The sequence below is a fragment of the Dipodomys spectabilis genome, unplaced genomic scaffold (genome assembly GCF_019054845.1).
Source record: "Dipodomys spectabilis isolate Male_0828 unplaced genomic scaffold, ASM1905484v1 ptg000018l, whole genome shotgun sequence".
In the NCBI taxonomy this organism is placed as follows: Eukaryota; Metazoa; Chordata; class Mammalia; order Rodentia; family Heteromyidae; genus Dipodomys; species Dipodomys spectabilis.
Window position 1 is genome coordinate 12,786,619 of NW_024870695.1, and position 67,935 is coordinate 12,854,553.

A 67,935-nucleotide genomic window follows, 5' to 3' on the forward strand; every position below is an offset into this window, starting at 1 on the left:
GGAGCAAGCACAGGTGGAATGAAGGGCAAAGCAAGCTAGGTGAAAGACTGCAGAGGAGCAGGGTTAGTGGCAATGTCAAGTATAAGCCTGTGTGGTTGAGGTAGCTTGGCGGTTAAGCACGAGAACTCTGAGTTCTCCTTCCTTTTGCTTGGGTGCTTTGGTGTCACACATTTGTCAGCTATTATGTATAAATTGTTCCCCCATGGTGTCACTTGGACAGGCACAAGGGAGCAGAATGGGGGGTGGGGGATGAAAGTCTAAAGAGGCAGAAAGAGCATCTTAGGAGCATCTTAGGAGGATGCACTTTGGATTTCTTCCAGCCACATTCTTAGCTTCAGATGGTAGTCCTTGTCTCCCTGTTTAAACTTTGTTCAAAATACCCAGGAACCTGTTATTCTTTTCTGTAACAGCTACAAGGCTACTTCCAGAGCCCAAAGTAGAGCTCTCTCAGATTCATCCTGATTTTCTTTTTTTGGGGGGTCCAGTCGTAGGGCCTGACATCTGGGCCTTCGCGCTGTCCCTCAGCTTTTCAGCTCAAGGCTAGCACTCTACCACTTGAGCCATAGCACCACTTCTGGCTTTTTTCTTTTTGCTTATGTGGTGCTGGGGAATCGAACCCAGGGCCTTAGGCATGCAAGGCAAGCACTCTACCACTGAGCCACCTTCCCAGCCCCTCATCCTGATTTTCATTCAGAAGGTGGCCTATGACCTGGCATGGTCATAGGCGTGTGTGTGTGTGTGTGTGTGTGTGTGTGTGTGTTCACGTGAGCGTGCGTGTGCGCGCACATACGCTAGTCCTGGGGCTAGAACTCAGGGCTTGGGCGCTGTCTCTGAGCTTTTGTGCTACTATTTGAGCCACAGCTCCACTTATCTCCACAGGAGATAAGAGTTTCAGAGGCTTTCCTGTCTGGATTGGCTTCAAACCAAGATCTTCAGATCTCAGCCTTTTGAGTAGCAAGGATTCCAGAAGTGAGCCAGTAGATCCCAGCTTCTTCGTTGTTGTTGCTGTTATTTTTTAAAATCAAATATTCTATTTCTGATCCAGGAACTCAACTACAATACTGCATTAAATTCAGTCATCATGTTACTCTAGGGAATCGTGGAGAGTTTCTTAGAGTTAAAACCTTGCTTTGATAACTTTAACCTCAGTTTCTTCCCCCTGCATGTAATCAATATGCAGAGTCAGTATATTCTGTGAAAATAGTCAAATGAAGAATGAAGTGATGATATGTTGCATCCAACCGTTCCTTAATGTCACTTTTGGAATGCAAGTGTGGAAATGGGAAGCAGGGTGGCACCAGAGGTTTTGGATACAAAAAAAAAAAAGGCCTGAAAAGAATACCACACCCTTTGCTGTGCCTTTTAACTAGAGGATAAGGGAAAGATATTCAAGAGCTAGTAGACAGTGACGTTGTTGAGTGACACCTAATTTTTTTCCCTAGACCCTGACTGAGCTTTGGTTCCTTGCTAGATCAATCCCTGTCTCAAAAGCTCTCCAGCTCAAATGCGGTTCCAGCCTTAGGAACTACATTTCCCAGAAGACACTATGGCGGAACCTGTCTTTTTTTCTGCATTTTTTAATTGGTAGATGTGTTTTAGCTCCAGCCAATAGAAAGCGAGTTCCTTGATAGGTGCCAAGATGGCGCTGCCGAAGATCTAGAACTTGGTTGTCCGGTAGGCTCAAATTTAAGGAGGTGGTGAATGAAAGGGGAAGAATTGAGAGTTTCAGGTTGGAAGTGTGTGTGTGTTTAGGGGTGTAAATCTGGACTGGGGCGGCAGTGGATGAGGAACGCAGCTAGAATTAAGGGCGCAATTAGGCAGCGGAACTGGGAACTGGCTTAACTCCTTTCTGCCCCCTTCAGTGTTTGTATTAGCGGGTTGGACGCCTCTTGTTCAGTGCCGGACTTGAAGGAAGAATGGCGCTGGAGGAGAGGTCCTGAGAGCATCTCGATGTTGCCTCCCCCCTCCCCCCCCCGTTTTTTCCCATCCAGTTTCTCTGCTTTTGCTTATATCTTCCCGAATCTCCAATCTTGTTCCCCTCCCCACCCCCCAGCCTCATCTCTTCTCTAACTCCATTTCTCCCATCTCAAAGCTGGCAGCCACCAGCCTGGCCTCCTCAGAGTGAAATCATGAAGGTGGTGAACTTGAAACAGGCCATTTTGCAAGCTTGGAAGGAGCGATGGAGCGACTACCAGTGGGCAATCAACATGAAGAAATTCTTTCCCAAAGGAGCCACCTGGGACATTCTCAACCTGGCAGGTCTCCAGTGAAATGGGAAGGAAGGTATGGGACGATAAATGCAGAAAAGTTGTAACCACTCAGCCTTACTTTGTTATTTGCCTTTGCAGAAGCACTACTGGAGCAGGCTATGATTGGACCTTCTCCCAATCCTCTTATCCTTTCTTACCTGAAGTATGCCATTAGTTCCCAGGTAAACTGTGCAACATCAACCTCTCCCCCCCTCATGCCCCCCCCCAAAAAAAAAGTGAGGATTTTGAGCTGGGTGCCAGTGGCTCACATCTGTAATCCTAGCCACTCAAAATCTGAGAATGACATTTCAAAACTAGCTTGAACAGATTCGTATTTCCAAGCAACCAGCAAAAGGTTGAAAGTGGTAGAGCACTTGCTTTGAGTGAAAATGCCAAGCAAAAGTATGAGGCCTTGAGCTCAAACCCCTTTAACAGCAAAAAGAAAAAGGAAAAGGAAAAACAATTTTGCACTAGACAGTTTACAATTTGCATTTGACATGCAATTGTCAGTTTATACCTTCTTCAGATCACTTCTCTGAACTTTAGGGTTGTTTTTTTTTTTGTTGTTGTAAAATATACTACTTCATTTGTTGTGATGAATAGGTTATTCACTTGACTTGCTCTATTGATAAGTATTTACAAATGTTTGTATGTGTCAGGCAGTGCTAAGCCCTGGAGACAGAGCTGCGAACCACAGCTTATTTCATTACTCAAAGAATGTGGTGAATAATGAAGACTTTGGTAACTAGTTGGATGCTGGTGACTCACACCTGGAATCCTATCTATTCAGGAGGCTGAGATCTGAGGATGGAGGTTTAAAGTCTGGATGGGCTGGGAATGTGGCTTAGTGGTAGAGTGCTTGCCTTGCATACATGAAGCCCTCAGTTTGATTCCTCAGTACTACATAAGCAGAAAAAGCTGGAAGTGGTGCTGTGGCTCAAGTGGTGGAGTGCTAACCTTGAAGAAACACCAAGACAGTGCCCACGCCCCGAGTTTAAGCCCCAGGAATGGCAACAATTAAACAAATAAAGTCTGGATAGACAAATACAAGAGACTCTTTTATCTCCAACTAGCGGAAAGCTGAAGGTGGAGGTGTAGCTCAAGTGGTAGGGTGCCACCCTTGAGCAGAAAAGCTAAGTAAGAGCCTCTAAGCAAGAGCACCAGGCCTTGAGATTAAGCCTCAGTATGGACACCAAAAAGAAACCCTTGGTCTACCTCATGTAGTTTTTCATGGTGCAGGGGATTAAGCCCCAGGCCTTGCACATGCCAGGTGATCACCCTACCACTAAGATATACATATACCCATAGCACTCTCTGGCACTTTGAATGGATCTTTTACCCATGCAGGATTTTGAAACATCATAAGATGGTCATTTGGAAACTATCCATCCCTGACATATAGCTATAGTAAATCCATGGTATCTGTGGGCATATGGTTCCAAGAAGATCACCATTGAGGAAAATCCACGAATGCTCAGAATGCAGAATTCAGTGCTTTTAAAGTTACTCAAATTTACTGGTGCTGGTGGCTTATGCTTATCACCCTAGCTATTCAGGAAGCTGAGATCTGAGACTCTCAGTTAATATGTAGTCTTGTCAGACAGATCCACAAGATTGTTATCTCCAAATAACCGGCAAAAAACAAGCAGTAGAGTACTATGAACTAAAATGCTGAACCAGAGCTTGAGAGCCTGAGGTCAATCCCCAGTACTAGCACACACACAAAAAGTGAATTTAGCCTGGCACTGGTGGCTCACACCTGTGATCCTAGCTACTCAGGAGGCTGAGATCTGAGGATTGCAGTTCAAAGCCAGCCCAGGTAGGAAAGTCTGTGAAACTCTTAGCTCCAATAAACCACTCAGAAAACCGGAAGTGGTGGTGTGATTCAAGTGGTAGAGTGCTCGCTTTGAGCTAAAGAGCTGAGGGACAGAAGGCCAGGGTTCAAGCCGCACAACTGACAAAAAAGTGAACTCAAATTTACAACTATATGTACAACAGGTCTGAGATTCATAACTTGGAACTACATGGAGTAGGCTACACTGCTGTGACAAAATGTATTGTCACACACATCACTGCAGTATTAATAGATGTTATTTCAAGTTATTTCAAATTGTGCAGATGGTAGACTCATTTTTCCCATATTACTGTCCAACTTTTGTTAAACATATGCTGTTTTTCAACAAATCTTAAAATTTCCTTTTATTACTAAATTAAGAACTTCTGTGCCCTTTTTGGCTTAGGAGGATTACCATAGCTTTTGTCTTACCTTTTGGGCACCTTTTTTTTTTTTTTTTTTTGTGACAGTACTAGAGCTTGAACCCAAGGCTGGGGCATTGTCCCTGGAGCTTTTTCACTCAAGGCTGATACTCTAGCACTTCATACACAGCTCCACTTTCATCATATATATATATATATATATATATATATATATATATATATAAAATTTTTTTTTTTTTGGTCGGTCATAGGACTTGAACTCTGGGCTTGGGCGCTGTTCCTCAGCTCTTCAGCTTAAGGTGAGCACTCTACCACTTGAGCCACAGTGCCACTTTGGGTTTTCTGAGTGGTTTATTGGAGATAAGAGTCTCACAGACTTTCCTGCCCAGGGTGGCTTTGAACCCCAATCATCAGATCTCAGCCTCCTGAGTAGCTAGGATTACAGGCATGAGCCACGGGTGCCTGGTTAAAATTTTTTTTTTTTTATTTTTTAATTGTATTTTTTTTGTCTTTTCTTTTTTGGTACTGGGGATCGAACCCAGGACGTTGCACTTGCTAGGCAAGCGCTTTGCCACAGAGCTGCATCCCAGCCCCCAACTAAAATTTTTGTTTTTGAAATTTCTTACAATTTTAATAAATTTATTACTGCTGCTGCTGCTACTACTACTACTACTACTACTATATTATTTTTTTTGCTGGTACTGAAGTTTGAACTCAGGACTTTTCCCTTACTTGGCTTACTTGCTTGGCTAGGCTATAATAAGTGAACTCTGTCACCAGCCTGGGTTTTTTTTTTTTGAACCCTGGGCCTGGGCATTGTCTCTCAGCTCTTCAGCTCAAGGCTAGTGGTCTGCCACTTGCGACACAGTGCTACTTCCAGTTTTCTTGTGGTTTATTGGAGATAAGAGTCTATAGACTTTCCTACCTAGGCTGGCTTTGAACTGCGGTCCTCAGATTTCAGCCTCCTGAGTAGCTAGGATTACAGGTGTGAGCAACTGGCATTGGCTATTTATTTTTTTGATCATGCTTGGTTAAAACCCAATGAAGTTTGTGAATTTGGGAATGAAGTGGGCTTACTCTTAATTATTGAATCCACTGCACAACTGTGAGAAAATGAGAATGAAAGGTAAATAATATCTTAGTAGTATTTTAAGAATAGTTTTGGCCAGGCATGGCAGTGCATGCTTAGAATCTCTGCTTCTTGGGAAATAAACATAGGAGGATCACAATCCAAGGGTGGTCCTAGTAAAAGCGTAAAACCTGTGTTTGTGTGTGTGTGTGTGTGTGTGTGTGTGTGTGTGCGAGCACACATGTTTGTGCGCGCATGTATGTGTGCCTGTCAGTCCAGGGCTTAAACTCAGGGCACTGTCCCTGAGCTTCTTTGGCACTTGAGCCACTGCACCACTTCCAGCCTTTTCTGAGTTGTTTATTGGAGATAAGAGTCATGGATTTTCCTGTCGATGATCCTCAGATTTCAGCCTCCTGAGTAGCTAGGATTATAAGCATGAGCCACCAGTGTCCAGCTTAGACCTTTTCTTTTTCTTTTTTGTTGGTCATGGGGCTTGAACTCAGGTCTGGGCCCTGTCCCTGAGCTCTTCAGCTCAAGGTGAGTGCTCTACCACTTGAGCCACAGCACCACTTCTGCTTTTCTGGTGGTTAATTGGAGAAAAGAGTCTCATGGACTTTCCTGCCCAGGCTGGCTTTGAACCACATTCCTTAGATCTCAGCCTCCTGAGTAGTTAGGATTACAGGCATGAGCAACTGGTGCCAGACTTCTGAGCTGGTTTTTGCTCAAGGCTAGTGCTCTACCAGTTGGAGCCATAGTTCCACTTGTCGTCTTTTGGTGGCTAATTGGAATCTCATGGACTTTCCTGCCTGGCTGGCTTTGAACTGTGATCCTCAGATCTCAGCCTCCTTAGTAGCTAGGATTACAGGTATGAGCCACCAGTACCAGCCCCCCCCCCTTTTTTTTTTTGCCAGTCCTGGGGCTTGAACTCAGGGCATAGGCACTATCCCTAGCTTCTTTTGCTCAAGGCTAGAACTCTACCACTTGAGCCATAGCACCACTTCTGGCTTTTTCTGTGTATGTGGTACTGAGGAATTGAACTCAGGGCTTCATGCATGCTAAGCAAACACTCTACCACTAAGACGCATTCCTAGCCTCTTGTCACCTTTTTAACAATAATTTTGTTCTCTACTATGTGGACATTTTTGTGTTGTTGTTATTGTTGTTGTTGGCAGGTGTGGGCTGGGAATGACACTTGGAGTCCCACATTTGTTAATCAAGCACTGCTATCCAGTTGTACTCTTAGCACAGAAATTCTTACTACTTTCATTGTCAGTCTTGCACTTTTTGTTTTCCCTAAATGGCTTTAGTCTTGCTTAAAGAATTCCCTGCTCCAAGGATCTAAATATATTCTCTACTTTCTGCCAACAGAAATTAGACTTTTTGCTGGATGCTGGTAGCTCATGCCTAGAATCCTAACTACCCTGAGGATGAGATTGGGAAGTTTGAAGTTGAAGGCCAGGCCAGGCAGAATTCCCCCCTCCCTCCCGCCCCCCCATCATGGGGCTTGAACTCTGGGCCGGGCACTGTCTGACCCTCAGTTCTTCAGCTCAAGGTGAGTGCTCTACCACTTGAGCCACAGTGCCACTTCTGGTTCTTTAGTGGTTTATTAGAGATAAGAGTATCATGGACTTTCCTGTCCAGGCTGGCTTTGAACCTCGATTCTTAGATCTCAGCTTCTTGAGTAGCTAGGATTACAGTGTGAGCCATCAGCATCTGACCCAGGCAGAAGAGTTTTGAAGAGCCCTTCTCAATGGATAGCTAGGCATGGTGGCACTAGCCTGTCATCCTAGGTAGGAGGGGAAGCCTAAAATAGGTGGATTGTGGTCCATGCCTATGCCCAAGTGAGAAGTGAGAACTTATCTCACCTATAACCAGCAAATAAAAGAGCTGGAGGTCTAGGAATGTGAAGCCCTGAATTCAAATCCCCGTACTTTACTAAAGAAAGGAAAGAGAGAGAAGCCAGGTGCCAGTGGCTCACGTCTGTAATCCTAGCTACTCAGGAGGCTGAGATCTGAGGATCGCGGTTCAAAGACAGCCCTGGCAGAAGAGTCCGTGAGACTCTTATCTCCAATAAATCACTAGAAAACCAGAAGTGGTACTGTGGCTCAAGAGGTAGAGCGCTTGCCTTGAGCTGAAGAGCACAGGGACAGTGCCCAAGCCGAGTTCAAGCCCCACGACTGACCAAAAAAAAAAAAAACAAGAAAGGAAAGAGAGATTAGTTTTCTTTTTAGTTTTATTGAGACAGTGTATTGCTAACTACCTCTGGTGTGCTGGAATTACAGGTATTTACAACCACATCTGTTCTAAGTTTTATTTTTTGTATTTCTGTTTAAACCATTTAGAGTTTATTATGGGAGAGAGGGAGTCGTTTGCTCATTTAATTTTCCAAATAGATAGTGGACTCAACTGTCTTTATTGACAAGCCCGTTCTTTGTCATATCTTACATTCTCTTATGGATAGCACCTGTTTCTTAGTACTTTAGTTATATTTCAGTGCTATGTTTGTTTGGGGTTTTTTTGGTTGTTTGTGGGGCTTGAACTCTGGGCCTGGGTGCTACTGTCCCTCAGCTTATCTTTCTCTTATTTTATGCCAGTACTTTACCAGTTGTTTTGTTGGTCGCACTGGGGATCCAGCCCAGGTCCTTGTACACGCTAGGCAGATGTTCTAGAACCGAGCTATATCACTAGCTCTATTATTTTGATTACATACTCTGCTTTGACATCTGATTAGGCAAGTCTTCCTTTGGTTGTTTTATTTTTCAAAAATTTCTTGGCTGTTTTCAGGCTGTTTGTCACTTTCCAGACAAATTTTGGAGTCAAACTTGTTAAGTGCCTTTAAAAGCCTTAGGATTTTAATAGGGATTTTCTAGACTTTGTAGATTAATTTTGGAAACATGAATTAATTTTAGAACTACTCTAGTAGTAGTTTCAGTTTAAGGGACTTAGAACATAAGGCAGGAGACCATTTTGGCTGACTTTTTTTTTTTTATATTTTGTAAAGGATCAAATAGTAAATATTTTGAATTTTGTAGTCTATAATGTCTCTGATGCCACTATTCATTCCATACATTTTGGAAACAAATATTGATAGTGTGTAAATAAATGGGCAAATCTATATCAATAAAATTCCTGATTGACGCTATTATAGTGATTCAGATAAGAAGTGATATTAGCATAAATTAGAAAGTAACAGCAGACAAAATGATAGATTCAGGGCTGGGAATGTGACTTCAGTGGTAGAGTGCTTGCCTAACATGCGTGAAGCCCTGGGTTCGATTCCTCAGTACCACATAAATAGAAAAAGCTGCAAGTGGTGCTGTGGCTCAAGTGGTAGAGTGCTAGCCTTGACCAAAGAAGCTCAGAGGCAGTGCCCAGGCCCTGAGTTCTAGCCCCAAGATTGGCAAAAGAAGATTCGAAGACAATTTAGGGAGTGATATGGTGAGAGAGGATTTGCTGATTAACTGGATGAGGAAAGTGAAGGGAGGGGTCAAGAAGTTAAGGGTGATAACTGGCTTGTGAGTTCATGAGGAGACAACAGAAGCAGAATAAGACTTGTTAGAGTTAGAATGAGAGTGAGGATGGCATATTTGATTGATTCTGGCATGGTTACATTCAAGGTGCCTTGGAGAGCTGTCTTGAGAGGACAGTCAGTAGGTACATGGGATTTATGTATGTGACAGAGAAAGGTCTAGGTAGGAGCTATTGGTTGGTAGCTGTATGTAAAAACGTATTGGGTGGGGCTGGGAAGGTGGCTCAGTGGTAGAGTGCTTGCCTTGCATGCCTGAGGCCCTGTTCAATTCCTCAGCACCACATAAGCAAAAAGAAAAAAGCCGGAAGTGGCACTGTGGCTCAAGTGGTAGAGCGCTAGCCTTGAGCTGAAGAGCTGAGGGACAGCGCCCAGGCCCAGAATTCAGGCCCCACGACCGGACCCAAAAAACAACAACAACAAAAAAAACCGTATTGGGTTTTTGTTGCTATGACACAATCTCTGAGATAAACAACTTAGAGGAAAAAGATTGATATTGACTTAGGTTTCAGAGATTTTAGTCCATTGTTGGCCAGCTGTATTGTTTCTGGGCAGATAATTCAGAACATCATTGTAGAAGGTTACAGAGGAGGGAAGTTTCTCTCCTTGTGGTGGACAGGAAGCAGAATAAGGCCTGGGACAAGTTATAACCCCCAAGAATATTCTCCAATACTACCATCCAATTTTGAGTTCATCATAATCCATTGATGAAGGCAGAAGTCCAATCACCTCTCAGTGATTGGATCTGCCAGTTTCAACACATGGAAACCATAACAGAAGTCATCAGGCTCCAATAATAGAGAGTGTGGGCAAGAGAAGTGGTCTAAGCCAATTCCTGGAGAAACACTCACATCTGATGAAAATGAACAGGAAGGGACTGGGAAGGTGGCTCAGTGGTACAGTGCTTGCCTTGCATGCATGAGGCCCTGGGTTCAATTCCTCAGCACCACATAAGCAGAAAAAAAAAAGCCGGAAGTGGCACTGTGGCTCAAGTGGTAGAGTGCTAGCCTTGAGCTAAAGAGCTGAGGGACAGCGCCCAGGCCCAGAGTTCAGGCCCCACGCCTGGACCCAAAAAACCCCCCCCAACAACAACAACAACAAAAAAACAAAAAATGAAAATGCACATGAAAAGAATTCCTGATAGAGACCAGTTAGGACAGGACAAAAGTAAGAGTATAATATGGAAGAAAGTGAAAGGAAGAGAGGGTTGAAATTGCAGATACATTTCATGGTATCAGAAGATGCCAAGAAGCCAAGTTAGATCAGTTGAGTTCCAGTGGGTTTAACATGAAGAGTTCGTTGATGACCCCATGAGAAGATTCATAGGGTGGCAAGCACAGAGGTGATTGAAGTGGTTGAAGAGTAAAGGGAATGTGTGAAGATAGAGCCAGTAAATGTATGGAAATGTTAGCTGGGTGCTGGTGGTTCACACCTGTATACTTAGCTACTCCAGAGGCTGAGATGTGAGGATTTCAGCCAGGTAGGAAAGATTCTTTTATCTCCAATTAACCACCAGAGATACTGAAAGTGGCATTGTGGCTCAAAGTGGCAAAGGCTTCCCTTGAGTGAAAGAGCTCAGGGACAGTGCTCAGGCCCTGAGTTCAAGCCTCATGATTGACAAAACAAACAAAACACCCTCAAAACCCACAAAAAACAAAACTCTGGGAAGAGTGGAAGAGCCAGGGTGGTTAATGGAAATGTGAGGTCTGCAGGAAACTCTCTTTAAAACAGAAGAATCTTGAGCTGTATAAACAGTGATGAGAAAGGCAAGAAGGAGAAAGAGCTGAAGAGAATGAGGGAGAAATAAATAGACATGAAAGACCTCTGTGACCTATCAAGTGCTGTGCAAAATTAGTAATTTCTTCTTCCCTGAGTCAAGAGGCTCTTTGACCAGTATTGTGTCTGGAGAGGGCACTTAGGAGTGCTTGGGGTGTTGGATCTGAAGAACAGCAGAGAGAATTAGCAGATGGAGGGTCAGGCCCAGGCTGGCCACTTGTGTAGCTTACCATGCTGCAGGCTGCCAGCCTTGGCGACTACTGGGTAGAGTTATTAAGAGTGGAAGAGGTTAAATCCTGCTGCGAGAAAGGATATATTGGTACACTTAAGAAATATATTCTGAATTTATATAAAAAAAAAAAAATCGGGCTAGGAAGGTGGCTCAGTGGTAGAATGCTTGCCTTGCATGCATGAGGCCCTGGGTTTGATTCCTCAGCACCCCATAAGCAGAAAAAGCTGGAAGTGGCACTGTGGCTCAAGTGGTAGAGTGCTAGCCTTGAGCCGAAGAGCTCAGGGACAGCACCCAGGCCCAGAGCTCAGGCCCTATGACTGACAAAACAAAACAAAACAAAAAATCAGAATCTGAGGACCCATAAATTCATTTAAACTAACAGCATTCCTCAGAACATACAGACCTGGGGGAGTCTCTCCTCAGTGTGGGGTCTGTTTTTAATAGGAACATTCAGCTCCCCCTAGAGGTTGGTATCCAACAAGTTTTAGTTCCCTGCCAAGCTCTTGCTATGGGGACATTGGCTATAAATAAACAAACACTAGCCTGGAACGTTATGGTCATTCTGCCCAGGCAAGCTCCCAATTTTTTGATCACTGTCAGACACTAGCCTTGGCTTCACAGTATGTACTGCTCATGGTGGTTCTGAATACTAATTGTATGTAAGCTCTCTCTGGTTTGCTTCTGTCCATGCAAGAGTTCTAGGTAAAGGTTTCTGAATGGGAGCTGCCCGTTCAAGTGATAGGGAAATTATACATGGAAGGACAATTCATCATAGGTTGGTCATTGGGGCTGAGTCAAGTTTTCTTCTTAAATCTTTGGAGGGTTCTACTACTTAAGCAGAGACATCTCAAGAAGCAGATGATTATTCTGTCATTGTATTCTGAATTTTTATTTTGGTGTGCTTTGCTATTGATTTTGAGAATACCATTGTAACTATTTTCTATAATATGGCTTGTATCTTATTGACACTGTTGTTACTGTTATAGTTGTTTGCAGTGTTGAAAATAGAATCCAGAGCCCTATGAGTGCTAGATAAATGCTTTACCACTGATGTATACCTCTGCCCCCTCTGTAATTGTTTCTTAAAAATATGGGCACTGGTGGCTCACACCTTTAATCCTAGCTACTCAGGAGGCTGAGATGTGAGGATTGTGGTTCAAAGCCAGCCCCGGCAGGAAAGCCCATGAGACTCTGATCTCCAATAAACCACTCAGAAAACTGGAAGTGGCGCCGTGGCTCAAGTGGTAGAGCAGCACTAGCCTTGTGCTGAAGAGCTGAGGGACAGCACCCATGTCCAGAGTTCAAGCCCCATGACCAACAACAACAAAAACAACTTAGCTGGGCACTGGTGGTCACATCTGTTAGCCTAGCTCCAGACTGATATTCTTCCACTTGAGCCACAGCTCCCAATTCCAACTTTTTGCTGGTTAATTGGAGATAGGAATATCATGGATTTGTCTTCCTAGGCTGGCTTTGAACCTCCATCCTCAGATCTCAGCTTCCTGAGGAGCTAGGCTTCTATTTTGTGTGTGTGTGTGTGTGTGTGTGTGTGTGTGTGTGTGTGTGTGTGTGTGTGTGTGTGTGTGTATGCTGGGCCTTAAAATCATGGCCTAGGTGCTCCTTGGGCTTTTTTTTTGGACAGCCCAGGGGCCCTGTCCTTTAGCTCAAAGCTAGCACTCTACCACATGAACCACAACGCCACTTCTGGCTTTCTCTGCTTATGTGGTACTGAAGAATCGAACCCAGGTCCTCATGCATGCAAGGCAAGCACTCCACCACTGAGCTACCTTCCCAGCCCCTATCCTTGAGCTTTTTTTTTTTTTTTTTGCTCAAGGTTTGCATTTCACCACTAGAGCCACAGCTATACTTCCAGCTTTTTATTGGAGATTAGAGTCTCATAGACTTTCCTGCCTGTGGTTTTGAACCACAACGCTCAGATCTCAGCCTCATGAATAGCTAGGATTATAGGTGTGAGCCATGGGCACCTAGCTATCACCTGTCTTTTAATGAATTCACAAAGCTTTTTGAAGGGGCTGAGGTTTCAGAGCTACAGCAACTTGAAGCATCAGTATTCAAGTAGACTGCTTGTCTGAATGCCATCTTTCTTCCTTCCCTCTAGATGGTGTCCTATTCCTCTGTCCTCACAGCTATCAGTAAGGTATGACCACAACCACTCACAGGGAGGGGTCAGGGGCAGGTCCACTTTCTTTACTAATATCATCATGGACAGACAGTCTATGATGCCTCTGGTGTTGCTACTGTTCCTTGGGAGATCTGGGAAGTAGGGACTGGAATTAGGAGTCAGTTTCCATATGGAAAGGATGCAGAGTCTGAAACCTGAGGTTGGAGGAAAGAAAGCATGCACCATTGCTGCCATGCATGAATCCTGGCGGTTACTGGGCATTCTGGAGCCTCTCTACTCTTCTTTGCAGTTTGATGACTTTTCCCGGGACCTGTGTGTCCAGGCTTTGCTGGATATCATGAACATGTTTTGTGACCGACTGAGGTAAGGGCTGGGAGAGGGGGTTAAGAACATTCAAGTATTCTCCCAGTACAAAGAAGCTCCTAGCACCTAGCTGAGACTAGTTCTGGGTTCCTCCATTTCCTCTCCCCACCTGCCTATTCCTATCTTTTCTATTTATTCCCTTAGGACAAAATGCCTCTTCTCTACTTGAAATAGCTCATTTGAAATCCTGTCCGGTAGAAGTTGGCTGGGCTAAGTGTCTTCCCCCAGACTTTGCTAGGTTTCCAAATCTGTTCCCTAGTAGGGGAGTGCCAGAGACTGAGGAACATGGGTGTGGGTCAGATTTCAGCCATTGGAGCAGAGACAGATTTTGTATCCTTTCCCTTAGCTGTCATGGCAAAGCCGAAGAGTGCATTGGGCTGTGCCGAGCCCTTCTCAGCGCCCTCCACTGGCTTCTGCGTTGCACAGCAGCCTCCGCAGAACGGATCCAGGAAGGATTGGAGGCCGGCACTCCAGCCTCTGGGGAGAAGCAGCTTGCCATGTGCCTGCAGTGCCTGGAGAAGACCCTCAGCAGCACCAAGAACCGGGCCCTGCTGCACATTGCCAAGCTAGAGGAGGCCTGTATGTCCCACCCCCCTCTCCCTGTGTGCCCCGCCTGCTGCTGCTTCTGTAGCCGATCCTTTGATTGAGAGGGGAGAGGCAGGATGCCATCCCACTTCTTTCCAGGAGGATCTGAAACCATCCCACTTCCTTTTCTCTCTCCCATAAGCAGTGCATACATCCCAGGGACTTGGGCAGGGTGGCGCCCGAGCCAATCAACCAAAAGGTATTTACTGAGCACTGTCCTATTCCCAGCCCTATGCTAGGTGCTGGGGGTGGGGGGAAAAGGGGGACTACCAGAGAAGCATGTGGCAGGGTCCCTGCCCTCAACAAGCATACACACTAGTGGATAGCAAGAATAGTATATGCCATTTACGTAGAGCAGATTAGATGACAAGGACTAGGGGTATGGCTCAGTGGTAGAGTGCTTGCTTAGCAAGCATGGGGCCCTGAGTTCAATCCCCAGTACTAAAACAAACAAAAAATTAGAAGACAAAACAAGTTCACCGTCTACTCTTGTTTGCCTCAGCATTACTCATCTTCCAGATGACTCTTAAATTCAAGTCTACTATCAGGCCTATGAGCTAGCCACCTCCACTCAAGTTTACATGTTAAGGGGCTGGGAAGGTAGCTCAGTGGTAGAGCGCTTACCTTGCATGCATGAGGCCCTGGGTTCGATTCCTCAGCACCACATAAGCAGAAAAAGCTAGAAGTGACGCTGTGGCTCAAGTGGTAGAGTGCTAGCCTTGATCTGAAGAGCTGAGGGACAGGGCCCAGGCCCAGAGCTCCACAACCTGGAAGGGAGCGGGGAGGGGGAAGTTTAGATGCTAACTATTGGAACCTTCCAGACCCTGACAACAGACAAATCTATGGGAGGGAAATCTTTCAGCAGTGGGGGTCTTTTTTGGGCAGCTCCAGACCACCAGTCTTTCATTGACAAGAACGATAGAGTAGATAACATCCAAGTCTTTATCTTCAGGGCCCAGTTGGAGACCTTGTTAGAAAATTACTCGGTTATTTCTCCATATATGTCTTACTGTCTGGGAGAAGTCCAGAAAGAGATCTACTGTGTCAAAATGGGCTGTGTTGACAGTTTTTTCCCTACCTTGAGCGCTTGATAAATGTTTATTGGCTGAAAAGTGGATGAATACTTAATTTTAATGGATCTTAGGTCTTGTCTTTCTTTCCCACCATGCCACATGGAGATTAATGGGCTAGTTGATGCCATTATTCATCATTTGGCCCACTGGAATTGTAACTAGGATAAGTGACTTCTAATTAAATTTCAAATATGTAATATAGACCATGTGTGTGGGTATTTAGGACAGGGACCAGTTGGACAAGTGGTTAGAGGAGCTGAGACTTGAAGGTGTGTTCCAGAAGAGCGCAGTGAGGGCCAACCCTGAACAGGGAGTGAGTGGTGTTAAGGACCCCAGCTTGCCTAGTGTAGAAGTGGTTGCTGCAAGTCTGGCTTTTTGGATTGACCCGATTCTGACTTATGACCAATGTCCCTGATCTGGCCACTGGAGGAGGCTCCAGCCTCCTCTCTCCCTCTAGCTTCTCCATTGGCTGCTAAAGTGAGTTCATGTGATTCCTGGAAGTCAGGCTGTTGAGAACGATTTTACAGAGTTTGGTCCTTGGTGCTTGCACCTCTTCTAGAAACAGTGCATGTTGCCCTCAGGGCTCTGGCTTCCACATCATCAGGGGAAACCTCTGTGCGGTTTCATGAGCCCAAGTGGTACCACAGCCAGTGAGTCTGGGGCCAGACTTTACCTCTCCACTGTTTCCCATCTTATCTCTGCCTTTCCTTTTCTCTGCCAGCCTCCTGGACTGCCATAGAGCATTCTCTTTTGAAGCTTGGGGAGATCTTGACCAGTCTGAACAACCCCCAGCTCCGAAGCCAGGCTGAGAAATGTGGCACGCTCATTAGGAGGTACCAGCCTTCCAGGGGGAGGTGATAAAGGGAGAGATAGAAAGTACCCCTGGGCATTGTGGGAAGATCTGGTCCTCCTTTCCACTCTCACCATCACTCTTCAACACTGTCTCATATATCTGTCCCCTCAGCATCCCCACCATGCTGTCTGTTCATTCAGAGAAGCTGCACAAGACCGGCTTCCCTACTGTCCATGCGCTGATCTTGCTCGAGGGCACCATGAACCTGACTGGCGAGACCCAGCCCCTGGTGGAGCAGCTGATGATGGTGAAACGCATGCAGGTGGGAGGAGCCGAGGGCTCCCCTTTCCCAAGATGGGCCAATCGTTTGAGGGCCCACGAGAGGGTCATTTCTGTATTTCTTGGGAAGAGTAGATTTTCTTTCTTTTTTTTTTTTCTTGTCAGTCATGGGGCTTGAACTCTGGGCCTGGGCGCTCTCCCTCAGCTCTTCAGCTCAAGGCTAGCACTCTACCACTTGAGCCACAGTGCCACTTCTGGTTTTCTGGTGGTTAATTGGATGTAAGAGTCTCCTGCCCAGGCTGGCTTTGAACCTCGATCATCAGATCTCAGCCTTCTGAGAAGCTAGGATTGTAGGCGTGAGCCACCAGAGCCCGGCATGGTTTTCTCTTTATCCCCAGACTGTAGATGCCAGTTGTGCACAGTTCTTTTGATTCTCAATCCTGGATCTGGGACATGGTTGGGCTGTGCAGTGCCTTTGTTTGGTCCCAGGAGCCTCAGGATCACCCTCTCATACCTCACCTCCACACTTCCCATAGCATATCCCTACCCCACTATTCGTGCTGGAGATCTGGAAAGCTTGCTTCGTGGGGCTCATTGAGTCTCCTGAGGGGACACAGGAGTTGAAGTGGACGGCTTTCACCTACCTCAAGGTACTTGTGGACATTGGGGCAACAGAGAGCTGGTGTAGGGACAGTTCTCAGGAAATTGGTAAACTGTTGGATGTTTCCCTTGTATGTTCCCCTGCTGGCCTTAGGCCCTGCCTGTTGAATCTCTGGCACAAGTTCCAGGCATTTTCTCTGAATCTGTGTGTAGCCATTTTGTGGGGCTCACCCTGTTCTTCTTCTTACAAGGTGCTGCTCAGCTCATTGTTAGCCATATTGATACAGGACAGCTTGGGAGCTGGGGAAAATGGCCCCCGTCCCCTTGAACTGGGCTTCTGCTTTGCTTATGGCTTTCCCTTGTTGAATCAGTAGAAGTGAGAGGTCCTTGTGTCCTGTAGGCCAAGAGGCATGGGCGGTTGGGTGGCTGTGGGATTTCTGATTGGGCTATAAAAGTACCTTCACTGCCAGGACCAAAGTATTCTGTCTCTGTGCCCTGAGCTAGGAACCTGGGCCCTTTAATAGTGAGTATAAAAGGAAAGACATTGATTTTCCTATTTTTTCCTCCTACCATCCTGTAGATTCCACAGGTTTTGGTGAAGTTAAAGAAATACTCTCACGGAGACAAGGTGAGTTAGAGAAATGAGAATGAGGGGTTTGGGGAATACATAGGGATATTTCTGGGCGCTAGTATATTCCTGTACTCTGGAGAAAGCGGAAATGTGCATATGGCTAAACACCTGTGCATCCCTGTCTATCTGCCCATGCTCTAAGCTGATCCCTCCAGCAGACAAGGCTACCTATGATGATCAGGCAGGATAACCATATGGGGGGACAGGGAGACCCCTAGTACCTGGGCTACTGGTGAGCACAACCGATGTCAGGTTCTCAACCCAGAAGTGTGTCCTTGTGCACCTGCACCACAGGCTGCACGAGGCCCAGGGACCTAAACCCAGGTGGAGGCTTCTGACTCTTTCAGGACTTCACTGAGGATGTCAACTGTGCTTTTGAGTTCCTGCTGAAGCTCACCCCTCTGTTGGACAAGGCTGACCAGCGCTGCAAGTATGAACTCTTCTGCTCCCCAGTACTCTTCTGGAAGGTGTTCTGAGCCCTTCCTGTGCTCCCCACTCCAGCTGAGTTGCAGGAGACTGCCTACTTGTGGCTGCCCTTGGCATGGGTTGGAGGCACAGGCTCATAGTTGTCATTGCTCAGTCTCCCAGACTTCCTATGGGTCCTCCAGTTGTCTTAATCCCAGAGGAGGGAGGAGAGTGGACAGGACCCCATTGCTCCTATTCCTCACACCCTCAGTCCTTGTTTTCTTCACAGCTGTGACTGCACAAACTTCCTCCTCCAAGAGTGTAACAAGCAGGGGCTTTTGTCTGAAGCCAATTTTGCCAACCTTGTAGCCAAGCGGTAAGTGTGAGGCCACTTGGGCTGCCTCAGGGGCCTCTTGCTTCCCGATCTCATGCCAACTGCTAAAGCACAGTTGACATCAACGTCATCAGTGGCTAACTCACTCTTCTTTGTGATCAAAGCATAATGTCTTAGATCTTCCTTTAATCGTGTGTGGGGGGGGGGGAGAAGATTATTAGATCTTTTTTTTTTTTATTGTGAAAATACTGTACAGAGGGGTTACAATTACATGGCCAAGATAATGAGTACATTTCTTATCAAGCATTGTAGCCTCCTCCTTTCTTTCCCCTTCCCATTCCCTCCCCCCTTCCCGCCCTCCCACCCCCACCAATTCCTCCCCGCCCCAGATTATTAGATCTTAAACTCTGGGATTTGTACTCTCACTTGGTTTTTTTGAACGATGCCTTCAGTCTGGCAGGTTAAGTGGAGACAAGAGTCTCTTGGATTTTTCTCTTTGGGCTGACTTTGAACCTTGATTCTCAGATCTCAGCCTTCTGAATAGCTAGCTAGGTTTATAGGTGTGAGTCACTGGCACCTAGCTGAGATAAACTTTTTTAAATAGATGCAATGATTAAGGATAGATTGAAATGATTACAATATTGAATATCCTTTTCCTTTGTAAACTTCACCCCAGCCTTAAAGTTTTGGATTTTGTCATTGTTGTATTAAGTGCTGAGGTTCAAACCTAGGGCCTCATGCATACCAGGCAAGTGCTATACCACTGAGCTATACCCCAATCCCCCAAAGGTTCCTACAAGCTATCTCTCTCTTTTTTTTTTTTTTTTGGCTGGTTCTGGAGCTTGAACTCAGGGCTGGGTGCTGTCCCTGAGCCTCTTTGTGCTCAAGGCTAGTGCTCTACCATTTGTGCCATAGCCCCACTTCTGGCTTTTAATAGTTTATTGGAGATAAGAGGCTCATGGGGACTTCTCTGCCTGGGTTGGCTTCCAACCATGATCCTCAGATCTCAGCCTCCTAAGTAGCTAGAATTACAGGTGTGGGCTTTGGCATCCAGCTCCTATGTGCTTTCCACTCTCCTCTGTGCTGTTTTCTTTTTTCCACAGTTGTACTACAGTGTATAAAAGATGTTTTTGTTCCTATTTCCTTCTCTTGACCAACTGGTCATGGCCATAGTGCAGCAGACCGGGATCCAGAACTGAAATCATCAGAAAATGCCAACATCCAGCCCAATCCTGGGCTGATCCTCCGGGCAGAGCCCACCGTCACAAACATCCTCAAGGTGAGCCATCGGGGACTTCCTTTTCTTTCTGCTAGCTCTCCTTTACTTCAGAATAGACAGACAGGACCACAGACCTCTTTTGTTTAGCTTTTGTATATAGCTGCTTTGGGAATAGAGAAAGCGGGAAGGCAAAGACAGCTAGCACTGAAGGCTGACACTGGCCAGACTTCACCTGTGTCCCAGGCACTGTGGTAGATGCCGTCACAGAGACCAGCGCGTGAGGACCTGGTGGCGAAGCTCCCAGCTGGGTTCTCTCCCATCCCTACCACCATTGCACCAGCGTAGTTGAGTGGGATGGGCCACAGAGCAAGGACAGATTTTAGGAACATTTTTTCAGATTGGAGACAAATTGCAGGGTGTGCAAATTGCAGTTGGTGCAGCTGTGCGGAGAGAAAGTGTGGCCAGGCCATGTCTCCGGAGTCTTCAGTGTTCTTCAAGCCTTGATTTTCTATCCTGTCTCCAGACGATGGATGCAGATCACTCCAAGTCCCCGGAGGGACTGCTGGGGGTCCTGGGACACATGCTGTCGGGGAAGAGCCTGGACTTACTGCTGGCTGCCGCCGCCGCCACTGGAAAGCTTAAATCCTTTGCCCGGAAATTCATCAAGTGAGAAAAGCTGAGCCCCTGTCTCAGAATGGAGGTCATGTCTGAAGGGAGGAGACAGCAGAGTGGGAGTGAGGCATCTGGGTCTGGCTTTCCCTGGAGTTTCATAGGCCAAGGCTTACTGAGCATTGTAATTAGACACCTTGGCCGAAGGGCTGGTTCCCTTTCCTCTTCCCTCTTCAGTGAAGGCTGATCAGGTGAGAGGCATTGAGCAGTCAGCATAGAGAAATTCTGTTTGCCCTATTAACAAGGGGCTCTGTGTTGGACTTGGTGGTACATGCCTATAATCCCAGCACTCATGAGCAGAAGCAGGAGGATTTTGAGTTCAAGGCTAGCCTGGACTATATAGTGAGATCCTGTCCAAAATTTTTCCCCTCCAAAAAAAGTGAGCTCTCAAATTCTGTTACCTTTTGGGTTGCTTGGTTATTTGGCACTATGGAACATTGTTCCAGGGGCTGGAAATATGGCTTAGTGGCTTAGTGCCTAGCATGCATGAGGCCCTGGGTTCGATTCCTTAGTACCACATAAACAGAAAAAGCTGGAAGGGGTGCTGTGGCTCAAGTGATAGAATGCTAGTCTTGAGCTGAAGAGCTGAGGGACAGCGCCCAGACCCAGAGTTCATTCCCCACGACCAACCAAAAAAAAAAAAAAGCTGAGGGAGGGCTGGGAACGTAGCTTAGTAGTGGAGTGCTTCCCTAGCATGCATGAAGCCCTGGGTTTGATTCCTTAGTACCACATAAACAGAAAAGGCCAAAGGGGCGCTGTGGCTAGCCTTGAGCACAGAGAGGCTCAGGAACAAAGAGCCTAGGCCCTGAGTTCAAGCCCCAGGACTGGCAAAAAAACAAAACAAAACAAAGAACATTGTTCCATTCAGTGAGCCATTCTATAGGTCTCCCAAATCTCTTTTGATTATAGGCTTAGTCCTATAATCCTTACTACTCAGGAGGCTAAGAGTGGAAGAATCACTGTTCAAGGCCAGCCCAGGCAGAAATGTTCCAAAAATAACCGATGAAAATAGGGCTGGAAGTGTGGATCAAGTGGTGGTAGAGTAAGGGTGTTGATTTCAAATCTCAGTAACATCAAAAGTAAAAAATAAAACAATAATAATTTTATTTTGAGAAAGAATCTGGTTCTGTAATTCAAGTTGGCTTCAAACTTGAGATCCTCCTACCTCAGCCTTGTGAGTGATGGGATTGTAGGTGTAAACTACCATGCCCAAGAGAAAGGGTTTTCTTTCTTTCTTTTTTTTTCTGTGCACTGGAGCTTGTAACCTGGGACCTCACTCTAACTTGCACATAGCTAGCCCTCTACCACCTGAGCCATGCTTGGAAACGATGTCCCACAGACTTTTCTGCCTGACTTACCTTTTTGAACTGCAGTCCTCTTAAGTCTCAGCCTCCTGAGAGTGCAGGTGTGAGCCCTCAGGATCTAGTTTTCTAGCAGAAATCTTTTAATAGTGGAACTCATTCTTTTTTATTTCTCCTGTATTGATAGTGTTTAAAAGTAACCTGTAATTCAGGCTGTGAATACCCCTGTGTGCTTGCCCTGGTTGATACTTCCTGTCTCCATTTCTTCCATAGTCTGAATGAGTTCACTACCCATGGCAGTGGAGAGAGCAGTAAGTCCTTCTGAGCTCCGCCAGGCCCCGCTGGCACTGAGAACGGTGGGGGGAGGGGCTGCTTTGGCTCATTCTGGGAGTCTGATTTCTCCCTCTGAGTCATGACTAATTGAAGTTTTTGGGGAGCCTTGAGGGAAGTTAATGCTGGGAAAGGGGTTCTTCTGAAGCTATCTTGGTCTTCCTTCTACCTTCATCCTAATTTAATATTCGTTTGTATATTGGAGGAAGGTTCTAGAAAGCTTGGACTCTAAGGAAGGGATGATGTTCTAATTAAGACTCAAGAAAAGGATTCTGAGCCTCAGAGCTTTGAAGGATCCAGTTGATCCCTGACCTTCCTTACAACAAATTCTAGACTGGGTTGTAGCTCAGTGGAAGAGTACTTGCCTCAGAGTACTTGCCTAGGCAGAAGGCTTTGGGTTCAGTCCTCAGCACTATAAAGACAAAACAAAATCCTGACCTCCTTCTTGACCCAGACAGGGCCTCTGAACCCTTGCCCTGGGCTGAAGGGTTGGCCTTCTTACTCTTCCCACAGCCAAAACAGCCTCAGTTCGTGCCTTACTCTTTGACATCTCCTTCCTCATGCTGTGCCACGTGGCCCAGACCTATGGCTCAGAGGTGAGTGAGAAGAGAGCAGGTAGGATTACAGGGTGCCAAGTGATGGGAAAAAGAGTTAGAAAATAACCAGTAACTCGTCCATATCACTCCTTGTCCCCATTGTCCGCTCCCTTGTCCAACACTAGTGGGCTCTGCTGGTCTCTGAAACCAGGAACCCATCCTTCAATGTCACATTCACAATGACCACTAGGTGGCAGCATAGCCCCCAGTCTGCTGTCCTTAGACTAATTTGTCCCCAGTTTTTCAAGCTGGGAAGGGAATAGTAATGGGACAGGAAACTGAGGCACAGCCACAGGTCCAAGCTCTGGCAGGTATCACACCTTTCCCACTTAGCTTTTCCTTTCCCTCTCACCCAGGTGATTTTGTCTGAGTCAAGCACCGGAGCCGAGGTGCCTTTCTTTGAGACCTGGATGCAGACCTGCATGCCTGAGGAAGGCAAGATCCTGAACCCTGACCACCCTTGTTTCCGGCCTGACTCCACTAAAGTAGAGTCCTTGGTCGCCCTGCTCAACAACTCCTCCGAGATGAAGCTGGTGTTAGTGACTTGGGTACCTGCTCAAGGGTAGTGGTAGGGGTAGGGCCAAGACCCTCTCACTTCCACAAGCCTACTCTGTGCTCCGCTTTGGTGATTTTTCTCCTGCCCACACCCCACTTTTGTAGGCAAATGAAGTGGCATGAAGCCTGTCTCAGCATTTCAGCAGCCATCTTGGAAATCCTCAATGCCTGGGAGAATGGTGTTCTGGCCTTTGAGTCTATCCAGGTAGTCCTCCTTTCTACCCCCTCTTGCTAAGACACAAAGCCAGTCACCAATAGCTTGTTATATTTAATAAATATACATATTTAATAAGAACAAGAAGGCCCTTAATTCAGATCTCATGCCTTGAAATGAATGTTCTCTGGAATCATAGCTTTAGCCACTCCTTCCCACCCAGGTAGCTCTGGGAACATCAAACTTGTGGTGCAGAGAGGTGTGGGGTGTGACCCAGGACTCCTACCTCCTCCTCTGCTGCTCCCAGAGGCCAAGAAAGCAATGGCCAAGGAGGGGGGAGAGTAACTCCAGCTACCCTGTTCCCCTCCACAGAAAATCACCGATAATATCAAGGGAAAGGTATGCAGTCTGGCTGTGTGTGCCGTGGCTTGGCTTGTGGCCCACGTCCGGATGCTGGGGCTGGATGAGCGTGAGAAGTCACTTCAGATGATCCGCCAGCTGGCAGGGCCACTGTACAGTGAGAACACCCTGCAGTTCTACAAGGAGAGGTCAGTGACCCAGCCCACCCTCCGCAAACCCTGCAGGCGTGGCGGGAGGAGTCAGCACTTGTGGAAACCAACAGCCGGCTCTTGTTACCTTCCTGACACTGCTCATTCATTCGCTTCCTCCTCACTCAGACCCTTCATTCCAAGTACTGACCAGCCATGCTGGCGTGGCTCTGGAGATCTGGCATGTTGAGAGTGCCAAGACCCTCGTGTTCCCCTCCCCCCATTCTTAGCCACACATTCGTGGGCTGGGCTCAGTGAGCATTTAGTGTGTCTCTGTATCAGGAGTGGGGATTTTTCTTTGTTTTTTGGTCCTGGTCCTGGGGCTTGAACTCAGGGCCTGGGCACTGCCCCTGAGCTTTTATGCTCAAGGCTAATGCTCTACCACTAGAGCCACAGCTCCACTTTCAGCTTTTCTGTTGCTCAAGTGGAGATAGGAGTCTCATGGACTTTTCTGCTCAGGCTGACTTTGAACTGTGATCCTCAGATGTCAGCCTCCTGAGTAGCTAGGATTATAGGCATGAGCTACCGGCACCTGGTTGTCCTGAGTGTCTTAATCCAGCATCTTCTGTGTGCCTGGAGTGCCGACCCCAAACAGCTCTGACTTTTGTCCTTAAAGAGCTCCTGTTTTGGAGCGCTAGCTGAGCAGAGCAGTAGAGGCTTATCTTGCTGTTGCTGCGGGGGAACTGTGAACCATCTGTAGGTTGTGGGGCCTTCATTGCCCAGCTGTCTTCAGAAGCATTTCGTGCGCTGGCTCTTCAGGGGCTTGCAGGACCTTTTTTTAAAATGTGACAAGAAACACATGACAGAAAATGTATAGCATCTTCACCAACTATGCATGTAACAGTTCAGTAGTATGGCGTATATTCACAGTATTGGGAAACAAAGCTCCAGAATTTTTCATCTTGCAAATCCGAAATTACACTCACGAAGTAACTTCCCCTCTTTCCCCCCCTTCCAGTCCCTGGCAACCTCTATGCTACTTTCTATTCTTATGAGCCCGGCTACTTTAAATGCCTCCTATAAGCAAAGTTAGGCAATATTTGTCTTAGTGTAATTGACTTACTTCATTCCACATAATTTCCTCAAAGTTCATTCATGTTGTAGCATGTGACTGGATTTCCTTTCTTTTTAAGACTGAGTAATATTCCCATGGTCCATCTGTGCCGCATCGCGGTTATCTATTCAGCTTTTAGTGGCCACTTGGCTTGCTTCCTCCCCTTGGCTGTTGTGAAGTGTGTGGCTACGGGTACAATCACATGTGCTTTCCCCTTGCTCCCTTTCCTCCTCCATTCTCCCTCCACAAGTCATAGACCATTTGTTCTGTCACCGACCATCCTAAGCCACCTAAGGCCTGTTGGGTCAGAAATAGTAGGGAATCCGTGGCTGTTGGGCAGTCACAAGGTGGCTCCGAATCTCAGCACCATCCCCCATCTGTCAGCATTCCAGGCAGCTAGTTCTCACACCCGGCCTGCCTTCAGCCCAGGACACTCCTGAGAAGATTCCTGGACATACCTCTTTATTTGTCCAGCTACCCAGAGCCGGGAAGAGTTCTGTGGGGCAGCCCTCGGGCCTCTCCTGGAAGTCACAATTTATTTTGGGAGGAGGCCAAGGCTGGGCGGGGACCCCCCCCCCCCAGCACTCAGTACAGGGGAAGTGATTATGTTTATTTATGACAGTTGGCAGGGCCTGGGCCTGGGGGATGGGAGGGAACATGGGAGCACATTGTAGGAGCCACCGAGGGGAAGATGGCTTCTGTCCTGTGCCTTTCATAGGTGTCGTGCACAGTGGTGAGAGCCAGCCTGGTGAGGAGCAGAGCTTAGGGCTGTCTCCTCCTCAGATGAGAATAGGGGTGAATTCTCCAGGAGTGCTTCTGTAACCCAAGTCCAGGGAAGAATGTGGCTTTCCTGTCCCCCCCACCCCCTTGCCCCCAGAGTGGTGATCATGAGCTCGATTCTGGAGCACATGTGTGCGGACGTGCTCCAGCAGACAGCCACCCAGATCAAGTTCCCTTCTGCTGGGGTGGACACCATGCCCTACTGGAACCTGCTGCCCCCCAAGCGCCCCATCAAGGAGGTGCTGATGGACATCTTTGCCAAGGTGCTGGAGAAGGGCTGGGTGGACAGCCGCTCCATCCACATCCTTGACACGCTGCTGCACATGGGGGGTGTCTACTGGTTCTGCAACAATCTGATTAAGGTACTTGGGGGCTGCTACATACACTGAGCCTGGCACCTAGCCTGGCTTCTCCGAGGCTGTTTGGGAGCTGGGTGGTCTCCGGGGATAGAGCGGCAGTGATCTCGCCTGATCTCGAGGCTGGGAAGTGGAGTGAGGGATACAACAGGACCTGGGCCCAGACACACCTGCCCAGAGAGCCAACAGGAATGGTCGGGGTGTCAGAGCCCCCAGATTAGGGCCCTCAGCACCTCAGCCACCTGCTCACCTGTCCCGCAGGAGCTGTTGAAGGAGACGCGCAAAGAACACACGCTGCGGGCAGTGGAGCTGCTCTACTCCATCTTCTGTCTGGATATGCAGCAAGTGACGCTGGTCCTGCTGGGACACATCCTGCCCGGCCTGCTCACAGACTCCGCCAAGTGGCAGAACCTCATGGACCCTCCCGGCACTGCGCTGGCTAAGTAGGATTCTTCCCAGAGTCTGCCTAGCTTCCAGCCCTGGACCCCAGCTCCTTGCCACCCAGTCAGGCACCCTGGCGTGGAACCGCCACAGGAAACTAGGCTGTTCAAAGCCATAGATAGTCATTCCTAAGTATGGACATGGAGGCCTTCTTGGGGGGTGGGAGGTGGGGTCTAATGGTACCCTCTTCCTGGAATCCTTTGCCAGACTAGCTGTGTGGTGTGCCCTGAGTTCTTACTCTTCCCACAAAGGACAGGCGTCCTCCCGCCAAAAGAAGAGACACCGGGAAGACATCGAGGTAGGCCTGCTGATTACTTGTTCCTGTGTGTGTTCAGCAGGTGTTTTCTTTTTCTTTTTTCTTTTGGTTGGTCATGGGGCTTGAACTCTGGGCTTGGGCACTGTCCCTGCGCTCTTCAGCTCAAGGCAAACACTCTACCGCTTGAGCCACGGTGCCACTTCTGGTTTTCTAGTGGTTTATTGGAGATAAGAGTCTCACGGAGGGGGCTGGGAAGGTGGCTCAGTGGTAGAGCGCTTGCCTTGCATGCCTGAGACCCTGGGTTCGATTCCTCAGCACCACATAAGCCGGAAGTGGCGCTGTGGCTCAAGTGGTAGAGCGCTAGCCTTGAGCTGAAGAGCTGAGGGACCCAGGCCCAGAGTTCAGGCTTCACGACCGGACCCAAAAAAAAAAAGAGTCTCACGGACTTTCCTGCCCAGGCTGGCTTTGAACTGTGATCCTCAAATCTCAGCCTCCTGAGTAGCTAGGATTACAGGTGTGAACCAGCGCGCAGCTGGGTGTTTTCTTTTCTTTTTTTCTTTTTTTTCTTGTCGGTCGTGGGGCTTGAACTACTGGGCCTGAGTGCTGTCCCTCCGCTCTTCAGCTCAAGGCAAGCACTCTACCACTTGAGCCACAGCGCCACTTCTTTTTTATTGTGAAAATACTCTACAGAGGAGTTACAATTACATGAGCGAGATAATGAGTACATTTCTTATCAAGCATTGTAGCCTCCTCCTTTGTTTCCCCTTCCCATCCCTTCCCATCCTCCCCCCGCCCCCCCACCCAATCCTCCCTGTCCCCCCCCCCCCCCCCCCCCGTCGCCCTCCCTCCTCCCCCCCGAAAGTTGTAAAGTTCATTTTCGACATAATGACTTGTACCACAGTGCCACTTCTTGTTTTCTGGTGGTTCATTGGAGATAAGAGTCTCGGTCTTTCCTGCCCGGGCTGGCTTTGAACCACAGTCCTCAGATCTCAGCCTCCTGAGTAGCTAGGGTGACAGGCGTGGGCCACCGGCGCCCGGCATCGGCACGTGTTTTCTGAGCAGTGGGCCATGAGGCTCTGCCCTCCGCTGTGTGGGGCCTGGCTAGCCCAGGTTTGGAGAAGTGGTTGCTATGGGACCCCACACTGCCTGCCAAGGTCCTGTCTTCTAACTGGGGTTTGGGGTGGGGAGAAGAGAGAGGAATCTGCTCACTGGTGGTGCCCATCCGTGAGCTGTGGGGAGTTGATTTCCCCCCCATAGCTGGAAATGTGGGGAGTCGGGCATGATGGCGACCTTCCTGCCCCCCCAGGATTACATCAGCCTCTTCCCCCTGGAAGACACACAGCCCTCAAAGCTGATGCGGCTCCTGAGCTCCACTGAGGATGATGCCAACCTTCTGTCAAGTCCGAGTGAGTACGTGGGAGGGCTGGGCTGCTTCCTGCCGGGGACCCCTGACCCGCTTCTGCATGAAGACGCCTGGCCTGTCAGAAGATGTGGCAGAAGCTTGTGTCATTCTGTCCCACGGGAGCTGCACTGTTGTCTCTCCCCAGAGAGTGAAGCTCTCCTGCCCAGAGCCCTGCAGCCCCAGTTGTTCCTGCGCCCGCCCTCAGTCACCACAGTGTTGAGGGGTGACAAGCACCCAATGAGTTCACAGCCCCAGTACAGCCTGTGCCATTGACTCACCTGCTCCACCTTCCTTCCTTCCTTCCCTTGAAGCATGCCCTGCGGCCTGGAGGAGACCCAGCTGGGACCTGGGGTGACTCACACACCCCCTTCCTAACTGGAGAATTTCCCTTCCAGCTCTGATTCTCTGAATGTCATTTCCTTCATTGTCTTCCCCTCCCCTCCTCACCACACTTCTGCCAAGAGACTCCATATTTATGTGCTGTTTAATTTTTCCTCATTCCAGAGGTTTCTCCAGAGCCTAGAAATTTTCTCTGGGGCTTATTGGGGACTGAGATCCACACTTAAGCAGAAAAGATGCTGGGTCTGCCGCCTATAAACCCATGGCCCTTCGCTAGGCCCTTAAGCAAATCCAAGTCTTAGTTTTTTTTCTGGTCTGTATGATGGAGCATCGAGAGGGTTCAGTGGCCTCATGCAAAGATTGCTCCTGCCCTGTGTTGCTCACGTGGTTTTAGCTCTTCCCCCATCTTTTTTTTTTTTTTGCCAGTTCTGGGGCTTGAACTCACCAGGGCCTGTGCACTGTCCCTGATCTGCTTTTGTTCAAGGCTAGCACCTTACCACTTGAGCCACAGTGCCACTTCTGGCTTTTTCTGTTCATGTGGTACTGAGGAACCAAATCTAGGGCTTCGTGCATGCTAGGCAAGCACTCTGCCACTAAGCCATCTTCCCAGCCCTCCCCTATCTTCTTATGGGGGTCCTGCTGTGCATCTTGGTCCACGAATCACACCCAGGCTCTGCAAGCATGCATATCCCTAATGGCAAGTGAGAGGGTAGGAAGCGCTGGTTCTGAGTTCAGTTCCCTTCTGCCTCATCACAGCTGACCGGTCCATGAACACCTCTCTCTCGGCCTCCCAGCTCCACACAGTCAACATGAGGGACCCTCTGAACCGAGTGCTGGGTAAGTCCTGCCAGCTTCTCCTGAGCACAACTGGAGGTGGAGCCCTGGCTGGAAGGGTCTCCCAAAGTCCCTTACTTCCCTCCAAGCAGCCCCCACCCCCCTCCTCCACCTTCCCTAAGTATTGGTACTGCTTCTCTCCTGCCTTCCTCCTGCCCTTCCTCTGATCTCCCCATGCGGAGTGCGCTTAGTGCTTCCTCCTTTTCCCTTATGGAGGCTGACCTGTTCTCAGGGAACACTTCTGTCCCTCCCTGCACAGCCAACCTGTTCCTCCTCATTTCCTCCATCCTGGGCTCACGCACCGCTGGCCCCCACACACAGTTTGTGCAGTGGTTCATGGAGGAGTGCGTGGACTGCCTGGAGCAGGGCAGCCAGGGCAGCATCCTGCAGTTCATGCCCTTCACCACCGTGAGTACCAGGGGACAAGGGCAGCAGGCAGGGCAGAGGTGGGAGAGGCCTTTCTCCTGGGACTTCACCCCTCATGCGCTCCCCTGTGTTCACATGTCTGTCTGTGGCAGGTGTCGGAACTAGTGAAGGTGTCTGCCATGTCCAGTCCCAAGGTGGTTCTGGCCATCACAGACCTCAGCCTGCCCCTGGGCCGCCAGGTGGCTGCCAAAGCCATCGCTGCACTCTGAGGAACTTGGAGTGGCTGCAGCTGTGGCTGGGGAGGGACTCAGACATAGTACTCCAGAGAGAACTGTGAGGAGAGTGGGCCACCATCTTCTATCCTGCATATCTACATGATGGCAGTTGGCAGACTCTGCCCACTCCTGACTTCTGACTTCAAGGCATCTTGCAGTTGATTTTGTAACATCCCTTCCCTTCTGCCAGTTCCTGAAGGGTATGGTAGCAGGGTCCCAAATGCTGACCCACCCTGAGGGAGGAACTTTGTAGATGCATAGTGTATACATAAGTCTATTTTTGTAACATCCAAGGAGGCCACCTGGGCTCATTTGTTAATAAAGGTCCCTGTGGATGCTGTGACTTTAAGTGCTTTACCTGCGCCTGTCCTCCCCCTGTCCTTCCCCTGTGTTCCGGGTTCTGGGAGGGGTTCAGTCCTGTGGTGAGGAAGAGGCAGAGGCCAGGGCCCAGGTACTCTTTGTGCATTTGTTTACTGGGCAGGGCAGGGACCGGATGGGGCAGATTGAGAGCAGCTTCCTTCAGCAGACCCTACTGGGGTAGTGGAGAATCAACCCTGCCTTCTCCCCTCCCCTCCCCTCCCCAACAAAAAAGGAACAGGATGGGGTCAGGAATGTGGCTTAGTGGTAGAATGCTGCTTGCCTCACATGCATGAGGCCCTGAGTTGGATTCCTCAAAACCACATACACAGAAAAAGCTGGAAGTGGTGCTGTGGTTCAAGTGATAGGAGTGCTAGCCTTTAGCAAAAGCAGCTCAGGGACAGTGCCCAGGCCCTGAGTTCAAGCCCCAGGACTGGAAAAAAAAAGGGGGGGGGCAGGTTCTGGTAGAAGGCCCCACAGGTGTTGGGGCATGTGTCCTGCTTTTTTTTTTTTTTTTTGGTGCCAGTCCTGGGACTTGAACTCAGGGATTGGGCACTGACCCTGAGTTCTTTTGCTCAAGGCTAGCACTCTTCCACTTGGAACCACTTCTATTCTGTTTCCTGATTAGTTGGAGAGAAGAAAGAGTCTCACAGACTTTTCTGCCCATATTGGCTTCCATCCTCCATCCTCAGATCTCAGCCTCCTGAGTAGCGAGGATTACAGGCGTGAGCCACCAGCGCCTTGCAGACGTCCTGCTCTTTAGTCTAACCCTGCCCAGTCTGATGGCCCTGATTTCCATCTGTGCCTTCCAGAAAAGGCTGTGGGGGTAAGGGGAAGAGCTTAATAGCCTTTCGCTGCTACTGAACTCTTCAGGTGTGAGGCTGAGAAGCCACATGGGTAAGGGGACAGAAGGGTGGCCAGCCTCTCCCAGACCCCTTGGGAGCCTTCAGTGGAGGTGTGCCTCCGGCTCTGGCCCACTATTCCAGTTGGTTTTCTCCAGCCGGGAAGGCTGAGCCCAGGGCTGGGAGACTTCTGCTGGGGCGTTCTTTGTTGGTGGGCTCCACAAGCCAAACCTGGAGTTCTGCCTCAGTGGTCACTTCAAGTTCAGCTTCCTGTCGGTGAAAGGCACTTCACCTTTGTGGGGGTGTTCAAGTGTGTGGCACAGGGCAAACATTTGCCCTTGCTGTAGTCCATGTCCAGCCTGGTGGCCCAACCCAGCCACTTCTGTTTTGACCTGTGATCTGTCTGCCTTTGTCTTCCCCAAGAAGCTGTGGTTCTTTTCCCTGCCATATCTCCATGTAGCCCAGCATCTGTGCCAAGGGGGCATCGCAGGTGATGCAGGCTAAACATCAACTGTTGGGTGAGTTGGAGGACCCTTCTCCCTACCCTCTGCCCTCAGCTGCCATTTACCAGTCTCTACCCCACACCAGCTGGATACAAGGAGGAGGAAGAACATATATTGGAGACCAAGACTTTATTCTTTCCACATTTAGTTACAGTAAGGAAGGGGGAGGGGAAGGGAGAATGTACAGTCATGCTTGCTCCCCACACGATTCCCCATCTTTCCCTCCCATGTGCCAGTCGCAGCCTGACAAGGCCCTGAAGAGACTGCCAGCCTCGTCAGCCACAGGGCAGCTGCACCCACTGCCTGAGCTTGTGCTGGGAGGCACAAAGAAAACTCAGAGCAAGTGCCAGGCCAGGCTTCCCTGCTGTATCGCCTTTGCTCCTGCAGGGACTTAATCCCCTGGGACAGGGATGTGAAGGAATGCAGGACCTGACTGAGAAGTCAGTCCAGTTGAGAACACTGATGTTTAAATATTAAACAGGGATGTATGGTCTCCCACGTGGGAGACCTCCTGGTACTCCCCAGGGTCCCCAGAGGGGAGAGGACTCACTGTGGCTAGGGAGTAGTGTCAGGAATCAATACCTGGTATTTACTTATTTACCTCCCAGTCCAGAGGACTAGAGGACAAGAGAACAAGAGCTTTTTCTTGCTGCTACAGGCAGAAGAAAGAAACTCAGAAGATGAAGGACTTAGAAGCTGACTCCATCCTCACTTCCCTAACTTTAAATAGTGGGCTTAAATAAGTATAAATATTAAATAGAGATAAATAAGCCAGGCGCCAGTGGCTCACGCCTGTAATCCTAGCTACTCAGGAGGCTGCAATCCAAGCATTGTGTGATGGTTTGAAGCCAGCCTGGCAGGAAAGTCTGTAGGACTCTAATCTCCAACTAAGCACCAAAAAAAGCTGGAAGTGGAGCTGTGGCTCAAATAGTAGAGAAAAAGCCATTACCCAGACCCTGAGTTCAAACCCCAGTACCAGTACCAAAAGACCAAGAAGAAAATAAATAGAGATAGATACACTGGAGGGGAAAGCTCTGTGCTCAGGGCTTAGTGAGGTAGCGCAGAACTCGATATGCTAGCTCCAGGAAGTTCTGCAGGTTGGAGATGACCAGGACACCCCCTGCCCGGCGCTGGAAAGCAGAGGTGAAAGCTGGCATGGTGCCCTGGATAGGCTTCACCTCAGGGGCCACCCCGAGGTCTTCCATCTGTGTGGGGGGGGGAGATGAGAAGTTAGGGGCTGCGGGTCCCACTGTGGATGCTCACACTTGCTAATGGGTGGTGCCAAGACTTGAACCTAGGTTTATCGCAAGGTCCTGAGATCTTACTCTGTCCATACCTTGGGCTGGGAGGACAGGAAGGAAGGAGAGTAGCAGGAGTGGCCTGAATACAGGGACACCTTCCCCCTCCCCTCCAAAAAACAACACATGTTTTGGGGAATGCTTCCATCTCAACCCCAGTTAGCTTCCTGGATGTTGGGCAGTGGTGTGGTGGTGGCGTGACCCAGCTTGATTCTTATCCTCACCCCTGCTATAAGGCTCACCTGCTGCCAGATGGTGATGGCAAAGTTAGTGACATCCAGCTGTAGCATATCCAGGGCTGGCGATACCTCAGCAGAAATCCCTGCCAGAGCCTGTAGGAGACTCTGATAGAGGACGAGGCCACTGTGGAGTTGGCTCAGGCAGCCCTCCTGGAGACAGAGTAGAATTAGGCTGTGCCACTTGGTATAGGGCACCCCCTTTACATGCCCAGGTAAAGGGGTGTGGTCTACCTCTCCTTCCTCCCTCTGCCCTCATCACCCTTCCACTCACCAGCTGCAGGCCCTGGCTGGTACAGCTGCTCAGGGGAGCGTGAGGGATGCCCAGAGAGTGGCCGAGCAGCGCCAGCTCCTCGGGGTGGCACAGTTTGTAGGTGGCGCACTGGGGAAGGAAAGGAAAGAAAGGATCTTGAGTCACTGAGGACCGGCTACTGTTCTTTCCCTCTTTCTTGCCTTCTTCTTGGCCCTCTCCTTGGCTCATTCTGTTTGGCCCCCTGCCCCTTTGCCCTGGGCCCAGCCTTCCTGACTGTGGGGTCTCCTTGATGGTCCTGGCCAGAACCCCATCACCATTCCCACCAGAGAGGGTCCTGCCTTTACCTCCTCTAGTTTTCTTTTGGCCCGTGTGCCTCTCTCTCCCTATGTGCCTTTCCTGATGACACTTTCCCATGAGTACTCATCCTTCTCCTCCCCTCTGGGCCTTCTCCTGGGGTCTTCTGTCCTCCCCTCCCCCACCCCAGGCTCCCACTCACCAGCACCTCCAGCAGCTCAGTGCCCTCAGCCTGGATTTTTCTCACTTGCTCCAAGGACTTGAGCAGGAAGCTCCGGGGAATGGGCAGGGCACTGGCAGGGCTCAAGGGCACAGCCTCTTGCCCGGTCCACAGTGCACTATGCCACAACAGCAGCTGCAGGGCTGAGAGCAGATGGGGCTCAGATGGGGCTCAACAGAGGCTCGGCACTCCTACCGTCCTCCCACAGCCAGGCAGGTAGCCAGGGCACTCACCCATCAGCTGCACGGGGCTCTGAGTAGCAAGTTCTGCCATGGGTCCTGGGAAATCTGTGCTGCAAGCTCTGGGCTCTGAGAAGGCCCCGTTTCAGGGGCCTTTATACATAAACCCTTGGAGTCTGGGGAGGAAATTACCTGGGCTTGTGGCAACTAAGGCTTAGTAATAACTTCCTAGGATTTATGCAAATTTGGTGTCCAGGACAATGCAGGGGGGGTGGGACCAAAAAAAAACGTTGTTTGCGAAAGTTTTGTGAAATGATGGAATCTCTCATTCTGCCTTGGCATCCTCTGGTCCCCCTCAAGCTCTCTTCCTCCCCTCCAGCCCCACCCAGGCCCACAGCTGACCCCATATGTTTGATGAGGGCAGAGAAACTGGCACCCCTGCTGCCTCAGGCCTGAGGCTGGATGGAGGTGGGCCAGGCCCATGGGGAAGGGGCCAGGCCCAAGAGATCCCTTCCCTCCCTCCCTCCCTCTGGCAGACATGCTGGCACAGCCACCAGTACCCTAGGTAGAAGGAACAGCCTAGTTGTCTCCATTCTTGTGTACCAACGCTCAGGAGGCTATTTCCTGCAGGGGCCTGGGATGGGATATTGGGGTCTCCTGTGTCCACCCCGCTTGGGTAGGACCCATCACACATTTGGAGCTGATTAACTGGGAACTCCCCAATATCCCCCCTCCCTCCCATGACTCATTTCTCTAAGCCCCTAGATCCCGGCAGACAAGCCAGAGGAAACCGGATATCTGTCCTGAATGAGTGAATCAAGACCCTTTGGGGCTCTCTGCTCCCCTGACCTTGCCCTTCTACTTCCCTGCACACTACCCCCCTGGGGCTCTTACCTCTATGACACCACAGTCCTGGGGCTTTGGAATTTTGGGGTTGGGACATGTGGCTTCTTTGGTAGTTGCTGCCCCAAGGGAGAGGCTGGCAGCCAAAGTGTGTGGTCCTGAGGTGGATGTGACCAGGACTGAGAAAGGAAAAATGTCTCCCATCTTCTAGAACCCTGTGGTGCTAGTGTGATTGGCACGGGATTCTGACCCAACCCTGTGAACCTGGGCCAGAGAGGGAAGTGCCTTGCCCAAGGTCATGGGTAGCTCCATCTTAGCCCCAAGTTAGAGTTATAATCTGGCCTCTGCCTCAGTTCCGAGTTTTTTTTATTTTTTATTTTTTATTTTTTTATGGGCCGTAGGCCATGGGGCCTCCCTTTGACTGACCGCACCCCAGGTTGTCACTTTCTGAACTAATTTACCTCCACCCACTTCTCACGTGAAGGAGCCATTTCTGGAGGAGAATGTGTATGGGTGGGGCATCACTGGGGCTTGGGTGCCCTCTGGTGGCCACTGCTGGCAGGCCCGTCACCTGATAATTTTTTCTTGTTTCCCCAGTAGTGCCTGTCTCAGCTAGGTGAGTACCCAGTTCCTTCAGATTAGAGAAGTGTTTAACAGAATGCCAGGTTCTTGGAGGGCAGGAGATTCATGTTCTTAAGCATACTGGAAGAAGCTACTGGTACCTCTTGGTACCCTCATATGTGTGTGTGTGTGTGTGATCATTATGCTTCTGTCATTTCATCCCTTCAACCAGCTATTGTATTGTAGATGAGGGGAGGCCTTGAACAGGGCCACAGAGCTACTCAGGCAGCGTTTGTGAGTAGGTAGTCTTCCTACGTAGTTTGTCCCATAATGCTGCTGGGACAGGTGCCTCTCAGGTAATCACTCCATCCAGACTTGAGTCCCACCTGTGGAAGAATAAAGATCAGAGAACAAAGACTTATTACCAATCTCTATGACACACAGGGCCAGAACTGGACTAAAAGCTCAGAGGGCAAAAAGATCCACAAAGAAACAGGGTCTTTCAGAGACTCCCACTGTTCCAACTTTACAAATTCTCACATTTTTGAACCCAGGGCTTTTTTTTTTTTTTTTTTTTGTCATGGGGCTTGAACTCAGGGCCGGGACGGTCCTGGAGCTCTTTTGCTCAAGGCTAGACCTTTACCACCTTGAGCCACAAGGCCACTTTCAGTTTTTGAGCAGTTAATTGGAGATAAGAGTCTCATGAGACTTTCTTGCCTAGCCTGACTTTGAACTTTGATCCTTAGATCTCAGCCTTCTGAGATAGAATTACAGGCATGAGACATTGGCACCTTGCTCTATCCCTGAGCATTTTTGCTCAAGGCTAGTATTCCACTCTACCAGTTGAGCCACAGCCCCACTTCCAGCTTTTTAGTGGTTAATTGGAGATAAAAAGTCTTCTGGAGCCTTTCCTGCTCAAGCTAGCTTAGAATCACAATCTTCAGATCTCAGCCTAAGAGCTCAGGACTTCTACTTCTCAGAGCAGATGAGAGCCTTTGAGATGAGCTATATACACCCTGTTAGGAATGGCTTATATATTTTTAAAATGGTTAGGGAAAATATCAAAAGAATATTTTATAACATGCAAAATCATTTAAAATTCAAATCCATGCGTCCAAAAAGAATTCATTTACATACCGTTTATAGCTGCTTTTTGTGCTAGATAGACTTGAGGTGTTAATACAGACTATTTGACCCCACAAGCTTAAATAATTTGCTGTCTGAGCTGGACACTGGTGACTTATACCTGTAAATCTAGCTACTCAGGAGGCTGAGGCCTGGAGAATTATAGTTTGAAGTCAGCCTGGACTGAAAAGCCCAACTTAGTGCCTGACTATATGGGGCTCAAGTGGAAGAGCACTAATTGTGAGCAAGAAAGCTAAGCAAGCGCATGAGGCCCTGAGTTCAAGCCCTGGTACTGGTAAAATAAATAAATAAAAAAAAAATGCTAACTGGTCCCTTTGAGTTTGAACTATGTTCAGCTTGCTCTATATCCTGAGCTCTGCATCTGGAGATTCCATCCACTTCAGATGGAAAATATTGGGACATTAGGCTATCCTGAACATGTACAGATTACTTTTCTGGTCCCTGTGCATACATACAACACAAATATTAAATATCTGCATAGCATTTGCACTGTAACGGTGGAAGTTTAAAGATGGCGGTGGGAGGATGTGTGGAGATACTGAAGCGTTTGATGTATGGACTCCACAGGAGTTCTTCACAGTTCTAGGTGGAGGACTGCACAGTGTTTGTGTGACATACGCAAACAGGGCTGCTGTTCTTTGCAGTTGTAAACCTGTGGAAACAGTTGTAAATGCCCTCTGGCAGCGAGTGGCCATGTGGTGGTCTCTTCCCAGTACATATACCTTCTTGCCAGCCTCCAGCCCACCCTCCCCAATGATGCCTCCACAGGGAAGGGGCTGGTTTTCCTCAGGTGTATTCTTTTTTTTTTGGTCAGTCGTGGGGTCTGAACTCTGGGCCTGGGTGCTGTCCCTCAGCTCTTCAGCTCAAGGATAGTGCTCTACCACTTGAGCCACAGTGCCACTTCTGGCTTTTTCTGCTTATGTGGTGCTGAGGAATCAAACCCAGGGCCTCATGCATGCGAGGCAAGCACTCTACCACTGGAGCTACCTTCCCAGCCCTGAGCTGTATTCTTTATATTCAATATTTTTCCAAGTGGTGAGCCTGGACTTCAACATGTTCAGATCTCTGAACAATACCAAGTAACTGAGTTCCTTCTAGGTGACACCCTATCTATAAACACTGAGAAACTCAATATGCTATTTTGCAGTGAAAATACACAAAAACATAACATGGAAGGCTACCCACAGAACTAATGGGAGTGGCTGCTTACTGGGAGGAAACAACATGGACTTCCAGTTTATCTGTAATGTTTTCTTTGTTGATTAAAATACATTGTACAGCTGGGTGTGGTGGTGGATCCCTGTAATCCAAGCCCTTGGGCCCGCCACTGGTGGCTCACGCCTGTAATCCTAGCTACTCAGGAGGCTGAGATCTGAGGAGGCACTGGTAGCTCACACCTGTAATCCTAGCTACTCAGGAGGCTGAGATCTGAGGATCGTGGCTCAAAGCCAGCCCAGGCAGGAAAGTCCGTGAAACTCTTATCTCCAATAAACCCCCAGAAAACCGGAAGTGGCGCTGTAGCTCAAGTGGTAGAGTACTAGCCTTGAGCTGAAGAGCTGAAGGACAGCACTCAGGCCCAGAGTTCAAGCCCCACAACCGACCAAAAAAAACCCCCCAAAACCAAAAACAACAACAAAAAGAAAAACACCAAGCCCTTGGAAGATGGAGGCAGGATTGTGAGTTGGAGACCATGCCTCAAAAAACAAAACAAAAAATGACAGAGCAGGGTGCCAGTGGTGGCTCATGTTTATAATCCTAGCTACTCAGGAGGCTGAGAGCTGAGGATCACAGTTTGAAGGTAGCATACACCAGGCTCTGGGTTCAATCCCTAGCACTGCAAAAACAAAGCAAACATGAACTAGAAATACAAAAATTAACCTTCCAAATGATTATTATTGTGTGATAATGTTCTGTTTAGTTTTTCTGTTTTGTGCCAGTCCTGAGGCTTGAACTCAGAGCCCAGGTGCTTGAGTCACATGAACCACAACTTCACTTTTGGCGTTTTGGGTGTGATAAATCGGGGATAAGAGACTCACATGTGGCTCAGTGGTAGAGCGCTTGCCTTGCATGCATGAGGCCCTGGGTTTGATTCCTCAGCACCACATAAGCAGAAAAAGCTGGAAGTGGCGCTGTGGCTCAAGTGGTAGAGCACTAGCCTTGAGCTGAAGAGCTGAGGAACAGCGCCCAGGCCCATGACTGACCAAAAAAATAAATAAATAAAAATAAATAAATTAAAAAAAAAAACAACAAAAAAGAGTACAAGTTCCTGAGTTCAAGTCTCAATACCAGCCCCCCAAAAGAGTATGAATAAGGAAACAAAACAAACCCAAACTTCCAGACAATGAGTAGTCAGAAAGATGACCTACAGATTTGAGGAAGGCTAGAACTAGAAAATCCATGACAAACTCCATGACAAATGTACCTTCCCAACCAAGAAAGGGTCTGAGACACTGGCACACATCACTTTAAGAATGATAACTTCAGTGAGTTGGGCAGCAAGAATATTACATACCCCTGTACCAGCTTCCTCCAAGAACCAAATTAGCCAGATCACAGAAATCTAACAGGCCTGAGAATGGGTTGTCAGCATCCAGCTGGTGAGCAATGTTTGCCTTTCCTAACAAGACTTGTGGAGACCCAAATATGCCATGCAGGCACTGGGGAAGGCCAAGGACATCGAGGCCCAGCTCTGACAAACAGGCCAGGAAGACTTGCCCACCAGCCACCTCCTATGCAAGGCATCCAGGGAGTGCCTCTGCCCAGAACACACAGCCCTCACTGTGAGGGGCAGCCCGGAGGATGTGTGAAATTGAGCCAGGGGGAGAGATAGAAACCAGGGTTTCAGCTAAGAGCTAGGGCCTGGCAAGAAAAAAAGAACATGCATATCAGTGTTTTAAGTGTCAGCCAGAGAATGCAGGAGTAATTCTGACCCTCTGGGAAGCAATCATTTGTAGCTGGCAGACCCTGACATGAGTGGGTATATTCTCCCCACTTCCCCCATGGCTGGAGTTGGCCTGGAGCACAGGGGAGCCCTCCCACCTCCATCTCTAGTCAGCCGCCAGCCCATCTCCCAAGCCACGGCCTCCACCCTACCCGCGCTTGGTTCAGTTCTGCACACTGCTTGGGGTCACAACTTGCCCTTTTTCGAACCTCTTGAAGGGTTCGTGGGTTTAGGAACTAGGTGACACCTGCTGTATTTGACATATGTGTGAAAGGAGGCTAGGTGTGGTGATCTGCCTAGTGCCTGAGGGCCAGTTAGGTAAAGAGCAAACCCTACCCTTAAGACCCAGGTTGAAGGCCTGTTCACATTCCCTTGGCTTTTCTCTTGGCAGACACCACTGGGTCCTCAAAACATACTTGGGGTTAGGACTCAAAAACCAAGAAAGAAAAGAGAAAATCACACCTGTAATGTTAGCTGAGATCTGAGGATCTTAGATCGAAGCCAGCCCAGGCAGGAAAGTCGAGATTCTCAAATCCAGTTAACCACCAAAAACCCTGAAGGTGATGAATGCTAGTCTGGAGCAAAATAGCTCAGGAACAGTGCCAAGGCCCTGAGTTCAAGTCCTAGTACTGGCATAAAAAAAAAAAAAGATCTGGGTCTGTCAATATTGTAGCTACAAGAGAGCCAGGTATAGCAAATGACAAGATGTACAGAGCTTTGGAGAACTTTTTATTGTTTAAAAATCATAATTGAAGCTTCAGAAAACATACAACCCAACATTTCCCAACTCCAGGCCCTAATCCATGGGTCTGTCCGTCCCCTCTGCTGCCCACACCTCTAGGCAGGACTCTGCCCTGGAGGCCGCCTGCCCACCCTCCTGCCCGTGGTGTGCCAAGTCACTGGCTGGAGAAGAGCACTGGGGTGAGGTGGGGTGGCCGGCTCCCAGCACCCTTCACCCCTGCATGTATGCAGTCTGTGAGCTGTGTGGAGGAAAAGGGGGCCAGTTCCCTAGGCAAGGGAGCCCCAAATGCCCAAATGGGAAAGACAGAGCCGGTCCCCACTCACCCCCACCCCTCCCCAGCCCCCTAGCTCAAGGGAAGCTGTCATCATCATCTTCTGCCATCTCCTTGGCAAACTCCAAGTCCTGCTGCTCTCGCTCACGCCGTTCCTAGAGAGAGAGTGGGGTGAGGGCTGGGCAGGCTCTCTCCCTTAATGCCCTCACCCAAGGGCAGAGGCTGCTTGGATGTGGTACAGTTCCAGGCCCTCCAGATGCTTCCCCTCTTCCCTTTCTGTATGGAAGGTCAACCTTCCATCTTGCCCCAAGGAGGCTCACCTCTGCCGACTCCAAGTCCTTGTTGTATGATTTGGGAGGAAACCGCATGGCCTGAGAAGCAGTAGGAATGCAGGGCAGCAGGATGGAGGAAAGAAGCAGAGAAGGGGCAGTCAGTTAACACACCCCTTCTGGGTCCATAACACATCCAGCCACTGCATGAGAGCATGGCAGGAGCTGGCTTGGAAGCTCGTTGTTACAGTGTAGGGCAAGAATGAGAATCTGGAAGGGGCAAATGACTGCCCCTCCTGACTGGGCAGGGAGAAGGAAAGGGAGGAAGAAATGGAGGAGAAGGGGCTTGGAAGGTAGCTCAGTGGTAGAGTGCTTGCCTTGCATGAATGAGGCCCTGGGTTCGATTCCTCAGTACCACATAAACAAAAAGAAAAAAGCCGGAAGTGGCGCTGTGGCTCAAGTGGGAGAGTGCTAGCCTTGAGCTGAAGAGCTAAGGGACAGCGCCCAGGCCCAGAGTTCAGGCCCCACGACCGGATCACCCCTCCCCCCCCCAAAAATGGAGGAGAAGCCTTCCAGACCAAGGGTTCCCATGTGAAAAGGCCTGGCTTGAGGCGATGTGAGAAAGAGGGAACCAGCTCATACAGTGCCTTGCATGTCATGCTGAGTGTGGCTTTGGCAGATCTAAGTAAGGCAAACACCTCTGGCTTACTGGGAGGAGACAGGAAAACAAAAACAAAAACACTGGGGTCAAATAATAGCATCAAACTCAGTGCTTAGAAGAGGAGAGGGCTTAAACCAGAGTGCATCTCCACATTTTATATGGTTTGGGCTTAGAAATGCCTTTACAAGGTGACTTCAATTTAATCTCATCCATCCAGCAAGCAAGTCAGGCATCAGCTTCACAGTGGACAAGCAGAATCCCTCCCTGCTGACCACATCCCTTCCAAACTAGGAGCCATCGCAGTCCCACCAGCAAGAGGCTGGCTGTGACCTGGACAGAGTCCTCTCTGAACCTGTCTGGCCCTTCAGTGATTTTAGAGATGGGCTGGGAATGGGGCCACAAACCAAGTCTGGGGGTATGTGGGGAGGGACACTTACTGTCAAGCCTGACACCACAGCAAGGGCTGCTCACCTTGACTGACATGTTGTGGATGTCCAGGCAGAAGGAAATGCGCTGATGGAAGGCCAGCTGGGGCTCCCGGGTGGAATAGATATCAATCATCTCCTTGGACTGGACATAGCCCTTCTCGTGGTTGATGCTGGCCTCAATGACGCCGTCCCGGATGGCCTACAGGCCCCCACAGGGAGGAAGGGTCACAAGAAAGTCCATCCTCTAGATCTGAGAACCTCTTGTTCTGTCTCTTACACACATCTACCCTCTCTGGCTACTTCCTGGCTTTGCTGCAAATGACCTGCACTTCCTGAGACCTTACACTGCTCTCCCCAGTCCCCTCTACCCAATCTCTCCCCACACTTGGCCCCTGACCCAGCCCCTACCTTGGCGACAATGAACTCTGCGTCTTCTGGACTATCCAGCTGCAGCTTCTGGGCGATGTCAGCCAGGGAGATTCGGGAATAGGAGAGGCTGATCATGCGCACACCTGGGAGAAGAAGGAGCACTGGGGTGGGCAGGGGGCCTTCACTTCCCATGTACCCCACAAGGTTAACCCCCAGCCCTAGGAGAAGTCCCACCTGGGTCCTGCTCAGACCCGGGTCCGCACCTGTCTTAATCACATTGTGTCGCAGTCGGATAATTAGGGTGTAGGTCCCATCCGCTTGAAACTTCTCCCCAAACTGATCCAGGACCTGGTTGAACTTGGCTAGATTTCCTGTTCTGACAGCTGTGGGGGACAGGCTAGTGAGTTGATGCACATGGCACAAGCAGAGGCCACAGTGGAGGGCTCTGGGAGGGGACAGGCCTACCTTGGGTGAGGAGGAAGTAGGGCATGAGTGAGCGCTTGAGGGAGGGCTGGCGGAACTGTAGCCGGTCTGGGATCTCCCCGAGAAGCAGCTCCACCACAATCAGAAGCTTGTGCACCTGGACAGGGGGTGAGAGAGCACAGTGGACATGGAGTCCCACAGGTGGAGGAAGAAAGTGAAGCATGTGCATGTGTAGGGGTGAGGGAGCTGGAGGCATGACTCAAGTAGTATACTGCCTGCTTAGCAAGTGTAAGGCCCTCATTTCAAACCCTAGTACTGGGGGAAAAGTGGCCTCCATTCTGTAGGGAGGTGGCTAGAAAACCAGGACTTTCCTCCTCTAGAAAACTATGAGTTGTTTCTGAGTGGTGTCCACTAAGTGGGCCTTGTATGTTGGCCAGCAGCGTTCAGCACTATGCCAGGGGACAGGGGACGATGTCCAAGCAGGAGGCAGAGCAGCACAAGACGCTCTCACTGTTAGAGGTGAGGGATGCAAACAGGGCTGTGTGATCATGTTTACAGCTAGGCAAAGACTTCAGCCTTCCACCTTCAGCCATGAGCTTGCCTTGCTCCTTGGAATAATTCTGGGAGAGAAGTCTTTTTCATTCCCTCAAGACAAGGTCTTGCTATGCCCAGGCTACTCTTGAACTCCTAGGCCTAAGTGATCCTCCTAAACTCTAGAAATGGGAGAAATAAACTTTTGTTTGTATACACTGCTCAGGACTATGGGTCTCAGAATGCAGCCCAGGAGCCTCCAACTCAACCCTCCGCCTCAGCCTTCCAAGTGCTGAGATTACAAGTAGATACCACCACACCTAGTCAAAGTATGATAAGTTGGTTATAGAAACTTAAGATAATGGGTGAGATCAAGTAGAAGAGGCAGGAGAAGGAAGCAGAAGTTGCAGTGAGGTGATGTGATGCAAGGGCCCCGTCTCTCACTACTGGCTTTGAAGTGGAAGGATTCACATCCCAAGAGATACCAGCAGCCTCCAAAAGTAATCTATCACTTGTATACCCCATGTGTCTGAAAAGCCATGTCTTTTTGTGAAAATCCTATCAAACTTTCTTTTGGCTTTTGCTGGGCCTGGGGCTTGGACTCAAGAGCCTGGTTGCTGTCCCTGAGCTCCTTTTGCTCAAGGCTAGTGCTCTACTACTTGAGTCACAGTGCCACTTCTGGCTTTTTCTGGTTTATTGGAGATGAGAGTCTCATGGCTTTTCCTGCCTAGGCTGGCTTCGAACTGCAACCCTCAGATCTTGGCCTCCTAAGTAGCTATGATTATAGGCATGAGCCACCTGCACCTGGTCCAACTTTCAAGAACCAGTTCAAAATTAATTTTATAAGATCTTTGATCTTTCATCCAGATTCCACATAGTAGTAGGATCACAGGATTGTGGTTTGATTGAGTCTAGTCTGGGTACAGAGTCTGTGCTCGGAGCACAGTGATGTGCACCTATTCCAGCTGGGGATGTGAGGGAGCATCTAAGAGCCTGGGGTTAATCTGCATAATCCAGTCCCACAGCTACAATCAGTGGTGCTGGGAAACAGGGATGCTCAAAACCCATCTCTCCAGGAGAATGCTCTGAATATTAAGTTGCCAGAAGTGCAGAAAGTGCTCACACATGACACTGACATGCACAGCATGTCAGAGCAGCCTCTGGGATAAGGCAGGTTACTCAAGCCCTTCCCAGCCCCTGAACAGGAAAGCAGAACTCCAGCAGTATCAGATGGGCAAGATGAGGAAGAGGTGAAGAGATGATGCTAACTTTGGCTCACCGTCTGTTTGAAGCCAACGGCTGTGTGCTGAGGGGCTTTGCGAAGGGCATTGGTCATGGTTCTCCGGGCCTCTGAGTACTCCAGCTGTATGGCTTTGATTCGCCCTGGAGGTGGAGGAAAAGTAGAGTGGGTGAATTGAAATCCTTGGTGAACTGGAATGCCAAATGTATCAACCCTTACGAGGTTTATACCAAGTGGGCGTGAAACACCTGCTATCTGGACCATGCCCTCTGCTCACCTGTGTAGTAGAGGTACCTGGCCCACTCATTGTTGTTGGCTTGCTCAGGGAACACGGACTTGGACACTAGCTTCTCGGCCTGGTCGTACAAGCTGTAGTGTAGGTAATTTCGCAACAGGAGGTTCAATAGGGTGGCTTGCCCATCGGCATCATGCCGCAGGGTGGCTGTCCGGAGCCGGGCATGCAAGAAGCTTTAAGAAAAGGTATAAAAGCCTTAAACCACAACTCTATGAACTCCTCTGCTCTCCCCCCACTTCATTCTTTTTCAAGTCCTTAAAAGAAGTGATCTAGAGACTGGGCACCAGTGGCTCACTCCTGTAATCCCAGCAACTCAGAAGGAGTAGCAATGTAAGCCTGGCAGAAAAGTATGTGAGACTTTATCTTCATTAATTAGAAAAAAATCAGACTGGCGGCATGGCTCAAGTGATAGAATAAAAAAGCCAAGTGAGAAGCCTGAGGTCAAGCCCTGGGACCAGAAAAAAAAAGGTTAGGGGTTAAAGACTACTACTTTTCTGGCTCTTTACCAAATATACCAAACATCAACTGTCACCAGGCGCTGGTGGCTCACACCTGTAATCAGGAGGCTGAGATCTAAGGACAGAGATTCAAGTCCAGCTTGGGCAGGAGTCTCTGAGACTCTTATCTCCAATTAACCACCAAAAGGCCAGAAGTGGAGCTGTGGCTCGAGTAGCAGAGTGCTAGCTTTGAACACAAAAGCTCAGGGACAGTGCTCAGGCCCTAAGTTCAAACCCCCAGGACCAACACACATACACACAAGTCCAAAAACAAATATCAATTGTCATCTGAATAACGTGCTTTCCTAGATGCACAAAAAGGATAAAGCTTTGTTCTCAGGGTGCTTAGTAAAGAAGAAAGATGGGCTGGGAAGGTGGCTCAGTGGTAGAGCGCTTGCCTAGCATACCTGAGGCCCTGGGTTCGATTCCTCAGCACCACATAAGCAAAAAGAAAAAAGCCAGCAGTGGCACTGTGGCTCAAGTGGTAGAGCGCTAGCCTTGAGCTGAAGAGCTGAGGGACAGTGCCCAGGCCCAGAGTTCAGGCCCCACGACTGGACAAAAAAAAAAAAAAAGAAGAAAGATAGGACCCACAATAAGTAAGAATATCATGGACAGCTTGACAGAAGGTAGTGTGGACTAAGAAGCCAGCAGGGTAAGTGCAGTGGGACACAGGTGCAGAATGGGCAGCTATTTTAAACAACTGCTCATTGCAGGACTCCCTGAGGTTGCCTTCAGCAAAGCCTAAAGGAGGGAAGGAGAAGAGTTTGTTCTTAGCCTTGGTGACAGCCAGAGCAGAGGCTCTGAGGCAGAGAACTGGCTCACCTGAGAAGGAGCATGAGGCCAGTGGGGCTGAGAGGTGAGTCTGCTGGAGAGCAGAAAGAGTTGAGGTGGAAGGTAGGAATAGGCAGCTCATGTCAGGCCTTATAAACTGTGAGGGCTTAGGCTTTTCCTTGAGGGAAATAGGGAGGAACTGCTGGGTTTAAGCAGAGGAAAAACATTTCCAGACTGTCTTTCTAACCTTGGCCCACCTCTCAGTCCTTACTTACTGTGGGGTAAAGGAAAGAACTGGGGGACAATTCTTGGCAGCCAGCCATTCCCTCCATTTCTTTATCATCATCCCATGCACAGCTCTGGGCTTGCTGGCCACTGCCCTACTACCTCCTGGATACCTTCCATGTATGAGCTCCTCAACCTGTGTGGTAGTGATGACCAAAGCTCTGACCCCATGAGTCACAAGGGTGGCCTCAGCCACCCGTACCTGCGCACCACATCCAGCTTGTCCAGGAACTCATAGACTCGGGCGTGATAATAGTAACACTTTGCAGCCACAAGGTCCAGAGCCCGGCGGTTCTGAGTACTGATCTTCTGCATCAGGTCATCAGAGACTTTCTGTGCCTGAAGAGAAAATGAAAAGAATCAAGTGGCAGTTCCTCAAAAGGTTAAACCCACTTATCATGAGCCAATGAGCGCAAAAGAACCAGCACACACAAAAGTCTACACACAAACATTCCTAACTGCATCATCAAGAGGTAGAAACAACCCCAGTGTTCCTTGGTAGCTGAAGAATAGATGAACAACCAGGCATGGGAGCATGTGGAATTCCAGCACCCCAGAGGCTGAGGCAGGAGATCCTAAGTTCAAGGGCAGCCTGGTACACATGGAGACCCTGTCTCAACCAAAGACAGAAACTAGCCAGGTTCTGGTGGATCACGTCTGTAATCCTAGATACTCAGGAAATTGAGATCTTAGGAACACAGTTTGAAGCCAGTCTGGGCAAGAAAGTCTGTGAAACTCTTGTCTCCAATAAACTACTCAGAAAAAGCCCCAAGTGGCACTGTGGCTCACGTGGTAGAGTGCTAGCCTTGAGCAAAAAGAGACCCAGGGACAGTGCCCAGGCCCTAAGTTCAAGCACCAGGACTGGCACCAAAAAACAAAACAAAACAAAACAAAAGCAAAAACCCCCAAAACTCCGAAGTGTGAACATCCATTGGGATGTTATTCATGTAAGTGGAAGGCCACTATTGTAGAACTTTATTTATACAAAATGAATGTCCATAACAGGCAAGTGTTTTAAATACTGAAAGCAGACAAATGGCTTTTGGGAGTTGGGGAAGGAGAGATGGGCAGGTGTTTCTAGGGTGATGAAAATACCCTAGAATTGGGCTGGGAAGGTAGCTCAGTGGTAGAGTGCATGCCTTGCAAGCATGAGCATACCCTGGGTTCGATTCCTCAGCACCACATAAACAGAAAAAGCCGGAAGTGACGCTGTGGCTCCAGTGGTAGAGCGCTAGCCTTGAGCTGAAGAGCTGAGGGACGGCGCCCAGACCCAGAGTTCAGGCCCCATGACTGGCAAAAAAAAAAAAAAAGAAAAGAAAATACCCTAGAATTGGTAGTGATGGCTATACGTTCTGTGGAGTACAAACTGCTGAGCTGTACTCTTCCCCAAAACAAGCCAACAAAACAGTGGGGAGGAAAGGAAAAAAAGGAAACGGATCTGAGGAGGGGCACTGTCATTTCTTGCCTGTCCTCTTCTACGAGATTGTGACAGGATAAGGAAGCTAGTCTAAACTGGAGAAATGGTAGAAGTCCCCTTGTCCCTTAATGGAAATACTTGGGACTAGAAATGTTTTGGATTTAGGACTCTTTCCCTCTACCCCTAGATTTACTATCTTTGGGATACACCTCGGACTCTGAGGTAGTTTTACACAGTAATATTAGAGTATTGACTGGAACCTGTTACTTGGGTTCTGATGTGAAACTCTCCTGTTGTGCCAACATGCTGATGTACCAAAGTTCCAGTTTTGGATTAGCAATGCTCAGCATGTGTTTGGTCTGAATCTGTTCTTTGAGGGCAGGGGGGCCAAGAGTGAGTATGGTTCAGTAGTGAATTGCTTGTTTAGTAAGTATGAGGCTCCTAGGGTCAATCCTAGTACTACACATACACATATACAAGAAAAATAGGAAATCTACAAGATGGAGCTATTTGGTATCATAGAAGTAGCTGACGTTTATTAAAAAGTACTGTGAAGCCTACTCTGCTGTGCACAGTATATTTATTTTCTCTTTAATTATTTTTATTTTTGGCTGGTTGTGGGGCTTGAACTCTGGGCCTGGGCGCTGTCCCTGGGTTCCTTTTGCTCCAGGCTGGTGCTCTACCACTTGAGCCACAGTGCCACTTCTGGCTTTTTCTGTGATTACTTGGAGAGAAGAGTGTCATGGACTTTCCTGCCTGGACTGGCTTCAAACTACAATCCTCAGATCTCAGCCTCTTGAGTAGTTAGGATTACAGGCATGAACCACTAGTGCCTGGCTTATATTTTCCTTTTTTTTTTTGGTCACAGGGCTTGAACTCTGGGCCTGGGAGCTGTCCCTGAGCTCTTCAGCTCAAGGTGAGTGAGCGTTCTACCACTTGAGTCACAGCACCACTTCTGCTTTTCTGGTAATTAATTGGAGATAAAGAATCTCACCTGCCCAGGCTGGTTTTTGAACCATGATCCTCAGTCAGATCTCAGCTTCCTGAGTAGTTGGGATTACAGGTGTGAGCCACTGGTGCCTGGCTAAATTTGTTTTCTTCTTTCTTTTTTGTCGGTCATGGGGCCTGAACTCTGAGCTTGGGTGCTGTCCCTCAGCTCTTCAGTTCAAGGCTAGCACTCTACCACTTGAGCCACAGCACCACTTCCGGCTTTTTTTAAAATTCTGCTTATGTGGTGCTGAGGAATCGAACCCAGGGCCTCAAGCATGCAAGGCAAGCGCTCTACCACTGAGCCACCTTCCCAGCCCCATGTCCCTCAGCTCTTCAGCTCAAGGCTAGCGCTCTACCACTTGAGCCATAGCTCCATTTCTGGCTTTTTCTGCTTATGTGGTACTGAGGAATTGAACCCAGGACCTCATGCATGCAAGGCAAGCATTCTACCACTGAGCCACCTTCCCAGCCCCTATATTTGTTTTCTTGAGATAAGCTCTTGCTATGTATTCCAGGCTAGCCTTGAATTGAAAATCCTCCTACCTTAGCCTGTCGAGTGCTGGGATTACAAGCATGTACTACCATGGCCAGCTGCTACATATTTTTAAAAACAATATTTTATGTAGTACTAACAATCTTCTAAGGTTTTATTTACATGTAACTACTTTTTTTACATGTAACTAATAGAAATTAGTTTGCCTAAGGGACCGGATTAAAACCCCGTGTTTCTGTCTCTAAGCTCCTTATGTTTCTTAAAGAATCCGTTATATTGATTGTGCCACAGACAGGACAGAATGACATTGCCAGGCCTTTCCCATGGTATTAGATGTAGGTCAAACACATAAGCATGTAGGAATACAGGAGGAAAAGAGTCTGGGGGATAGTTTCCCCACCTTTAGAGACAGGGTCTTGCTATGTAGCTCAGGCTGGCCTCAAACTTACAATCCTCCTGCCTTAGCCTCCTGAATGCTGGGATGATAGATGTGTGTTACTATGCCTAGGCTGGGGGACAGCTCTTCTTTACTAGGCCTGTCTCCCTCACAAAGTCCTCACACTGCTTGAGACTTAGTTGATATCACAGCATCCTGGATACCTCTTTGTAGCGCTTGCTGTTCATTAGGAAGATGACCATGAGAAGCTGGAGATAGGCCTCCACTTCAGGCAGGAGTGGTGCTGATGCAGCTTTTCCTGTGCGTGGACGGAACTGTAAATCAGCTTCTGTGTCCATGGGCTAGAAGAGCAGAGTTGATATAGCTAGTAAGAAGAGAGGTTTTCAGGAAGGAAAGAGACACCCTATAAAATGGCCAGCCCCACTCACCTCTTCTAGAAAGAGTAGCAAAAAGTCTCGAGTGGTATTATTTGAGGTGAAGAAGCCATGCACGGCCTTATAAAGGACATAGTGGTTGAGGCGGCGTGATGTGGGTGGCAGCATCCGCAGGGCCCTCAGCACAAATCGTGGCTCCTTGCCCGAGACGGCCTTCTCCAGTTGTTTCACGTGCTCTTTGATGTCTGCAGACCACCAGAGAAGGAAAAGCTCATGCTGTACCAGTTGCTCCCATTCCCTGCCACACCAGCCAAGCAGTTCTAGGGGACTATTATGCAGGGTCAGAATGGGGACTCACAACGTTTGGCCTAAAAGGGTCAATAATACTTATGAAGGCAGTAGGAACATTGAATTTTAGACACAGCGAAGAGACAAGGAAAAATACAATTAGGGTTGGGATAGAGGGTGACAGAAAGAATAGGGGAACAAAAGAAAAGAAACAAAAACAAAACAAAGTAGAAGAAACACATGGAGACTTGTCATATTTCAAAACAAGAAACACTTTCTAAACAAACAATGAGATAAATCTCAGACACAAACTAATGACTGTTTTTATAAGTCTAAACAAAATATTTGTGACCAGATATTCTTCCTGTTTTTATTCTACAAAGAGCTTATATAAATGATTAAAAGAAAATCTAGCTGGGCACTGGGGGTTCACACCTGTAATCCTAGCTACTCAGGAGGCTGAGATCTGAGGATTGCAGTTCAAAACCAGCCTGGGCTGGAAAGTCCATGAGACTCTTATCTCCAATAAATCACTAGAAAAGAAAAGTGGAAGTGATGCTGTGGCTCAAGTGGTAGAGCGCTCATCTTGAGCTGAAGAGCTGAGTGACTATGCTCAGGCCCAGAGTTCAAGCTCCATAACCGACAAAAAAAAAAAAAAAGAAAAGAAAATCTACTGCTACAAACAGACATAACCAGTAACAAATAACTAAGAGACATAAAGAGTAGACTTCATTAAAATCTGAATAACTTTAAGTCTAAATGTTTTTGTATTACTAAAATTAGTACCATTTTAAAGATGAAAATATAGGCAGTATAGTAAAAAAGGTATTTCTTTTACTATAATATAAATCAGATTTTCTGAACAATATGTATAAAAAACTAGAAATGTTCAAACTGGTGCTGGTGGCTTATGCTTGTATTCCTAGCTACTCAGGAAACTGGGATCTAAAGATGGAGGTTAGAAAGCCAGAACAAGCCGACAATTTTGACTCTTATCTCCAATTAACCAGCAAGCTGGAAGTAGAGGCGTGATTCAAGTGTAGAGCTCCAGCCTTGAGTAAAAAAGCTAAGCTCAAGCCCCGAGGTCAAGCTCTAATACCGGCATACACCCTATCCCATACCCCCCCTTTTTAGAATGTTCACACCTAGAGGCTGAAACCTGGAGGATAAAAATTCAAAGCCAGCCCAAGAAAGCCTTAAGATTCCATCTCCTAGTAATCAACAAAACGCTGGACTAGAGGCATGATCAAGTGGTAGAACTCCCGCCATGGGCAAGCAAGCCCACAAGGCACTGAGGTTGGGTCCGGAGAAGGGGTTGGGGGGAGATATATGTTCACCCTCTTTGACTCAGGCAAATAGATTCTGAGAACCTATACTTAAGAAAAACTTATACAAGCAGATTTAAAAAACTTGAGCAAAAATGACTAGAAAGTTAATACAGCAAGAAACTAGAAGTATTTTAACGTGTAGCAATAAGGGAACATACATATACATGTATACACACACACAATCAATTTGTAGTTTCTTAGTCCCCTTTGTATATTTTCCACTTAGCCCAGGGTGCCTGAGACGCATTAATGATTATAAATAATAACATCTAATATTTATGGAGGGCTTGCTATGCATTTATCAAATACCAGGCATAGTTGTAAGCATTTTAATGTTTGTAACAATAAAAGAGGTACTATTACTCTCATACACATGGGGAAGTTAATTCCAGACATGTGCTTTTAACAAATGTTATGTTTACTATCCAACAAATATTTATGGATGGCTGGGAATATGGCTTAGTGGTAGTGCTTGCCATGCATGAAACCCTGGGTTTGATTCTTCAGTACCATATAAACAGAAAAGGCCAGAAGTGGTGCTGTGGCTCAAATGGTAGCGTGCTTTGAGCAAAAGAAGCTCAGGGTCAGTGCCCAGGTTCTGAGTTCAAGCTCGAGAACTGGCAAAAAAAAAAAAAAAAAAAAAAAGTTCATGAAACAAACTAAATGTTCAGATGTTAAAAGTAAAAAAGACAAAATACAAAATCATTTATATTTAAAAAAGTTATACCTTGACCCAAACTCTCTCTATAACAATCTCGATTATGGAAGGAAAAATCCTAGCCAGCTCTAGCCTTGAGTAAAAAAGCTAAGCTCAAGCCCCCGACTTACAGTGTCTCACATCTGTAATCCCAGCTCCCCAGTAGTCAAGAAGGCAGAGAACAGGAGGATTATAGATTGAGGACAGTCCAGGCAAAAAGTTAAGACTCCCATCTTAACCAATAAAGTCCAATGTGGTGGCCTATGTTTGTAACCCCAGCTATGCAAGATTAGTCCAGGAATGAGAAACACAGTCCAGACTGCCAGAAGGAAAAAAATATGAGTCTCTATCCAAAAGTAACTTAAAAAAAAATGGGCTGGAGGCATAAGGTGGTAGAGAGATTGCCTGCCTAGAAAGTAAGAGGCCTTGAGTTCAAACCCTACTACCAAAAGGGGGTGGGGGCAGGGGATGTTAATCGTGGCTGAATCTCACTGTTACTTTGGACTTTTCATATTTCCCCAAACTCCTATAATAAACACAAACTAAACAGTGGACAATGCTGAGTGGCATCTTTGTCACTGGCTATATTAGGTAAAAGGAACCTTCATTAGATACTGATTACATTGGCCGACTTCAGAGTAGCAGCTAAAGTAGCAGCGAGGGTAGTTAACATTGTAACATTCTCAAAAGCAACATCCGAGGGCATAGCCTTTCTTGTCTCAATGTTTTGAGGTAGTTTCTCCTGCAGTTAGGAAAACCCTGGTAGGGAGTCTGATCAAACTTGATCCAGAGTACAGAACATTATATCACAGTCAAGAGAGGGAGTAAGGGCCTGATAGGAATGGAAGAGAACTAGGGGACCGTTTGGGCCTTTCAGCTAGCGAAATCAGGAAGCAAGACAACAAGCAGATAGATAGCTGGTGCTGGTGGCTCACGCCTGTACTTCTAGCTACTTAGGAGGCTGAGATCTTGAGGATCCCAGTTCAAAGCCATCTGGAGCGGGAAAGTCCGCGAGACTATCTCCACCAGAAAACCGGAAGTAGCGCTGTGGTTCAGAGTGATAGAGCGCTAGCACCCAGGTCCTGAGTTCAAGCCCCAGGACCGACAAGGAAAACCAACCAACCAACAACAACAACAAAAAAGACAATGGCCCTCGATAGGGCAGTTTGCTAAGGTAGCTAGGCCAACAGATCCCCCTCCATAAACTTTTAGAAATGAGCCGAGATTACTCTGATCCTCTTCATACACGTTGCTTTCTAGAGGGAGAGTCATACATAGAAGGCGCTAAAAATCAGTCAGGTGGGATGGAAATGGAGTAGGTCGGAAGGGAAGACTCGGAACGGGGAGGCCCCAGTCTCTGATAGGACGAGGCGATGGAAGGGTCGTCCACGGGCTGGGGTGGCCAGGGGTCGGGGTGGTGGGGACCGGCACTACCGGTCCCGATCCTAGGGGCCGGGGCCGATGGAGGCCTCGCCGGGGTCCAGAGGGAAGCCGTGGCCCCGGGCCACTGTCACCGGCGGGGCCGCGCGTCCCGACCCCCGCTCCCCTACCCTCTAGGGTGACGGTGTCCAGCTCTCGCTGGGAGTGCTCCGCCGTCGCCGGCTTGCCGTCCGCGTCCCCGGTGGAGCCGCCCCCGGCTGCCGCCTCCTCTTTCATCTCCACATCCTGAGGGGCTGAAGGGGGTGGCGGCTCCTGTTCCCCTCCGCCCGGAGGCGGCTTCGCCTTGTCGGCGCCTCGGCGTCGCGCCGAGCCCTCCTGCTTCATGGCGCCTGGGGTCGCGGCCTAGTCTGGGGACCCAGACCGGGGCCTCGCGTGAACCCTCGCACTAGGGACCAGGAACCAAGACAGGCCTGCACAGCAGCGCGGGCTCGCGGCGGGCCGCACGATGACGGAGCAGCTGCAAACCCCTTCCCGGCGCAGGGTCTTCTGGGAAATGCCAGGCCTGGAGGGCCGATGGCCGAATTAGCAAAGGGGAGAGAAATCAACTGCCGAGGTGCAGGATGGGGGCGGATCTTCGAGGAAGGAGCGGGAGGGGAGGAGTCCGCGTAAGTTGGTGGGGCTTTCTTTGAAGGGTTTAATTGTGTTGACTTAAAAAAAGAAAATCTTCCTCTGGAGTGCATTTCTGGGGATGTCCACAAGAGGTCCCCTCAGGATCCAACGTTGGCTATTAAAGACTTTCTAAGAGCGCCGGTGAGGTGGACCTATCAGAGAACGAGTAGATATATCGTCACGGGTTGCCAGGCGGATTTTGAGCCCTGGTTGGTCCAGTTTGACTCTGGCTGAGTCTCCTTCGACAACAATCAATTTCGCTCAGCTCAACTGCCATCGGGAGCCTCCAGCGCGAGAGAAGATGCGACGTAGAGGAGCTAACTGTTGGGCTTAAGATAAACGGAATTCGAGAGTAGGGAGAACCCTATGGGAGCCAGATTTCCTGGTCAGGTTTTGTTTTAGTGCTGAAAAGGGTGTAAAAGCTCTGCAGCCTGGGACTGTAGAGGTGCGCTTGGAATCCTAGCTACTCAGGAGGCCGAGATCCGAGGATCGCGGATTGAAGCCAGCCAGGTCAGGAAAGTCCGTAAGACCCTTAGATCCAATTAAACACCAAAAATGCGGAAGTGGCGCTGTGGCACAAGGGGTAGAGCACTACCTTTGAGTTCAGGGATAGTCCTGTTACTGGCGGTGATGATGATGATGATGATTGATGATGATGATGAAAGATCCACTCTGTGACCGGACTAGGGCTAGCCCATGGTGGGCTGTTGAACAACGCAGCTTAAAATGTAATGTATGGGGGCTGGGAAGGTGGCTCCGTGGTACAGTGCTTGCCTCGCATGCATGAGGCCCTGGGTTTGATTCCTCAGCACCACATAAATAGAAAAAGCTGGAAGTGGCGCTGTGGCTCAAGTGGTAGAGTGCTAACCTTGAGCTGAAGAGCTGAGGGACAGTGCCCAGGCCCTGAGTTCAAGCCTCAAGACCGACAAAAAAAAAAAAAAAAAGTAATGTATGGCTGTGTCTATAGAGAAGAGAGCATTCTGCTCAGAGCTGCTGTGTATTGTGCTGGCAAAGAGGGGCTTTATATATCCAGACAGACACTTGTAAAATGGGGAACAGAATAATGCTGTGCCTAATGGTGTAAGTATACACGGACATACACAGAGGATGGTCTATGTGTACCTTGTATTCTTGTTTTCATACTGTTTTTGCAAGCAATTACTTGCCTTAAACAGCCACTTGCCAAATGGGGAAAAGAAAAGTGTGTCCCAGTTTTAGGGAACATGCCTAGACTTAGTCCTCCCTAATTGTACTCTCACCCCTTCACCCCCACAGCTGGAGGTTGGATAACAGAACTTTTGAATCATTAATGGAATAAACTATGGAAACGTTTCTTTATAAACACTGTATCTGTAACTGAGGTGGATGAGCAATGGAAAGGCAGAAGTCAGACCAGTTTTGTTGTTCATCTTTATAATAAAAAAATATAACACTTCTGCATAGTTAGGCGGTTAGCTCATCTCTCTATTAAGAAAAACAATCAAGTCAGCAGATAACAACCCTGTATGTTTATGAGCAATATAGTAAGGCTTTGGAAGTAGCCCAGAATATGGGGGAGGATGGTTTAACACAAAGCTTTTTGCAGTTTGGTCATGAATTCTTGGTAAATGAGAAAACTAGCTGGGGGTGGGTAGAGGGCATAAGAAGGGGGAGAGCTTGACTCCTAGGGCCTGAAGCTTTGGAGAAATTATTCTACCCATAAAAGTACTTTGAAAGGAGAATAGTAAAAGATATTCAAATCCAACTAAACAGGAACAGTTTGATGAAATCACAATAGACATATTAGCAGGTGCATAGGCAAATTCTGTACACACCATTCTCTCCCAAACCACCCTCAAGTGAAGGTAGAAGATAAAAGAAGAGAAAAGGTAAAAAAAAATACTATCTTTAGAATTTTGAATTTTGTTTTTGCATTTTCAATTGTGTGCCAGTTCTGGTACTTAAACTCAGGGCTTGTGTGCTATCACTGAGCTTCAGTAAAAATTCAAGGCTAGTATTCTACCACCTGAGCCACAGTTCCACTTCCTTTTTGGTGGCTATTTGGAGATCAGAGTCTCACTTATTTTCCTGCCTGGGGCTGGCCTTGAACCTCAATCTTCAGATCTCAGACTCAGAGTAGGATTACAAGTGTGAACCATGGAAACCTGTCTTTCAATTTGACAAATTTGAGATTTGTTATCTTTGTTTTAGACTTCTGTATTTCTAGATCTGCCCCACCTCCTGTCCCCAATCCTAAGCCCACAAATGCTCTTTGCTCTACTTTTTTCCCTCAGTATTAGTATTTGAATTTATGTTAGGCAGGCCACCATCTGGGTCACACCTCTAGCCCCAAATGCTGTGCTTTGTAGATAAGCTGCTTTGATGTTCTTCTCACTTTAGAATCTGGATTCTGTACCCTCGTAGTGCTCTAAGCATTTTCCAGCTGCCCTGAGGACAGTGCACAGGTAGTAGAATGTATACTGTCTCAAAATAATAATTTCCTTATGCTAAATTCCTTTTTGTGTGTTGGTATTGGCTTGAACTCAGGACCTCCAACTCTGTTATTCTTTTTCAATACCAGCTGAAACTCTTAACATTTTATTTCCTTCTCCATGTCTAGTTTTTTGCTAATGGATGATAAGAGTCTTGAAGATTTTTTTTTTATCTGCCCAGGCTAGTACTAAACTGTGGTCCTCAGATCTCAGCCTCCTATGTATCTAGAATTAGGGGCATGAGCTACTGGCAGCTATAGCCTTATGATAAATTCTTGAAAGAAACACACAAAAGACATTCAATACTGAGATGTCAATCTACTAGTTCCCCTTAATTCCAGCAAAATTTATTTTTTGGAAGTACAAAGAATTGGGATAGGAATTAATTTTTTTGTTGTTGTTGAAATGGCTCAAAGTTTTTAAGGTTTGAGTGTTTCCAACTCTACAGGATTTAGGCATCAGCAGATGGGTTTATGGAGGTGGGTTGTGGTAGTAGAAGGCTCATGGAGGGAGACAGGTTGTGGGGTAGGTGGGTTTGGTTTTCATGGGTGACAGGGTAGGATTTCAGCCCTAACCTGGTGGCTCTGCAACGTGATGTTAAGAACATGGCACACTGAGACTGAGAAGGTCTAGAAAGCAGGAAGTAGGCAGAAAAGGCATCTTAGGAGGCCTTAGTCAGCAGCTGAAAGAGGGAGAGGCCAGCATAAAGGGCGCAGAGGCGAGGGAGGGTATCTGGGTCCCACATGTACTGGGGACCTGATCTCTGAACTTCCAGGCCACTCAGCCCCACTAGAGCTTCCGTGAGGGTCAGTTCCTCATCCCCAAGGGAGGACAACAGGTCAGGTCTCAGGGGGAAGACTCCTTCTTTATCTTGGAGGAAATTCTGTTCCATTGTGCTCTCCACCTGTAAGGAACCAACCACAGCATAAAATTTGAGAAGATCTGGTAAGCTCTCTCCTTCCCTTCTAGTCATACAAATCACCACGAAGGGCTGCATTTCCCTTATAGCTCTTTTTCTTACATTACACTCCATTTGGGTTTTATAGTGGGCACTGCATTTTTTTGGAGCCCCATTTTACAGAAGAATAAACAGATTCAGAGACATTAAATATTTGCTCATATCACTTGATTAGCAATAAGTAGACCCAGAATTTTTTTTCCTCACAAGAAAAGGCTGATAGATTCATATCATGAGTAGAAATTTATCCATTTGCCTTTTTTTAAAATTGAGGGTGGGGAGTGAGTGGTACTGGGGCTTAAACTCAGGGCTTCAAATTTTTCCTTAGCTTTTTTTTTTTTTTTTTTTTTGCTCAAGGTTGATGTACTATTACTTATGTCACCTCTCCACTTCTGTTTTTTTTTTTGCTGGTTAATTGGAGATAAGCCCAGGCTGAGGGTCAAATTTTGATCCTGAGATCTCAGCCTCCTGGGTCATCTAGTAATCTAGGAATGAGCCATCAGAGCCTAATGTAACAAGATAATAAAAGGAAAGAAATAGAGAATAGAGAATTGGGCACCAACTCCCTAGGATCCCTTCAGGATGCTTCTGCCATCAGGCTAAATCTGCATCTTCCCATTGGTTCCAGCCACTTCCTCCCAAACTTGTCCTCTCCCCCCCTCACCCCTCACCAGCTTCAGCTGCACTGGTAGGATCTTTTTCTCTGTGGATTTTATTAGAAGCTTCTGTTGGGCTTCACTTAGCTCTGGAAAAAAAAAAAAGCAGAGAAAGACATTTGTTGCTGGTGCAGAAAGGACTACAAATTCCAAATAGTTCATTTCTGAAATTCTAGCCAGAACTGAATGACGGATGCATCTATTCATTCATTCATTCGTTCATGATTAAATGCCAATCATTTTTGCTGAGTGTTAATAAAAATGATAGTTCCTTTACTCAGAGAAAGTGCAGTGTGGGGGAGGAACAGAGTCTTAAGAGAGACACAGCTTAAGGGGTCTGTTTATTTATTTAGGTCAGTCGTGGGGCTTGAACTCTGGGCCTATGCACTGTCCCTGAGCTCTTTAGCTCAAGGCAAGCGCTCTACAGTGCCACTTCTGCTTTTCTGGTGGTTAATTGGAGATAAGAGTCCCATGGACTTTCCTGCCCAGGCTGGCTTTCAACTACGATCCTCAGATCTCAGCATCCTGAGTAGCTAGGATTACAGGTGTGAGCAATCGGTGCCTGGCTATTTATTTATTTTTTTGAAGTTTTTAGTTTTTGCCTTTGGGGGCATGCTTCCTAAGGGAACAAACATTATAACTGAAATATCAGAATTTTTCTAAGAGGAATATTTCATGCAGAGGAAAAGAGAGAATACAGGGGCTAGATCAGAAGATATTCCCCTCTGAGATTCAAGCTAACAAGTGGGTATCTAGGAAAGTGATGACCTTGGCTTTCAGTATATGATTGAAAAAACTTGAGTTCTTTCCCAACCTCTATTAGCAGGCTGTCTCAGGGCATCCAAGGGGACCAAGGAAATCCTTAGAATTCCCCCCCCCCTTTTTGTTTATTTTTCTTTTCTTTTTAATTTGAAGTGGTTGTGTAACAGTTTCAATTTCAGGTCAGATTATGAGCACAATGCATCTTGATCAATGTCACCCTCTCCAATGTTCTCCCCCATCTTTCCCAAGGAACCCATTATTTAACGAAAATATCAAGTGTAATTTACGTACCAATCACTCATTCATTCATTTGTGAGTTTACTTAAGCGATTCATTCCCACCACTGAAAAAGTGAAGATCTCATTCCCCACTTACCTGTTAGGGCACCCACGAAATAGAGGATGGCACCTATAGCCTCCTTTGACAGTAGGACATCTTTTGGGAGTGCCTCCAGGGTCACTTCATGCCCTTTGTCTAGAGCCCCTTCAAGCTGTGAGGAAAGGTGGGAAATGAAGATACCATAGCAGAGGGCCTGAAATAGCACCTGGCACATAGTCCCTCAACTATTTTATGTCTCTATTTCTCTTAGTTCTCCTTGGATTCTGAGGTTGTTTTTTGTTTCTGTTTTTTCCCCCCTAATCTTGGAGTTGAATTCAGGGCTTGGGCACAGTCCCTGAGCTTCTTTTGCTCCATGCTAGCACTCTTACCACTTGAGCCACAATGGCCTTTTTTGTTTATGTGGTACTGAGGAATAGAACCCAGGGCTTCAGGCATGCTAGGCAAGCACTCTACCACTAAGCCACCTTCCCAGCCTCTGGACTCTGAGATTTGAATTCTGGAACCATTACAGCTGCCTTGCATCAGAAAGCTCATTGTGGTCCTCCCTCCTCCCTCTGTCTATCAGAGGGTGCATGTCCGTTAAGGCGCAGTGGTGGCCTTAGCACCCTGGGGGAACTTGGTCAGCCTTGGTGATTGTAACTATCAATTTTGCTGGCCACCAGCTGCAATATCCTGCCCCCCCAAAAAACCCCCAAACCTTCATCTTCTGATTTTCCCATTGTAGCCTCACCGTAAGCTCAAGGTCCTGAAGCTCTTTTTTCTTCCCAAGGAGTTTACTGAGGGAGCTGAGCAAGGAGCTTTTCCCCACTTGACTCAGCTTGTCTACTTCTTGGGTCTCTCTCTGAACCTCTTCTTTGAGTGTCTTGAAGTCCTCATGTGCTTCCCCTATGGAGGTAATAAATGAGGCATCCAGTCCTCTACCAGAGCCTCCCAGTTTAGCATGTTCTCCCTACAGGAACAAGGGCTTCTTCACTCAGTCACACTCTTCAGGGCCCCATGCTGTGCTCCCCACATGGGCCTGGCCTTGTTTCTTTCCCAGGGAACATGATTAGGAAGTTTTTTCCAACCCTGACATGAGGGTGGGATAAGGAGGTGGGCCTGGCCCTGTATTATCCTCTCACCCCAAAGACCCCATCCTTCATCAGTACACAATTGCCTTCCCATTCTCAAAAAGACTTACCTAAAAATGGAAAGGGAAGGCTCATTTCCCCTTCTCACCAACTAATTGGCAAAGAATGACCTTGATGAAGGCCAGGATGGGGCTGTTCCAGAGAGCAGTGGGTCTGTATTCTGGATGAAGTGAACTGTACCCAGCATTCTAGGGGGGCCTAGTATTCTAAAATATATCCAGTCTATGCTGGAAAGAGTGGCTTCCCTACAGGTGCATCCAGTCTCAGGATCTTGACCTGAGCCCTTGTCCTCCCTTCCCTCCACCGTAAGGCATTTTTCACCACCTTCACACCAAAGTCTTGGGACAAAAATAAAATTCCTTACCAACATCAGATGCCTGGATAACTGAGGAAGAATGGGAGAAGGAAACCAAACACAAAAATGGGTTAGAATGTACTTCAGCATGACAACCATCCCCAAGGGTAAGGTACTAAAGGAAGAAGCAACATGTTCCATCTGTGTCCTGGGAAACCCCAACTCTTTTTTTTTTTTGGGTCAGTAGTGGAGCTTGAACTCTGGGCCTGGGCACTCTCCCTCAGCTCAAGGCTGGCGCTATACCACTTGAGCCACAGCACTTCTGGTTTTCTGAGTGGTTTATTGGAAATAAGAGGCTTTTCCTGCCCAGGCTGGCTTTGAACCTCAATCCTCAGATCTCAGCCTCCCGAGTAGCTAGGATTACAGGAGTGAGCCACTGGCACCTGGCTCCCAATTCTTTTCAGGATATTCTCGCTCCATTCCTTAGGTGAAGGAATGGGTCAGAGGAAGAGTTAATGGGGCATGAAAAGGAGCACCAGGTTGAGTTGACATCCTTGTGACTCAGCTGCTCCCACCCTGGTTGCTAGGTGGTTGAGTGGCAGACATGTAAAACAAGCAACCAAAGCTTTTGGGGATAAAGGTTTGAGGTGTCTAAATGTGGGGGCATCTTCTCCAAAGATCTCCCCTTCCACAGCTTTGTCCTAAGCTGCTGGATTGTCTGCCACACTTCTGAGCCAGCTGTTTGACCTGCTCTACCATCTTTCCTGTCAGTAGGAAAGAAAGAAGATGGGAGTAAAAGAAAATTGCAGTGGAATGAAAGGAACACTTACGTGTGAATTTCTCCTCTCCTGGCTTTTCTGAAGACAGAAACAATGTACATCTGTCAGTATAAATCTTACTTCTGCCTTTTTGTCTAAAGTTGCTGTCAAGGCAGCTTCGCCAGTGATCATTATAAAAATCACGAGATCCTCTCAGCACGTTGACCCTGCAACTTGAGAACACACACGGCCTCCCAGTCTTTTCAGTTTCTGATTGCACCTCTGTCTCCTGGCTTTATAATTCTCTGTCTCTCTTGGGCAGTATTGACAAAAATCTCTACCTGATCTCTGTCTTTTTGTTGCTTTTTATATATCTCTATCCACCTTTCCGAATGTTGAAGATGTCTATTTCTGGGGACCTAGGAAACAAAAGCAGGGACTCCTAGGAAGATTATACTATCTGCTATTAGAATGGGAGGACTTTCAGCGGATAATGTTGGGGTAGGAGAGGAGGTATGGGGAGCCGATGAGCAGTTCACTCACCTCCAGGAGGGAAAGTTTGCATGCTGTCATTGTAGATGTGTGGAATATCTGTAAGGTGCAATAGAGGGAGACCAGGAGGCCATTACCAGCTGCCCCACCCTTCTCCAGTCTCAAGCCCTTGCTGAGTCTTGCTCAGGGTTAGGTCCTGCCCATTAGGCCATTTCAGCTGCCCTGCCCTTCTTTTTCCAGTCTCAAACCCAAGGGCTTAGGTCTTGCCCCTCAAATGCCTTGTCTAATTCTTCACTTCCCCCTCTCCCCACTGCTGTAAATTGTAAATTTCTTCCCCCTCCCAACTGCCCCCTCCCCGTCCTCCCCACCCTCTCTGTCAGTCTTGGGGCTTGAACTCAGGGCCTGGGTGCTGTCCCTGAGCTTTTTCACTCAAGGCCAGTGCTCTACCACTTTGAACCACAGTAGCACTTCTAGGGTAATTGGAGATAAGACTTTGCTGCCCAGGCTGGCTTTCAACCTCGATCTTCGTATCTCAGCCTCCCGAGTAGCTAGGATTATAGGCATGAGCCTGTAATCTAGCATCCAGCAACTTCTCTTCTTTGATAGCAGTTTTCAACCTTGCCCTCTTGTGTTAGCATCAGAGGATGTTTACTCCTTTGGTTTCTTGAGATAGAGGCTTTGCTTGCTGATGTTTGTACCCCTGCTGCCCATGGCTTCCACAGTGTCCGGCCCTCTGAGAGACTCAGAACCCAAGGGCCCCTTCACTTTCTCTCCAGAACCAGCCTTTAGTGTTCTGTCTCAGGCATTGGCTGATGCATTACACTCCCACTTGTCCCCTGACACTGTCCCAAGCGGGGACCCTAATACCTCAGCCTGGTGGGGTTAACTCTTGCCTTGTGAAGAGAACACGCTTACCCCACTCATCTTTGCCGTTCACCATCAGCTGTCTCACTCGAAAGGCCAGGACACAGCCTTTGGGGATGGTCACAGCCTCTTTGTGGTTTACAGAGCCCTAAGATTACACAATGGGAGTTTGTGAGTCTGCAGATCTGAGACCCTGGGGTGGAGGGCCAGGCTTGAGAGCGTGTGTGAAAAGAGCAAATGGGAAACCCAGCAGTAGTGGGCTCTGTCATCTTTCTCCCCAGTCTGGACTCCATGGGATGGGCTCCCTCGCTTATCTTTAGTGATCATCCTCTGACAAGCTGTGTCTCTTCCTGGTCTGGACACCTGCAGGGAACTGGGCAGACCTGTTCCGTCAGCTGCCTGTGCATTATCCTCTCCCACCTCTAAACTCCCATCCTCCTCCTCCTCCTCCTCCTCCCATCCAGACTCTGGTTCCTTCTTCTTGGTCACTGTCTGTACCACATGCTCACCTCATTCAGGAAAGCCTCCATGACTCATTCCTCCTCTTGGCTCTAAAATCCCACATCACTCACTAGAAATAGGTACCAGAGTCTTACTATTTCCACGAAAACTCCCAAGCCTCTGGGCTTTAAGCTATGTGCCTCGTGCATGGGCCTGAGAACTTCTGTGAGCTCTGATCTTTAGCACCGTGAGGGAAAAATGATGAGTGTGCTTCTTCTCCCCACAGAGTCTTTGTGACTTCTGGCACAGAGTTATGCCCACCCTAGGTGCCATTGGCTAGAGAAGGGCTCAGTTGTGTATCTGGCCGGTTGGGTTGGGAGCAAAGAGAAGGGATAGGGTCTTCTTCATATGCTGAATGGGCACTAATGGCATAAAAAAATGAATGAGGCCTCTAGGAAGGGTGTGTGTGTGTGTGTGTGTGTGTGTTTGAACCAAACCTGTAGCCCCAGTGGGGCAAAGAACGGGAGGGAAAAGCAGCCCTCCGCCTTGCCGGCTCTCTCCAGAGTGACCTCTTGCACCGTCTCCACTACTTCCATGACCACATACAGGTTCTCTCCTCGATCCCGCATTTCCTTCAGGAACGGGTTATCTGCTGCCAGCTTCCTGAGGCAGGAGAAGCATAAGGGAACCCTAAGAGCTCCTCAGCGCTGGGGCTAGCCCCCACCCCCTTTTATTCTGCTGTTTCCTAGCAGTTAGACATCATGGTGTCAGGGAACTCAAGTCAGACCAGGGCAGAAGTTCAGATCTCCTGAACTTCTCCTGAAGAGCAGTTTCTCTAAGTCTGACTTGCCTCGTCTATAGAGTGAGGGCAATGACACCTACCTCCAGGTGTGCTGAGACAAACTGGGTAATGGCCATTCACACCCAGGGCCTCATGGTTCCTTCCTTCCTTCTTCAGTACAGAGGTAGAGCCTCCTACCTTCCTTCCCTGTTCCCGTCTTCTGGGATCCTTCCTCCCCATCTCTATCCTCTCTCCTGCCATTGACGACAGCTTCTCACTTGCTCCTTCCATGTACAAACATGTCTCCACCCCTAAAAGTTTTACTTTCTTTGATCCTACTACTCCCTCTAATTGCCACCCTATTTCCTTCTTTCTCCTTTCTGCCAAGGGTCTCCAAAGATATGCCCCTGCCCAATATCTACCTCCTCACTTCCCATTCCAATTCTTTTTTATTTATTTATTTTGTTTAGTCATGGGGCTTGAACTCTGGGCCTGGGAACTGTCCCTCAGCTCTTCAGCTCAAGGGGAGCACTCTACCACTTGAGCCACAGTGCCACTTCTGGTTTTCTGGTGGTTAATTGGAGAGAAGAGTCTCATGGATTTTGCCACCTGGGCTGGCTTTGAATAGTGATCCTCAGGTCTCAGCCTCCTGGGTAGCTAGGATTACAGGCATGAGCCACGGGTGCCTGGCTCCACGCTGAATTTTTTATAATTTGGTTTTGTTTCTCACACAGCAAAGGCAATATCATTGTCTTCCCTTAATTCTGCACGACACTGAACCAACCATCCAATGCAACGCAGTCTTCTTTTGCTTCTGGTCACCCTGGTTCACCCTGGTTCTACTTTTATCTTTCTGGCTCCTAAACGTTCCCCATTCTGTCTGCATCCCATTTGCCATTTGTATTTGGTTCCCTAACCTTTTATGTTCTCATGATTCTGCTCTCAAAGATCCAAGTTTCCCCCCCAAGTTCCTATGGTTTAAAAGTCTTTACTTTGTTGGCCACCCCATATGTAACTCTACCTCTCTAGAGTTCCCAGCTTCTGTTTCTAACTACCTTGTTGAATTTTCTCAACTGATACCCAAGCAGAGTCACAAACTCAAAACATCCAAAAGGAACTCACACTCCATGGAGCTGCCTGTCACCTGCTTGTCACTCATTTTTTTGCCTTGAATACTTTGTCTTGTTGCAGCCTGGGTCAAACATTGGAATCATTGTTGCCAAAACCTACATCCTTACCCTGCCAAGTCTAATCCTTTCTATTTGCAACAGGCTTTGCATCCATTCCTCCCCTTCATTCCAGAGGTTCTCCCCTAGCTCACGCCCTCCTAGCATACTTTTGGTGGATAGAATGGGACAGTGTTTTGCCTGGTCTTCCTACTTTAATCCCTGTTTTTCTTCTTCCATGGAACATACTTCCTGAGTCTGGCCAGATTGATCATGAGACACAGAGTACTGCCAGAGTCATCTCGGTGCTACAGTTCAACTCTGTAACCTGGCACCTGGTTCCTGCGTGCTCTGGGTCCACCTTCAAACTCCTGCTTGTTCCATTTGCACCTCTTCCTTGCCTCCCATACTGACTATTCTATTCACAGTCCCCCATTAGCTTTGCGATATCTCCTCTGTGTGCTTTTAGAATGCCCTTCTCCCATACTTGTATGCATAGCTTCTGCCCACCACACAAGGCAGAGGTGGGGTACCACCTCTGTGCATCCTTTCCTAATTTTCCCTGCCAGAAGTGCCTCCCCTCTGCCATGAGACTCAGCTGAACCCTTGCCACGGGGCTTACCACGTCTTTTGTTGTTATTGTTGGTGATGGAGCTTGAACTCTGGGCCTGGGCACTGTCCCTGAGCAATTTTGCTCAAGGATAGCACTCTGTGCTGCTTTAAGCCACAGTGCCACTTCCAATTTTCTAGTGGTTAATTGGAAATAAGAGTCTCACGGACTTTCCTGATTGGGTTGGCTTTAAACCAGATCCTCAGACCTCAGCCTCCTGAGTATGAGCCAACAGTGCCTGACTACTTCCTCCTCCTCCTCGTCCTCCTCCTCGTCTTCCACCTCTCCTCCTCCTCTTCCTCCTTCCCCTCTCCTCCTCACCCTCTTCCCCCCCCCCCCCCTTCGTTGTGGGGCCTGAACTCTAGGCCTGGGCACTGTCCCGCAGCTCTTCAGTTCAAGGCTAGCGCTCTACCACTTGAGCCACAGCACCACTTCTGGCCTTTTCTGCTTATGTGGTGCTGAGGAATGGAACCCAGGGCCTCATGCATGCAAGGCAAGCACTCTACAACTGAGCCACCTTCACAGCCCCACTTTACTACTTCTTGTTTTGGATTGTAGTTACTATTGCACAGTAGTTTTCACTCTCCTAGACTACAAAGTTTTTAGAAAAAGTTGTTCTACCACACAGAAGGATGCTTTATATTCAAAAACAGCTCACTAGATATTTACTGGATGACTTCCCAAGCACCCCATCTTTCCTTCGGCCTCCCCAGTACTCATCTGTTTATTTAAACCCTTACTTAATTACTTAAAAGTCAGGTCCCTTCTTAAGACAAACATATGTGGTGCCTAGCATCAATGTCACCTCTGCCACACCCCTTATGCCAGCATCCTCCAGGGCTGGTGTGGAGCTTGGGCTGGCGGGAAGGCTTTATTTGTGGAAGCAGTATGCTGTACCCAAGCTTCCATAGGAAGCAGTTACAACCAGTCCACTCCTCCACCTTCTAGCATACTTCATAGCCTTCGGGTTGAATGAGTATGCAGGGATGGGCATCATAGCTCAAATGGTAGAGTGCTTGCCTAGTATGCTCAAAGCCCTGGGTTCAATTCCCAAGTACCACAAAAAGAAATTATCTTGTGACACCATAATTCCATAGAAAAGAAAACTGTGGTTCTAAGAGAAATGAGTTTTCTCAGCAAAGAGATTTAATATCTCATCCTCACGTGTGGGATGAGATAGGGGGACTGTGGGGACGGGGTACTGGAAGTACCAGAAGGAGTAGCTAGGAATAGCTTGGAGGTTCCATAGGCCCCACACGGGTCATCTCAAGGGGTCCCCTGTGGTGACCGTATTGCCAAGGGGTTTGCCAGTGGTTTTCAAAGGCCTCCCCCATGGTGACAACTTCGCCAAGGGTTTTGCTTTCCCCACACAAGGCTCGGGGCAGCTGTTCTCTGCACTGCCCAACCCCAGCCCTGTCCACTCTTACCTCTCCTTGTGCAAGTTCTCCAGGGCCTTGGGTGCCACACTGAGTGTCTGAACTTCCAGCGTGCTGTTCCGGGACAGCCCTGCAGTGCCCTTTACCTTCACCGTCTTTGGCATGTCCACCTCTCCCTCTACCCGGGCATCTAGCATATTCTTAAAGCCAAAGTTCCCAGAGTCTGTTGGATCTGTAGGAGAGAGAAGACAAAAGAGCTAGGCTGGAAATGTGGCTTAGTGGTAGAGTGCTTGCCTAACATGCATGAAGCCCTGGGTTCAATTCCTCAGTACCACATAAACAGATAAAGCCTGAAGTGGCGCTGTGGCTAAAGTGGTAGAGCACAAGCCTTGAGCAAAAGAAGCTCAGGGTCAGTGCCCAAGCCCTGAGTTCAAACCTCAGGACTGGCAAAAACAAAAACAAAAACAAAACACAACAGAGAGGCACCAATAGTTCTCCCACTGCCTCAGCAGCTAGTGAGAACTTTCATTTGACTTTTTTTTTTTTTTTGGTCGGTCATGAGGCTTGAACTCTGGGCCTGGGCACTGTCCCTCAGCTC

The 67,935-nt window shown here is 48.2% G+C and overlaps 4 protein-coding genes and 1 non-coding gene across 10 annotated transcripts in view; 2 read left to right on the forward strand and 3 right to left on the reverse strand.

The window, feature by feature from the left end:
* The first annotated feature begins 1,634 nt into the window (after window positions 1-1,634).
* Med24 (mediator complex subunit 24) lies at window positions 1,635-30,093 on the forward strand. 3 transcript variants are annotated; one of them, XM_042673705.1, is made up of 26 exons: window positions 1,635-1,674; window positions 2,093-2,259; window positions 2,349-2,431; window positions 13,189-13,227; window positions 13,502-13,575; window positions 13,922-14,154; window positions 15,955-16,066; window positions 16,198-16,348; window positions 16,842-16,955; window positions 17,486-17,533; window positions 17,884-17,966; window positions 18,231-18,317; window positions 19,449-19,554; window positions 20,018-20,160; window positions 21,738-21,775; window positions 22,308-22,390; window positions 22,747-22,925; window positions 23,051-23,150; window positions 23,472-23,647; window positions 25,579-25,843; window positions 26,099-26,280; window positions 26,486-26,576; window positions 27,841-27,940; window positions 29,032-29,112; window positions 29,369-29,517; window positions 29,628-30,093. In XM_042673705.1, exons 2-26 carry the CDS (start codon window positions 2,130-2,132, stop codon window positions 29,742-29,744), a joined length of 2,964 nt encoding a protein of 987 aa, XP_042529639.1. In that variant the 5' UTR covers window positions 1,635-1,674; window positions 2,093-2,129; the 3' UTR covers window positions 29,745-30,093. The 3 variants fall into 3 exon arrangements, with proteins under 3 accessions (XP_042529639.1, XP_042529638.1, XP_042529640.1); XM_042673704.1 differs by having other exon boundaries at window positions 1,641-1,729; XM_042673706.1 differs by lacking the exon at window positions 1,635-1,674 and having other exon boundaries at window positions 2,099-2,255.
* Window positions 22,018-22,121, forward strand: LOC122103646. Its single transcript, XR_006146819.1, has one exon. It is a non-coding gene; the product is annotated as a small nucleolar RNA SNORD124 (small nucleolar RNA).
* Window positions 30,094-32,492: 2,399 nt separating the features above from the next.
* On the reverse strand, window positions 32,493-34,026 carry Csf3 (colony stimulating factor 3). 4 transcript variants are annotated; one of them, XM_042674117.1, is made up of 5 exons: window positions 33,987-34,026; window positions 33,736-33,896; window positions 33,261-33,368; window positions 32,993-33,139; window positions 32,493-32,657 (listed from the first exon to the last, which is right to left on the reverse strand). In XM_042674117.1, exons 1-5 carry the CDS (start codon window positions 34,024-34,026, stop codon window positions 32,493-32,495), a joined length of 621 nt encoding a protein of 206 aa, XP_042530051.1. The 4 variants fall into 4 exon arrangements, with proteins under 4 accessions (XP_042530051.1, XP_042530050.1, XP_042530053.1 ...); XM_042674116.1 differs by having other exon boundaries at window positions 33,261-33,370; window positions 33,729-33,896; XM_042674119.1 differs by lacking the exon at window positions 33,261-33,368.
* A 6,105-nt stretch (window positions 34,027-40,131) lies between these two features.
* Window positions 40,132-54,130, reverse strand: Psmd3 (proteasome 26S subunit, non-ATPase 3). Its single transcript, XM_042673808.1, has 12 exons — window positions 53,740-54,130; window positions 49,931-50,121; window positions 49,706-49,843; window positions 46,408-46,544; window positions 44,635-44,825; window positions 44,397-44,500; window positions 42,629-42,743; window positions 42,427-42,546; window positions 42,203-42,306; window positions 41,838-41,993; window positions 40,757-40,807; window positions 40,132-40,591 (listed from the first exon to the last, which is right to left on the reverse strand). Exons 1-12 carry the CDS (start codon window positions 53,951-53,953, stop codon window positions 40,514-40,516), a joined length of 1,599 nt encoding a protein of 532 aa, XP_042529742.1. The 5' UTR covers window positions 53,954-54,130; the 3' UTR covers window positions 40,132-40,513.
* Window positions 54,131-57,022: 2,892 nt separating this feature from the next.
* Window positions 57,023-67,935, reverse strand: part of Gsdma (gasdermin A) — an 11,507-nt gene continuing 594 nt past the window's right edge. Inside the window, exons 2-11 of the mRNA XM_042673989.1 lie at window positions 67,389-67,569; window positions 63,902-64,067; window positions 63,015-63,111; window positions 62,151-62,198; window positions 61,680-61,706; window positions 60,919-60,939; window positions 60,155-60,309; window positions 59,461-59,575; window positions 58,339-58,412; window positions 57,023-57,613 (exon numbers count right to left, since the gene is read on the reverse strand). Coding sequence (XP_042529923.1) covers window positions 57,371-57,613; window positions 58,339-58,412; window positions 59,461-59,575; window positions 60,155-60,309; window positions 60,919-60,939; window positions 61,680-61,706; window positions 62,151-62,198; window positions 63,015-63,111; window positions 63,902-64,067; window positions 67,389-67,569 — 1,127 coding nt within the window. The 3' untranslated portion in view covers window positions 57,023-57,370. The remainder of the gene's footprint in view (window positions 57,614-58,338; window positions 58,413-59,460; window positions 59,576-60,154; window positions 60,310-60,918; window positions 60,940-61,679; window positions 61,707-62,150; window positions 62,199-63,014; window positions 63,112-63,901; window positions 64,068-67,388; window positions 67,570-67,935) is intronic.

Bases quoted from the DNA above. Each gene is read 5' to 3' on its own strand.
- Csf3 (XM_042674116.1), bottom strand. From the start codon at position 34,026: ATGGCAGAACTTGCTACTCAGAGCCCCGTGCAGCTGATGG. The intron at 33,371-33,728 runs GGAGCCTGGGGT...CTTTCCTTCCCC, and splicing joins GCTGGAGGTGCTGGTGAGTG to AGTGCGCCACCTACAAACTG. The intron at 32,658-32,992 runs GTGAGCCTTATA...CCCCCCACACAG, and splicing joins CCATCACCATCTGGCAGCAG to ATGGAAGACCTCGGGGTGGC.
- Med24 (XM_042673705.1), top strand. From the start codon at position 2,130: ATGAAGGTGGTGAACTTGAAACAGGCCATTTTGCAAGCTTGGAAGGAG. The intron at 2,432-13,188 runs GTAAACTGTGCA...CCTTCCCTCTAG, and splicing joins AGTATGCCATTAGTTCCCAG to ATGGTGTCCTATTCCTCTGT. The intron at 22,391-22,746 runs GTGAGTGAGAAG...CCTCTCACCCAG, and splicing joins CCCAGACCTATGGCTCAGAG to GTGATTTTGTCTGAGTCAAG.
- Psmd3 (XM_042673808.1), bottom strand. From the start codon at position 53,953: ATGAAGCAGGAGGGCTCGGCGCGACGCCGAGGCGCCGACAAGGCGAAG. The intron at 42,307-42,426 runs GTGCGGACCCGG...TTCTTCTCCCAG, and splicing joins ACACAATGTGATTAAGACAG to GTGTGCGCATGATCAGCCTC. The intron at 41,994-42,202 runs GTAGGGGCTGGG...GGGGGCCTGTAG, and splicing joins CAGAGTTCATTGTCGCCAAG to GCCATCCGGGACGGCGTCAT.